The sequence below is a fragment of the Dipteris shenzhenensis genome, chromosome 16 (assembly GCF_047967505.1).
Source record: "Dipteris shenzhenensis isolate YYH24624 ecotype China chromosome 16, Dip_SZ_1.0, whole genome shotgun sequence".
NCBI classification, from domain to species: Eukaryota; Viridiplantae; Streptophyta; class Polypodiopsida; order Gleicheniales; family Dipteridaceae; genus Dipteris; species Dipteris shenzhenensis.
Genome location: NC_141611.1, coordinates 7,048,204 through 7,120,292, shown reverse-complemented (window position 1 = coordinate 7,120,292; position 72,089 = coordinate 7,048,204). Strand labels below are relative to the sequence as shown.

General features: G+C 40.4%; 2 protein-coding genes across 2 annotated transcripts; both read right to left on the bottom strand.

Annotated features, from left to right (window-relative positions):
- Nucleotides 1-30,112: 30,112 nt before the first annotated feature.
- ARF3 (ADP-ribosylation factor 3) lies at nt 30,113-53,135 on the bottom strand. The gene is made up of 9 exons (XM_087386888.1): nt 52,982-53,135; nt 52,731-52,870; nt 52,493-52,531; nt 45,568-45,630; nt 45,361-45,379; nt 39,450-39,561; nt 35,994-36,041; nt 30,657-30,787; nt 30,113-30,527 (listed from the first exon to the last, which is right to left on the bottom strand). The coding sequence occupies exons 1-9, from the start codon at nt 53,050-53,052 to the stop codon at nt 30,494-30,496; spliced, it is 657 nt and encodes a 218-aa protein (XP_087243014.1). The 5' UTR covers nt 53,053-53,135; the 3' UTR covers nt 30,113-30,493.
- A 4,627-nt stretch (nt 53,136-57,762) lies between these two features.
- Nucleotides 57,763-61,422, bottom strand: LOC147892479 (deSI-like protein At4g17486). The gene is made up of 3 exons (XM_087387354.1): nt 60,942-61,422; nt 59,246-59,533; nt 57,763-58,930 (listed from the first exon to the last, which is right to left on the bottom strand). Exons 1-3 carry the CDS (start codon nt 61,069-61,071, stop codon nt 58,599-58,601), a joined length of 750 nt encoding a protein of 249 aa, XP_087243480.1. The 5' UTR covers nt 61,072-61,422; the 3' UTR covers nt 57,763-58,598.
- Between the last annotated feature and the right edge of the window lie 10,667 nt (nt 61,423-72,089).

Sequence of the window (72,089 nt, the reverse complement as noted above, 5' to 3'; positions counted from 1 at the left end):
AAAATGATATTGGATCATGATAGAAAGCATACCTCCCACCATTGCTAATTTGGTGTATAGATGTCTTTATCTTTTGACAAGCATCCTCTAAAGTCCTCTCATGCTCCCCCCCTCTCCCTATACCAACCAAATATGTGCACATGGCACATCCCACATTCTTGAAAAATATGCATATGATCTAAACGTGATTGATTAGCTACTAAAGAAAATGAGGAAGCTCATGTAATACTAAAAGTCTCTCTAGTAGATGCTCTTCTTTTTCTCTCCATGTACCTCGACAATAACTCACCTTCAAGGAAGATGGTATGCGACTAATGATCCCATCACATGTAATGCAATCATGTAGGCAGCAAGTTGAGCATGAGCCTCAAACTCCATATTCCTTATAGTTTGAGATTATTATGCCTCCAATTGATTAATATGAACTTCTCTCAGTGAACTTTTTGAGGGTTACAATGTTATATAGACAACCCTAATCTCTAAGATCTCTTTATACACATGATGTTATGCCTTTAGAGACATTCCACTTTATACCACTCTTTTGTAAATTGTATAAAATTTACATCCTACTACCCAATATTTCCCCTTAAGTACCTTTCTTAGATCCACATCAAAATGTGAAGTACTTGCTTTAACTTTGTTGTTTGCATTAGGGAAATTTGGGGCTCATTTTGGGAACCTTTAAAAATCCACTTAAGAATATTCTCTCAAAAAAGGGGGGCATGGAAATTTTTTGGCAAATTAATTGAATACTTATCGAACCTGGCATATTTAGAATCTACTCTTTGAGAGGTTTCCAATTATATATGCCATGATGGGGTTTGGACATGGGAATGGAAAGATATAGGGAATATTCCTTCCTTGTAAGGAATATTCTCCTATAAGGAAGGAATATTCCCTATATCTTTCCATTCCCATGTCCAAACCCCATCATGGTATATACCTTTTCTTATTCTAGGTCACTTCTTGTAGATTCAACCCATTCCTTGAAGGTTTCCCACATTGTGGGGTAGTTTCTTCTTAGTAGAATTCTAATCAAGATTCTTGGGTGATTGTTGTTAGGTGATTGATCAAATCAACTAAAGCAAATACTTCCAAATGGTGATATAGCATATGGTGATCCATGAACCTTTGGTTGAATGGGGTTAAATTATTTTCTCTATGCTTGGAGGCATGGGTCACTGACATTTTCATTTGCCTTGAATTTTGCATATTCTCTTTCTACCCATTACCTCAATTTTGTCACATTGTGGCTTTCTTTGTTTCAGGATTGAGATAGGCATCGCATTTTTTTAATGTTCCATGCTAAGTGTAGATGTCCTAGAACCTTCTTCACTTTACTTTGTAATGGGTAAGTCTTGGTCTTTTATCGAGGCCTTTGAATTCCATGTTGGAATTGTCTTTTGCATAGCTATTTCCTTTTGCCTCTTGCCACTACGAATATAGGTAGTGACACCACATTTTGGTTTTCCATACCCTACTTTAAACACAAATTATCCCAAGAGGCACATCTTTATTTACTTATTAGGGGTGCTAAGGCCTAAAACCTAGTAGATAGCCCATGCAAGCATGCCAGGATCCACAAACCCTACACATAGGCTAGAATGTATTTGTTCTCTCCTTATGAGAGAATTTAGCTATTCAATTACTTCCCTCACATTTAAAACACTTAATGGTATTTTGTATGTAATTTTTCTACATCCTTGATTGGCATAAATATAATAGGCATTTCATCCCTTTGATGTAGTATGTTGAGTACTCTACATTGAATTCATATTATTGTTCCAACTATTTTGGCTAAATTTGTTGAGCTTGAACTACCCTTGGAGGAGAAATCTTTAGCGTGGGTATTGTTTCAAGGACTATGATTTCTTAGTAGTTGAGGAACTCGTATCTTAACATGGATAGAATACAAAATTTGGAACTTAGTGTGGAATGAAACATAGAGGGGCAAGGGGAAGGACTTAACTTAGAAAGAAAATGGAAGTAAAGAGAACAATATATAGAATGAATTGGAAACAAAGCTCTTGTATTACTTTGCCATTAACAATTAGGATACAATTAACTCTTTGTCCATACTCTACACATTTGAAGTTGTACTGGCAACAAGATGACCCTAACTCTATGGACTCTAGGATCCTTATATACAAGATGTCTCAAGGACTTCTTGCAATATGTGGTGAGTACTATCCACTTAAATTACAATCCTTTGCATCTACCTACTAGAAGAGTAGGAGCCATTACTCCGATGCCCAACTATCTCTAAAACTTTTGGCATGGCTATTGAATCACTTGATAGCTATGCCCCCCTGCCATCTTGCCCTTATTGTCTTTTAGTAGCAGTGGCTACCTTGGATTAATCTTAGTGAAGAGCATGTTAAATTGTAGGAAGGGATCGCCTCTTACTTGTCTTTCCATTTGCATGAGCTAGTCTATCAACTTAGATGTATTTGTGGGAGATTCTTTGGTGGATCTATATGGCAGCTTCAAAGATTCGTAGCAAGCCTTTAATGAACTTCCTCATTGCAACTTGTTTTCTTGGAATACAATGATCTTAGAGTATGTTATGCTAGGAAAGATTCATAGCATGTCTTTAATGCATTCTTCCATTGCAGTTTGGTTTCTTGGAATACAATGATATCAGGATATGCTACATTGTGCAACAATATATCAAGGAAAATCTTCATTTGCATGCACAAATTCAAATCAAGGTTTGTCAACAAATAGGGCCACTTTTTCCAACATCTTGAAAGGATGTAGCCTAGAGCAACCTTGGAAAATGGAAACGAAATGCATGCTAAAAAATTTTTGTTAGAATTGAACCTGATGCATGTATAAAAATAACTCTAATCGATATGTATCATAAACGTGGGAGCATGGTTGATGCCCCATAATGGTCTTAACAATTGTTTCAAGCCTTAACCATAAATGGTTTTATAACATGGAATGCATATTGATTGTAGGATATGATCACCAAAAATAGTCATCTCCCACATGAGCCTATAGATGAGGATGAAATTAGGGATGTGTTAACTGATTGGTTAACAATATGCCACCATTTGGTTAGTGATGTCATTTGCTGGATAGTGGCAAGTCCATAGAGCTAGTATGGTGCCTTGGATCCAAATAGGCCCAAGATGGTTGTAACACAATGAGGAAAAAGAGTTGTATAAAGGGAATAGTGATGGCCTTCCCTTCAAAAGGTGAGATGTATAAAATGCCAAGTGGTTGACTTTGGTTTTCATTGTTGGATGCACACTTGTTTGGAATACAAGCTCCCTCTTCTCTTCCAAGAGTGTTTTTGGGTGTTCTCTTGTTTCCTTTGTAGTGCCTTTATGTTTGCCTCTTCTCATCCCCATTCATTTTCCTCTTCTCCTCCCCTTCTCCATCTCTTCTCCCATCTCCCCTTTCCCTCTTTCTCTTGTGGAAACAAATTTACAATAATCCGGGATTCCGGGATTCGCTTGAGTGACACTTGTAGACGGCTCATGCTTTGCATTGCTCTCACGAGGAGTAGCTTGGAGTGGAGGCTCCATTAGAATTCCTTCAAGATCCCCACAACATGTGAGTCACCATTGAGAATACACATCTTTGGCGTTGCTATCGGGGAGTTCAAGGTATGATTTGGCATTGCAATTGCCTTCTCTCGTCATCTACCCATTTCTCATTGCTTTAAGCTTAAATTGGAGCTCTATTAGTGGAGTTGTAGGAGAGGAATGAGTAGGGAAGTGTGAATTTAGGAAGAGAAACAAGAAGCTATCATTTTCTTTTTTAAAAGCATTTTGGATCATTTGAAGCCTGCCTTTTCTTTTTTTTTAGTATTTTGAGTTTGGTAGGAAGATAGTTGGAAGATTGCTAAGGAGTGTATGGTGTCAAAACTCACAAAAAACAACCAAGAATGAGGAATCATGCTAAAAATAGGAGTGGTTTTGAGTGTTGACAACCGTTGACAATCACCTATTTAAGAAATCTCTCATTTTGCATTCAAATGTTGTTTTTCTTTCTTGTTTTTTGCATTGAATAGATAGACTAAATAGTTTAGCATCCCCCTATCATAAAAAAAACTTGAACAAAGACTTCAAAATCATCAAAAACCAGTCATCAAAACCATAAGTTCCTATCCCCATGACTCGTGGCCATAGCTCACTATCCCCATGACCAGTCACCTTAGGCCTCTATCCCATCAGTCAAACATGCATTGATCCAGTGCCATAATGTTGGGATAAGTATGGTTAAGGGCTTGCTCTATGGTGCATGTGTGCATCTAGGGGAGTCACATGTGTGTGTGTGTGTGTGTGTGTGTGTGTGTTGTAGAAGGACATCTAGTGCTATGATGTGTCTAGTGTGTGACCTAAGTGATGAGTGTATGCACAAAGGCCCCCACATGGGAGGTTCTTTTGATTTAGGCCAGTCGCACTAATGTAGGGGCTGATTGCCACTGATTCTTGGAAGGCCACCCTCTCCCCATTTCTATAAGAGGGAGTCACCTCTCTCACAATCTAAGAGAACAACACTTTTGGTTTGCATCTTGTGCTCTCACTCCTCTTCCAAGGTGCATCTATTCTATCCTACTCACTTAAACATTTGGTATTAGAGCCTTAGGTTCTAGATCTAGCTTAGCCTAGCATTAGATGCTCCCTAGTATGAATTCTTAGAATTTTTTCAAGTTTCTTCATCATCTCCATTTCTTCCCCTCTTCTTCCCCAAATTTGTGAGAGCTTGTTCTCTGAGTATAGTCTACCATTTGCAAAATCCTTTGAACTAAGGCTTCTACAACTTGAGGGGCACCTCTACCTCTTAGCATTCTTCAAGTTGTGATCCCTGTCACCCATGCTGACCCGAACTATGTGCGTCGACTGTTAAGCTAATTCTGCCCAATATCACAACTATTTGTTAATCCCTTCTAGCCATGGGTGGGCAACATTATGACAAATTTTTTGTTGAATTTTGATGACAAATGGTCCACAAAATCAGCCATTAAAAGGCTTCTCTATGACGACCTGGCGCAACATTGCACTCTTTCTTGGTTGAGGATATTCTCTGGTATATGGCCTTCATTTTTGCATAAAAATCCCCTTGGATAGAGCTACGAGCTATGCAAATTTATGTCTCCAACTTCCATGTTTGTTGTTTGAAGAATTTTGACAGTTTTTGTTGAAGAATCCATTGCATTGACTTTGAGCAAGTGTTGGAAGCTCAAGACTTTTATCTACAAGCACTTGACTAGTTTGAAATGATACTTGAAGGAAATATGCCCAATTCTTGTTGTTATTGAATGAAACTCTAACTACCTCAAGAAGAAGAAAATAGTTTTTGAGAGGCTTCATGCTTGAAAATAAGTACAAATGTGTGTAGAGGTTGATGCATTGATAGGAGACTTCAGTTCTAAAAGCATTGAAGCATAACATGGTGGAGACATGCCAACATATATGGAGACGAGCAAGTATGGTATGCATATGGTGATACAAACTTTATGGAATTCTCCTCTACAATCATGAAGTCTATGATCACTCATATAGGTGAACAAATGGATGCAAATATTGATGACTATGTTTCAAAGTATATTTCCTTTTGGAAATGTTTTGTACTTCTCAAGTACAACATTCTTGATGATGAGATATTCTTGGTGCTATCATTAAAAAAGGGAGATCTACTCTCTTCACATTTGAATTTCATGCCAACCCCTTTGGCAAATGACAAAATGTATATGGATGTCAAGATCAACATAAAAGGCTTCCTCAAAGTTTTCAAAATGAAGGATGATACTCATATTGCTTGTGGGTCTCTTCAACAAAAGACACCACTTTTGGACACTAGAAAGCTTGAAGATGATCAAGCATTTACAAAGAATACCAAGGGAAATCTGATTGAGGAAAGTACTTCAATAAATTCACAACTTTGTGGTATAAGACAAGGACTTTGCCTTTTGAGTAAAACTTGTCTTTGAATTTTTGTTTATCATCACTTGGTCATGTAGTCAAATTTTAAGGTTCTCTGCTTGGAGTAGTACTCCAAAAAGAATGTCACATGTTTTGTCTTTTGTAAATCACCTTTGGTCACCATATGATGCAGGCCATGTGATATGTGTTGGATCTATCCCATTTTTGTAAACCTTAACCCTTGGGCACCTTTGCTAGCATTAGATCCTAGCCATAGATTTATCCTTCACCACACCATGAGATGGCATGAGAAACTATGTGACTAGATGAATCGTTAATGACATTGCAAGAGCAAACACTTGAGGGGGGTATGTTGGGATAAGTATGGTCAAGGGCTTGCTCTATGGTGCATGTGTGCATCTAGGGGAGTCACATGTGTGTGTGTGTGTGTGTGTGTGTGTGTGTGTGTGTGTGTGTGTGTGTGTGTGTGTTGTAGAAGCACATCTAGTGCTATGATGTGTCTAGTGTGTGACCTAAGTGATGTTGTATGCACAAAGGCCCCCACATAGGAGGTTCCTTTGATTTAGTCCAGTCCCACTGATGTAGGGGCTGATTGTGCCACTGATGTAGGGAAGGTGCCTTTGATCTAGGCCACCCTCTCCCCATTTCTATAAGAGGGAGTCACCTCTCCCACAATCTAAGAGAACGACACTTTTGGTTTGCATCTTGTGCTCTCACTCCTCTTCCAAGATGCATCTATTCTATCCTTCTCACTTCTACACATAACGCTATCTTGTTGAACTGACACATGTTAATATCTAACCCCTGATTCATTACTATTAGCTAGCTATCCGACCCTGAATTAATTACAATCAGTCAGCTATCTGACCCCTTAACCCCGCTTCAGTCTCCTAAAATTGGGGCATCAATTGCACAGGCTAACACATGCACTTGAGATCAGGAAAAATCCTAGGAGCTGACCCACAACACAAAAATAGTGCCTCAAACAAGTTCTATCTATCTATGTGCCAAGTTTCACAACTATTCAGTCTCAAAATCCTCAATACTTAGTGCCCACTAAATGCATGGACCTGAGTTGTCCAGCTCTGAATATTCAATGAGCCTTGATGGAGAGATGGGTGAAAATCCCAACCTTAGAGCATCTTTAGCTCCAAAATCTAGTTTGCTATGCCCTCAACCACCTACTCCTTCCATAGCATCTCGAATATGGGACTCATTTGTAAACATGCTAGGAAGGTTTGGGCTCAATGATCCACCCATAGAAATGGTCAACCCATTTGTTGGGAAGACATCATGACACATCCCAATGTCATTATACTAGGGTGATTCCTCAATCCATGTACCAACAAAGGCCACAGCTTACTTTGATTGCACAACCCAATCCTTCCAATCAAGAGCAATTGACAATACCAAGAGCCACATCAGCCAATGAAGGGCAATTTAAGGCTCAAAATATTCCACTACCCTCACCAGTACTTGGACCTCAACCACCACCACCACGAATTACTCCCTTGAATCAACTATTGGTGAAAGAACTACCTAGTGATCGGGCCCCAATCCTACCTTTAGTGGAAACAACTATCCCCAATATGGTGACAATGCAAATCAGTCTAGCATTATAAGTCACTAAATTATACAAGATGTCCAATACACTCTAGTCTACCAAATGACTCTGATTTCTCAAACAATGGGAGATAGGAATAACTTGACCAAGACAAACCCATTCAATTCCATATGTGTCAAGGGCCACACCCAGCTAATGAGCATCCATATAAGGGGCAATCTAAGTAGCCAGTCACATGTGCAACAGCATCTAATACACCACCACCATTGTGCACTGGGTGTGGTGTGGTGCAGACCATCTTTTTAAGGATTTCTCAATGAGAGGGCCATCTAATACCACAAGCCTTAACTTGTTAAGCGTTGAAAGAGGCCAAGTGTTAGCAGTATCCTTCAATGTAATCATGAGGTTGCAAGCTAAATCCCTTAATAAAGAGCTTCGCAAACAAGCCAAAGGGGATAAAGCTAGCACATCACTACCTAGGGAGGCAACTAAATGAGCACAAGTAAGCCCCAAGGGTCTTGGGGGGTTTGCCTCCCAAAATTTTAGTGTACCATGTGCATTTGAAAGGAGGGGTATTTTAATTCCACTTTTGGAAAAATTTTAACAAGCTTATAATAACAAGAGGGGGTTTTTAATTCAACTTTAGAAAAAAATGCCTTAGTTCCTAAGAAAAGAAGAGTGGTTTATTGGAAGAAAATTTTGGTTGAGGGTTTTTTTAAATACCCCTTGAATGCATGTGATACCTAGAGTTTCTTAGTGGTGCACCCCCCAAGCCAAGGGTGCAATAAAGATTGGGAAGGGACACAATAAGGTCTAGATGGGTTGGATGAAGACACGGTCTCCCTAGAAACATCCTCTTCCTCTTGTGGTACTTTCTCAAATATTAGTAGCAACAAACATATGCATGAGACAAATGAGGGAACAATGAGGGCCTCATCCCATGGCCAAGCCACAACACCTAAGGGTCCCAGTGAATATCCCAACCCATGGGTGGGGAAAGAATGTCTGACAAAGGCACAAAAATTGGTATGCAAGTGCCAAGAGGAATGCATGCAGAGGCTCAAGGCAAGCAAGAGTAATACAATTCATCCAAGACATGAAATAAACACTCAAGCCTCAAAAGCCTTGCAAATAATTGAAAGGGTAGATGAAGAAGGTTTGTCATGCCCTTCAACAGAAAAAGCCACCCTAGTGCACTGGATGTTTGAAGAAGACCCCACCTTGCAACAACTAAAGGGGGATGACAACATGTCCTTATATGGCTTAGAAGAGTCAGAATCAACAGTCAGGTAACCTATCACTAGTCCTCGAGACATTGCAAGATTAGCCTCATACCTATCCATTGAGATTAAGATGGTCATCATGACACTATTACAAGGTAATCCTACTCTATGGAGAGACCTCTTGGATTGGATGAATGGGCAAATAGTGATGCCCCAATTTACTAATCTTGTGAGAATGTTGAATCTCCCAATCACGCTCAAGACCTTCCAAGGGTGCTAGTCAATAAACTAGGCCAATACTTTAAGAGTGATGACACAAATAAAGTGTTACCCATCTCCTTCCATTATCAAAAACCTACAATAATCTTAGACAGAGGAGCAGGTGTTAGCATCATCATGAAATAATGTTGGGAAAAGTGGGGAAGTCCTTACTAAGAGAGTACCTCCTTGGTAGTTAAAATAGCTGATTTAGGCATGGCTCATCCCATAGGAGTACTCAAGGACATTAAAATCAAAACCTTTGGTCTCACATATTGGGTGTGTTAGGTTGTACTGGATTTCCAAAACAACCCTGGGTATGAGGCTATACTAGGGAGACCTTTCTTGTGTATGGCAGGATTGATCCACGATTGGCACTCCAACAACATTTATTTAAGGAAAGATCAGCAAGTCATGAGGGTTGATCTCCAAACATGGAAGGCTCACCCTATGTCCAAAAATCTATTTGCATTTTGAATCGGATACCACCAATAGGTTGTGCCAGTAAAGATGGTTTAAAAATATGAGAAAGAGGACAATGAGAAGAGTCTTGATGAACCTTGGTGTGCTCCTTTACCAAAACTAGAGGACTCAATCGGATGCATACACTGGCAGCAATAGTCTACCAAAACTACTTAGGGCACTCAGATGATGTATCTTGATGATGAATAATTGAACTCCATTACACCTTTTTATACCATAAGAGCAGTATTACCTAATCAAATTGAACTAGGAATTGACAATTTTATTGATCCTAACGAGATAGATATGACTCCATCTCAACTTTGGGTAGAGCTAAGATTAGCAGGTGCAACATGCCGAATACAAGCCATGGCAGATTGGCGAGCAACAAGCCACAACCTCATCTCCTGAGAGACATTAAAGCATCTTGTCCAGAGACATTCAATCCAAAGAGGGTACCTATATTAAGGTTATTGGTCCTTTAATGTTGAATGTTTCCTTGGACAACTAAGTTGTTCCTTGCAAGTTTTTTGTAACTCTTGTACTAAACCTTGGCAAGCACCTCACCAACAAAGAAAATGAAGGAGAAGAGCAACCAAGCAAGTGTGGGTCCAAAATGATCTACTACAAGCAAGGTACTTTGAAGGTGAATCATATATTTGGGTTCCAGAAAAAACTTAACGTCAAAAGCCACCCCATTATGTAAACAACAAACCCCGACATCAAAGGATCAAACGACGCCATCCAAAAAGGAAGGTACAATACCGTCGGGCTCCCACAAGACTACTAGAGGCCTAGGGATATTACCTTGGAAAAACTTATATTTGGGTATCCAAGGTACTTAGTGCAACAAGAGTACCTCCATCATCTTCAAGTAGCAACGATAAGGTGCTAAATAAAGAGCAAAAGAAGGAATGGAGGCCCAAGTCTCTAAAATCTTCATCCTAAACAAATGAGAGGAAAACAACAATGTCAATTATGAAAAATCAAGGCAAAGATTGGAGAGCAGAACCACAAGAACTGGGAAATCTTTTTATGAATGGGTTGTAGATTTACCATCAAGCTAAAATTTTGATACTTTGTAATTTACACGATTCAATGATTTGGATGGTAGAAAGATGATTCGAAGATCATGAAAATGCACCTTGAACAAATTTGTTCTACTAATGAGCTATAGTGTTCTCTTGCCCTTGGATTTCATTAAAGCTTGCATGGACATATCATGAATTTTGAGTCTTAGGTGTTCTTCTAACCCAATTAAGTGGACTAATATTGGTGGTTTGTGATTCAAGCTGCACTAGAAATGGACATATATTTGAATATGTGGGAGTAGAGCATGAAATGGATCAAGAAATAAAATTATTGGATGCTAGCACTTCCAATCCCCAGTGTAGATAGTTTGAGTTCCTCAAAGGGTCTCTCAAAAAGTGATTTAGGAGACCTCGATTTACATGTTGAAGATGTGCAAGACTTGGGCACTAATGATCAAGAGGATGAGCATCAATCTCACGCGGAAGATCCTAGTGAGGCTTGGATTTTTACTGGACGAAGGAGAACATTGGAGAACATTGATACCAAATATTTTTTGTTGTGAAAACATTTATATTTGCTTTTCACTACTGCAAGGTGCATGGTAAACCCTACACTATCCAAAATTATTAATGGCTCAATTCTTTGCATATTATCGACTTTTTGTTGTGATGTGGTTTTTTTTCTAGAAGCTTTAGTGATGCAAACATTAGCGCTTCTAGAACATCATGTAGCAATTTTGACTTGATGGGGGTCGTGATCTATAAACCCTCTATATCACATGCATTGAAGGCATATTTGTAGTATCCCTTATCTAAAATTTGCATTAATATAGTATACCCTACAAAACTGTTTTAAAAATTTAGAATGATTTTAAATAATCTCTTACCTAAATTAATGTTTGTAAAAGTTTAAATTATTTTATTTTTTTGTTGAACTCACATGATAGGGTTATATATGATGAGTGTCCCCTCATAAGGTTGTCCCAAATTTTTGTTGAATCAATGGTAAAAAATCCACTTGGATCCTTCCATACTATAACTTGATCACTTCTATAGAGATGAGTGTGAACCATTTTACACCAAATCTTTATACTTTAAATTTTCTAAAATTAGCTTGCAAAATATCTAATATGGTTCCAACATAATCCATTTTTCTTGTAATGAGATTCTTATCTCTCAACTATCCCTATTGTCTTACCAAAAGTTTGTCATGACTCCTCGATCAAATGTGTTGCACTTTCTCTACTAGGTAGTGACTACCATACACCCACACTACACTAATACAAAGGTAATGGATTTTTGTTAGGATATATATAAAGGTTCTAAATGAGTATAAATAAGATAAATATGATTATATAACTTTAGATCACAACCCTATGTAGATTAATTCTCCCCATCTGTCATAATCTCCCCTTTTCAACTAACATATTTGAGAGCATTTTTTAGCCAATCAATGGTGCATTTAGTAGTCATTTTTATAACTCTAGAGAATAATTCCTGCCTCTATTGATTCTTTTGCATGCTTTTATATCCTCCCCTCTTTCAACTCTTTCTTATTCATATTTTTTGATCCATTTATCCATCTTTTTACAATTGTAAGGACAAAAGGTGTTCGCTTTGAGCTGCAAGGACACATTCATTTTCTTTTCCCTTGTCTTCCCTTTTTTAATCTCTCCTATATCATGTGGACCATCACTATCATCCCAAATTCAAGGCATATTTGTAATGAGTTCACTAAGAGTTGTCACTTTTCTTTCATCTCCAAGTCCAAGGGTATTGGTCACCTACAGTTATGTCATTGCTCATTATAGCATAGGTGTTCACAAATGTAGCATAGATCTTGCATAGATACTCCAGTTGTATTCTTGCTAGAGGTGTAGGCTAAAGCATAGAAAGAGTTTCTAGTGTGTGTGTAGGTAAAAAAGAAGCAACGACCAGAAGGATTTGCTTGAGAAAGCTAATTGGGGATCCCAGGATAGGGTTTCAGAAAGATTGTAGGGTCTAGAAGAAGGATAGGGTTGAGAAATCTAATTGGGGATGCCAAGATTTAGAAAGTTATTAGGTTTGAGAATGGGTTCAAGTTTGAGGAGTGGAGAGCTAGTCTCCTTCACGTTTTCACAGGGTAAAGGGTCAAGACAAAGGAACAAGGTTGAGGGAGGAGGAGAAGGGAGGAGACAAGAGGAGGGAGAAGTGCATAGAGAGGAGGAGGAGGAGGAGGAGGAGGAGGAGGATGATATGGGAGGATGGAGTGCAATGGTAATGATTGTAAGGGCCCAAGAGCATTCTAGAGCATAGATTTTGGGAGATCAAGTGCAAAGAACACAAATGTGAATTGAACACTGAATCCCAAATATTGGTATCTTGTTTGCATTGAGAGATATTTATACATTATGTTTCATAGTTTCCATCCTTATACGAAGTGTAAGTACTTTCTCTCTCTTTGTAACGACTTCTCTCTCTTGTAATGACTTTTTTGTCTTCTGAGGATTTCTCTCTTGTAATGACTCCTCCCTCTTGTAAGGGCTTCTCTGTTGTAGAAATTATCTCTCTTATAATGACTTATCTATCATGTTAATACTTATCTCTTTTGTAATGACTTATCTCTCTGGTAAGGGCTGAACTCTCTCTTGTCGGAACTTCTCTTTCTTTCACAAGATTGTAAATTTTAGTCTTTCTCTCTGTAGATTATGATTTTAGAAGTATGATTATATATTTTCTATAGAGAATTTGTCCTATCCTTTCCCCATGAGATCCATCAAATGTATCTTCAAGTTCAATATAGTACAAGTGAAATTTTGTTACCACTCCACACATAGAACGAGAGCATTTTGGTTGCTCTAGAATGTGCTTTTGACCGTTGTTGTCACATGATTAACAATAAGATACTCCATAATGTAAAGCAATCATGCTTGAACCATCCATCCTTCTACCATGGTTCCCTTTAGTCTAGATTTTTGTCTTATATACCCTTTCAAGTCCTTTATAAACCATTCCAAGCATTCCACTTGATATGCAAAAGTTCTTGCATATGCAACTTCATCTACTAAGTGCACCAGTAGATGCAATTCAATGTCCATCATTCTTATTGGAAATGATTTTTCAATCAAACATACAACTTTGATGCCTTTAATTCTCATTTCCACCCTTACACTAACTAGATTTTGTAACGTGAAGGAATTTTAGACATGCATAATAGACATATACCTTACAAACACATTGAGATACATTTGATACATTTTTTTAATCCTACATCTTCACAAAGCAAGTGGAAGTACATACTATAGTAATAACAATGTATCAGTAAATTGGACATTTCATCTAGTGGATGAGATGATTTTTAGAGGTGATTATATTCCATAAGAAGTCTTTGAAGAACACTGTAGGTTTTCCTATATTTGCACTTAAGACAGTATATAGATACCTTGGGCCCTATCCATGAGGGGGAATTCAAAGAAAGCTATTCGTTGAAGAAACAATAAGGACCTTCCATTTTTGTCCATGCCCCCCCAAAATGAACTCCTTAGGGAGCAAGTATTACTTAGCTACACAGCATATGCATTGTCATGTGGTATTAGAGATCTTGGGATGCTGGATGACTTTGGGAAATAAGAACTCATTAGATTCAAAAAATAGAGCTTACCAAGGGTCCCACAAATAGGAGAAGACAAAGATAAGTCTTCATTTAAAAATAGGAAAAGGCTTGATGTAGATGAGCAAGATCAAGAAGAGGAGAATTCTAGGGAAGAAAACTGTAATTTAAATCATATAGAACAATAATTTACATCATAGAGACTTGCATGTTATAAATATCTTGAATAAATTATGGATCATTACATATCCAAACGTGCAACCCCTTTGCTCCCATACCACATCTTTTGTTTTGGATCTTATTCTATTAAACCTTCCTCTTGATAAAAAATACATTCAAGATGGTAATCCTAATTTCCAAGACATCATGCATAGCGTCTCAAAACAATCTTTATGTCTAGTGATGGTTCTACCATGTTGCAATTGCCAACAACCACGAGATTTGCTATGTACTTCTACACTTTGCAATCTCTGGTGAAAAATAGGAGTTTTCTTATAGAGACATTTCATTGTGATGCATTTGAACGATGGATGTCAGAGTTGACCGATAGGGAAACAAAGGAGAAAATAATGACCTGAAAGAAAAATTGGGATCCCTTGCATTATGGAAATGGTTATAGGATGCCGCTAATGTTATGAAACCTCTTTTATATGCGCTTAGGGCTTTGGAATCAAAGTCTCCAACAATCGGAAAGGCATGGATGCACTTTTGGAGTGCTCTTATTGTGAGGAATCCCCCTACTTACCCGAGCCAAGAGAATGAGAGAAGACCATTTAATGCTACAAAATGCAAGGAATTGTGGCAATTGTTTAGGCCACAATGAGCTCATAATCCATTACATGATGTTGGGTACCTTTTAGACCCCGAGTGGTGGAATACGAAGCCCGAAGAGATCCCAATTGTTATGCATGACTTTCATAAGGTGGTGCGACAATATTATTCCCACAACCATGAGTTTGCAAAGTGTTGTAACGAGTTGGCCAAGTATTGCGATGCAAGAAGGGGTTGTTTACATCGAGTGATGTTCAAGCATTGGCAGAAACTACATGTGCTTAGAAATGGTGGATGATGAATGCTGGCACGTGTGAGCTTCTACGCCCGATTGCAATGAGGGTTCTTTCTCAGACATGCTCAAAAACTTGGGCTCAGAAAGAAACTGGAGTCATTACAAGCACATTCATAGTACTTTAGGAAATAGACTTCTAGAGGATCGGGTTGAGAAGTTAGTGTACATCTATGCCAATCATAAAATCCTAGAGACATTAGGAGATGTGGGATATGAAGAGAAAGTTCCAAAATGGACCTACAATATCCCTCCTGATGCTATACAACCTGAAGCAGTCCCATTGTTGTAGATTCTAGTGTGGGGGTTTAAGGTCACTGTGCCTTTAGCCCGGTTATGTACAATACTCAAACACATATATAAATGAATGAAAAAGAAGATTAGGGTGGTTCTGCACCCACCAAAACTTGTGTGGCTCTATGTTTCCCTCTCTCCCTCTTCCGTTCTTGCTTCCGTTGAGAGTACTCTCAACTGGTATCAGAGCCCGGGTGATCTAGCTGAGTGTGCGTGAATGCTTGAAGCTCAACAACTCTGTGGGAGGAAGGAGAAGCTCTGTGGGAAGCTTTGTGGGTGACTTTACTTGCATTCGAGTGTGCAGAGACATTGGAGGAACCTTTGGAAAAGTCACTTTGGCTTTGCGAAGTGGTTTTGAGAGCCTGTTAAGTGGTTTCAAAGAAAAAGTCGTTTTTTGAGCTTTTCCCTATTCCGTTTGATGTCAGAGACTCTGTATTGACTTGTAGAGGCAACTATTGCTTGCTTTTAGTGTCCACTTCACTTCAGGAGCTTGGAAACACCTTCATTCTTGAATCTGGGGTCATTTCATTGGATTTCTGATTTTTGGAGTTCCGGCAGAAGAGAGATATTTGCAGATTTTCTTGCTGAGTCCGATTATGCAATGGCGCCCATGTTTTTGAGGCATCTTAGGTTCTATTTTCAGTAACGGTCATTACTGTGGGACCATGATTTCTTGAGTATACCTTATGCAGATCACTTTGGTTGCAGTTTGAGCAGTGTATGCTCATTCGTGGTGTGCATTAGGTTGCAGTGGATGATTTATAGGCCATTTGGATGCATTGTGGTCCTTATTGGATGCACTAATAGGCCCAAATTGCCTTGTGGGATGCTATTTTTATGAACGCTTTGCACATGGATGCTATTTTATGCTGAGGGACAGCTTTGACACATTGCAGGTGATGCACTGATAGTGCTATGCTCTCTTGGATGAGATATTATTAATGCATATGCCAGTGGACGGTGTTTATGCTTGAGTCATTTGGCACTTATTGGCATTTTGGATTGCCATTGCAGTTGGCATTTTCTTTTGGGCCAGATTTGCTCATATGGATGCATAGTATATGCACATGAGTCAGATGCTTTGAGACATGAGTTTCGGTGATATTTCACTCTATTATGGCATATACATTTGGGTGCACCTGGTATTTGGTGTGATTCTCTCTTGTATGCACTAGCATTTGGGATTTTGTTTTATTTGCATTATGGCATCCTCTTCCATGTCTAAAAAGGAGTTTTTCAACATTAAAAAGTTTGATGGGACAAACTTTTCTTTGTGGAAAGAACAGATAAGGGACGTGCTTATTCAAAAGAAGCAGATTAAACCCTTGGCAGGGATTGAAGCTAAGCCTGCAAATATGTCTGAGGATGATTGGAATGAGTTGGATGCATTAGCAAAGTCTACTATTAGACTTCATCTTGCAGAGTTAGTTTATTTCACAGTAGTAAATGAGCAGACTATGGAAGATTTGTGGAAGAAACTATGTGCCACTTATGAAAAGGAAACTGCCTCTAATAAAGTTTACCTCACGAAGAGGTTGTTTGAGCTGCAGATGAAGGAAGGGGTCTCCATTGCTTCTCACTTGAATGAATTCAATATTATTTTCAGCCAACTTCAAGCTCAGAAGATGAATTTTGATGCGGAGACTAAGGCAATATTTCTCTTATGTTCATTGCCATCCTCATGGGATACCTTCCGTACAGCTGTCAGTAACTCTGCACCTGGTGGAGTACTAAAATTTGATGATGTTGTGGGTAGCTTGTTGGCCGAGGAGATTAGACGGAAGTCTATGGACGGCAACAAGCAGGATGCAGCCTTAAATGTGCAAAGGGGCAGATCACAGTTCAGGGGGAAGTCCCAAGAAAGAGGGAAGTCTCGTAGCAAATCTAGGGCACAGAACATTGAGTGTTACCACTGTGGTAAGAAGGGCCATATGAAAAAGGATTGCTACAAGCTGAAAAGCTGAAAAGAGAGCAAAAGGATAAGAAAAAGAATGCAAATTGGGGTGTAAATCAAAAGGAAGAGAGTCCAAGGGAGGAAAAAGGAAAAGTGAAGATCGAGGAGATCAATGCAGTCACACATGATAGTGAGAATGATGTTCTTTTCATGTCTAGTTTATCTGCAGAGTTGCTTACCACTTCAAATGATGCATATTCCCAGGATTGGATTTTGGATTCTGGTGCTTCATTCCATGTTACTCCCCATAGGGAATGGTTCTCCACTTATGATAGTGGAAAGACAGGTTGTGTGCATCTTGGAAATGACTATGCATGTGACATAGTGGGAGTAGGTGACATAAAGTTTTCTTTTGCAAATGGGTCTGCATTTATTTGGAAACATGTGAGACATGTGCCTAAGTTGACCAAGAGTATTATTTCAATGGGTTAGCTAGATGATGCTGGTTTTCACACCACTTTTGGCTTTCAGAGTTGGAAAATTCAAAAGGGCTCTATGCTTTTGGCCAGGGGTGCCAAGTGTGGGACTTTGTATCCCTTACATGTATCAGGGGTATTTGATGATGTTGTTGCAATAACCGAGCAACCAAGCACTTCTTTGTGGCATTGCAGGTTGGGGCACATGAGCCAGAATGGAATGAAACTCTGTGGTTTGCTTCTATTATTACTAGTATTAGTCTACTCGCACATTATTAGTTGAATGATGAGAGGTGGACATGTTAGGTTGTATGAAAGAAGAATGAGAAGTCCAGACTCAATGAACTCTCTCCCTATTTAAGTGTAGTGCAGACACAACTAAGAGCCCATTATGAAATCGAGCCCCAAAACTTTGTACACCAATCCACCTACTGCAAATCTATGGCATACCCAAAAGACTTTGGAATGCTCATGTTCTATCTAATAACAATGTTGGATGCCCTCGCAGAAATAGACTTGGAGATAAGGGAGGAAAATAGCTACAAGGAGGACATGCTTCGTAAAACTGGCTGTTTGATATGGAGGCAGTAGATACGGTGAATATTCATTTCCATGGCTATCGTTTTTCTTATTCCTTTAAGGTACTTGTCAAGCTCATGATGTATGTTTCTTTTGGTGGGACATGGTGGAGGCTCAACAATGTATAGAGCATCAAGAGCAGGATGAAGAGGACCCCCATTAAAAGGAGAAGTTACTATGGGCGTACAAACCGGTAGAGAGTAGCAAGCAATTGGTGAGAAGAGTGTGTGTTGAGGTCTGCGATAGTGCATCAGACTAGCCTAAAGAGCTAGGAGATGATTGCTATAGAGAGGTTGATAAGAAAGTTGGGAGTTTGGAATTTCCTTGAGCCACAGAATGTCGTCGTATTTTTTCAAAAGTAAAAATCTTACAAGCATTTCTTGGACTTATGGACTTTCTCGAACTGCCATCATCCATGATCTATGGTGCTCGTAATACCTAATTTTGTGGCGACCTGCCTCCATGTTAATGCTTAAATGTTTTAAGTAGCCCGGTGGTTGAAAACTGACAGTTAAAGATAGTTAGAGGATTGTTTTAGTATAGCACTGTGTAAAAAAATTTAGGATAGCATGGCGGTAGTGTAGGATAAGTGGTTGCCAGTGTGGTGGTTGGTTGCACACCAGGATATTAATAGCCACCAATATAGTGGTTTGCTTCTATTATTACAAGATTAATGGATTTGTGGATTTGTGGATTCATTATGGGATTTAATAAACCAGCGTGGTGGTTGTTTGGGATATACTAAAAACAAGCATGGAATTTATAGTTTGGGATTTACAAAAACAAGTGCAGTGGTTAGTTTTGGATTTACTAAAAGAAGCTTAGTCTCAAATACATTTTCCATTTTCCAAGATAAGTGGAATATTGTTTCCTTGCAATGAGACTATATTTTCTTAGTACTATCTTATTCGTCCTCATCCATCACTTCAAGACACGCCAAGATGTACTCATGCATGTCTAAATCCATTTTAAAGACACTCTTTCCCTTCTTTCGTTGTGGCACAGGTTGCACCTAGAACTTAATAGCTCTTATTAGATGAGAGTACACAAATGTTTGTGGACTCTTATGTAGCAGTTCATAATTGTGGCCTCTCTTGGATGTTTTTTTGTATCAAAAAGCTCTCACTACTACATCCCACTTCTCATAGGTTATTCCCCAATCATCCTTAAATGCTTCCTCAACCTTGTGCTTAGGTTTTGTGCACTGCAACAAAAAGTATGGGTCATCTTTCTCATTCTCCCTAGAGGCAATGACAACTGCAAAGTTATTCCCCTCTTCCAAATAGTCAATGAGGTTATCGAAAATCTCCTAAAACTGATGTGAGTCATTGTTTATCTCTCCATTGTTTGTCACTCCATCTAAACGTAGAGGGAAAACTTGAGGGTGCAAATTTCTTAGTACCATAGGATTTACTGGACGCTTGCATTGTTCATCCAATTTTAATTCTTTCTAGAGTAGTCAAGGCATCTGTTGTGAGCTCATGTTTTCACCTTAGTTTTTGGGTAGGTTTGCAGTTTTCAGAAGAACTGGTTGGATACTGGAAAAAGTTGTCCTTCAAGTATTGGCATACATAACGTACTTGCAGCACCACAATAATAGTTAGTTGAGAGGCCACCCGTCTTAATATTCATCACCTTCACACCCAATTAAACTTGTACGAACTATTCCTTGCTGTTAACTTCTTCCAACTTGCTTCTTCCTATCACCACGTATGTGGTTTACCTTTTCAAGATAAAGCTATGGATAAGGTAGCTTGTAGCAATTGACATATGGCCACTGTTTGCCATGTCAGCATTATCCTCCCAAAGTCACATCACCACCGTATTTACCACATGCGCCACCATGACCTCAGCAATCCTACCATGTCATCTTATCCATTGCGACATCACTAGTACCACCTCACCATTACCATATATGCTTTTAAGCACATAGTGCTTTCTAGTCACACTCTTCATAACTACATTGCTGCATCAATTATGCTTGCTAAGAACAAGGCACAAAGCCCCACTAGCACACATGGACGTACACAACATCCACATCATCTTTTCCATGGTTGCACATTAAGCTTTTAAAAATAATCTTTCATTTTTCCAATTTACATGGGAAGTCTACTAGTGGATTGGTAGGCTACTTATCCTCTAGGTGAATCCAAAGGTGAACTCCACAAGCTAATATTTGATATTAAGTGTGACATGTTGTGTTGCCTCTATAATTTCCATTTCAAGGATGGCTAGGTGCCCCAACCAAGTTAGTCTTTTAGAGCTTACAATTAAATGTTTTTAGATGCCCATGTCTTAGTTAATTTGCATTTAGGCATCATGATTTATAGCAACAAGTTTAGCATTGGAGAAGCTATTTTTAGTTGTTTTGGACATATCTCAATCAATTTTGGTCATGTTTTAGTGTTGTACTTATTCAACATGTTACATGTCATCATTGTAAGGCTAGTTTGGATGTTTCAGAACATTGATGAGATTATCTTTTGGATCAGAGTTGTAAGCCGAATGGTAGCAATTTTGAAAAGCAGAAGAACATATTCCAAATGAAAAGTGTTGGAATATCACAAAAATCAATAGAAGATATTGGAAGAATCAACTTCATCTTTAGCAACACTATCAACTCCAAATCGGCTCCAAGGACTTACTAAACAAAAATGAAGAGGATGAAAAAGCACAATTTGCATTCAACCTTATCAACTTCAATGTCAAAGATGTCACCATTCTAATCATTAGAGACAAGAAGTCCATCATAGATGCATGGAGAGCCTATTCAATGCAAAGAGCATCTCCAAAATCATCATGTTTGAGGATCAATGCAACAAAGTTGCAAATAAAGAAAGGTCTAAATTTGACCCAGGACATAGCAAATCAATTAATATCTATTGGTTAAGAGATAAAGCTAGAAAGGCTAGTTTAAACTGCACTCAATGTTCTAGTCATCAGAGAGACACCACCATCTTTTGAAATTATGTTAGACATACTTATGCAAGAACATATAAGACCTTTTTGGACCTAAATTTTTTAATGGTCCACCTCAAGAGTGACACCTCGACTCTAATGGTCCCCTTTGAGTAGAGCCAGGCTAGACTAGGCCTCCATCATGCATGCTTTGATCAGTCTCTATCTTGTACATGGTTTCTACGGCTCTAGCTCCATAACAATAATGCACTCTTCCTTCATATAAGCTAGCTCCTCCTCCTCTATTCCAATGTGTCCCGGTGACAACTCGAACGCGTAGAAGTCTATCACATGCTACTAAGTCTAATCTAGCTCTATCTTCAATGTCACTCTCACCTCCTATTGTCTAATTTGTCTCAGCACATAGTCTCTTTGTGCCACCACATCTCGATCAGGTAGAGACCAATGCAAACCTGACCATGAGAGTGGATTGATCGAGAGAGTGGACTAAATACTTGCCCTCTTGGAAAGCCATTCATATATTCAAGAATCTTATAGTAGACTGGGTATGTACATAGGAAATGCTCCTCTATCTCCACCTCTTAAACCAGAAGGTAATTATCTTCACACAAATTCACCACTTAATCAATTGGAGAAATAGAACACCATCACACCATGAAAACGACATCCGAATGGGTACAATCTCCCCCCCTAGATGAGTGGCTCACGCTTCCTCATCTAGAGTATTTATGATTTTTCATAAAAGCACCAAGGAGCCAAAATTATCCCTCTTATCCAAAAATGAGAGATTTGCTTTACATAGCCATCTTAGGGCCCAAAATGATTTATGTTCTCAACAAAATAAATTGCTCAAACTTGCAATAATGCTAAGGTTCTTTTCGAAATGAAATCATGTGTACTACCATCGTCATGCAAAATAACAACCTCTTTGCCATTAATGAAACATTTCATCGTTAGTAGAGCGTGATAATTATACTTACCTCCCTCTTGCTTGGCTGCTTCATCGTCAATCATGTGCACTTTCGCTGTCGGGGTCTTCTTTCTTTTAGGACACTCAGTGGCTATGTGTCCCAGCTTGTTGCACTTGAAACACCTTATTTCTTTCTTCGGAAAAGTCCCACCGTTTGGCTTCGAAGAAGAATCTGTCTTTTGTGGTACAAAACCATTTTTAGATTTAAAGAAGGGCTTTTTATCAAGTCTCTTTTTCTTATGGAAGGGTACATGCCATTCTTGATCTTTTCCTTCTTTTGGGATCCCATTCTTCCTTTCACAATTCATTGCAAGAGAAATTGCTGAGCTCAGTGAGCGAGGATGAAACATGTTAATCTCGGCTCTCAACTTAGACTTTAGACCTGCCACATACTTTCTGCATTGATCGTGCTCATTAATTTTCTCTAAAGACTGTAATTGGATCAATGTTTGCCAAAATCTATCAGTATATGTGGAAATCGTTTCCTTGTCGAACTGCTTGAAAGTGTCCCATTATTGTCTAGCTTTTGTTTTGAAATGTGAGGGAAGGAAATCTCGCTTGATGAGCTTTTGAAAAGACTTCCAAGATTTTGGTCGCCTTTTACTGTGCTTAGTGATGTTCCACCAAAGTGCAGCACTCTCTACCAAATGATTTGCAGCACATTTAATCTTCTCTCTTTCAAAGAATTTCTCCCCCGAAAAATAATCATCTAGCTGGCTGTGATCCAAGACAAGACAGTGCATGCTTCTTTCTTTCCATCAAAATTTTGAAATGTAGAAAGCTTTTCTACTTATCTTACTCTTCTTCCTCGAATTTTGTGCTCTCAGTGTGGCTTTGACTATCCTGATAATAGTATCATCGTCGTAATCATCGTCGGATGACTCATCATCAGATGAATGTCTTTTCCTTTTCTTACCATTGATTTTCTTTTCCAATCTCTCCTTATGCTCATGCTCATCCACTAACTGTGTCTGAAGTGCATCTAGCTGCTCTTGGAGCATGGGTGGTTGTGGTTGTTGTGCCATGATAATGCGATAAATACAAATAAAGTGGAGCAGAGGAAAATAAAGATACTAAGTGTATGAGAATTAAACGGATTAAAAAAAAGTGTGTTTCGAGTGTATGGTAAGAAATGGATGGCGGAAAATACTAAGTGTATGAAATATAAAGCAAAAGAAATCACTTATCTCGCTCTTTGATCGGAGGTAGAAAAGACTAGAGTGGGAAATATGTGACCAATGATGTTGCTCGTAGTCGCCTTGCGCTTGACTGATCTCCAATTAATTTCATGGTGATTTTGTGGTTCCCATTGCCTTCTTGATTCAAGCTTCTTCAGATCTTACTTTGCTGGTCAGTGGAGTGGCCTCGCACTTTGTGTTGCAGATCGCCTAAAAGAAGACTTCTTTTTTTTTGGGGGGGGGGGGAACTTTAGAGCTCTATTTTTTTTTTAAAGTAAAATATGAACCTTAGTATCTTTAGACCATGTGGATTCACAGAATCAACGGCTCCTTCGATGTGCTACTTGAATGCACAGTGGAACTGCACGCGGAATCAAAGGGCTAAGGGCTTCGAAATCCAAGATGATGCACTGATCGAGATACTGCATACAACTGTGAATTCGTAAACAGGGTCGCACAGCAGAAGAAAGACTATTAAGGTCTCTAAAATATTCTACGCTACACGGTTGGTTCTCCCAAGGGTGGCCGCGCTATTAAATACTGCAGGACTGTAGGTCACGGACTGTGGGATTGCACGCAGAAAAGAGAGAACCTTCCCCAAAGTCTTTTAGAGGCGGCTAGCCTTCGCAATTAATCAAGAGAAAGGCATAGTAGGGCTGCAATCATCATAAAAACTCCTGAAGAGCAGGGCAGCGCTATTCAATAGATGGGTAGCTGGGTCGTTGCAAAGGCTACGTTCCGAAAGGCGACGCTATTGATGACTAATATGCGTGGCTGCTTGCGATAACGGAGGGCTTCCTATAGAGTTGAGAATTTCACGAAAAACTCATGGGGCCGAAATCCTTTGAAGGGCGTCTGGATTTTATTTTTATTTTTTTTTGGAATCTACGCACCATGAGGTACGTGAGCAAGCTTGAATGGGGCTCCAAGGACACGCATGATATCGTGGGCACACTCTCTTCCCCACAAACTCTGTTTTGTTTTACATATGTGTCACGTGGTCCTTTTGAATTCATGAACCCTCCACACTCCACTAGACTTCTTTTACTCCTTTCCCATGAGCATGACCATGGCTTTGATACCACTGAAACAAGAAGGTAATTATCTTCACACAAATTCACCACTTAATCAATTGGAGAAATAGAACACCATCACACCATGAAAACGATAGCCGAATGGGTACAATCTCCCCCCCTAGATGAGTGGCTCACGCTTCCTCATCTAGAGTAATTATCATTTTTCATAAAAGCACCAAGGAGCCAAAATTATCCCTCTCATCCAAAAATTAGGGATTTGCTTTACATAGCCATCTTAGGGCCCAAAATGATTTATGTTCTCAACAAAATAAATTGCTCAAACTTGCAATAATTAAACAAATACAAAATTGGTCCATGGCCATATATAATGCACTGTGCGACACCTCGATCGGTACCCTCGCACTAACTCCAATCCTCGCTATGAGTTCCATCACCTGTACTTAAGCCGCCAATTACATTAATTATTAACAATCGATTGAACGAATCACCGAATCAACCGATCCCAACATAACCGTGCTCAAAGCACAATAATCAAGCACAATACCAATAACAGTAGCGACATCAGTATTAACATGGAATCACCCACAATACCGATCATCTAGTATGGCAAAACACAAGCTAGTCAGGCGTCCCAACTAACCACACAAAGTATCCACTAGGATCCCCGCCGCGTCCGGTGTGCTCCTATGGAGTACTTTGCCATAGTCACACTCGACTAAAAATAATAATGTCCAAAACAAGATATATCATAAATATAACAACCTCCTCCAATGTGCATAGCCTTTAAATCCAATGCGCTCGAGGTGTGCCTTTGGCTCTCTCTATCTCGGTCCTCATCCTCAAAACATTTGAGACTTGTCTATCCTCTAGGTATTGGGGTCTAATAATCACTCCATCCTTGGATACTCTCAGGAAATGATCATGATCGAATTGGATCTTGGTGGGGAAATCATAGGTCCCTCGCAACTCCGTGACATATAGAGCTATAATAGCTTCAAGTGTATGATACGGTTGATCTCAACTCGTGGGATCTAAGAGGATGGGGCATCGAAGCTATATTAAAAACATAGGAGTCAATAAGAGGGTGGGGCATCCGAACTATACTAAAAGGTGGGTATCAATCCATTTGAATACCCTAATTGGCAACCATCTAGACATATGTACATACCAAGCCATACCCCTCTATCCACTAATCTTTTGGATGACTCGAGTGCCAATCTTGGTGGTTGCCAACTAGGCAAGGCCCAAATCCTACAAAGGTATGCCACAGTCTAAAAAATGGCATTGACTTGGAGTGTTGTCATGGAAAACTCTACATGTACTATCTGATTTGGGATTGAAGGCTTACTTCGACTCATGCGAGATCCCATAATCACATGTAGCCTCTCAAATCTCCTCTACTCAATGCCAAGAGATCACTCCCTAAGAAGGGTGCTACATACATCATTGTTGGCCTCACCAGATCAAATAGTCATCCCTTCATCAAAGGTTCTTAGAAGTGTGCCTAAAAGCATTATTGCTCTAGTCAAGCCAAAGCTCCCTACTAGTAAGCTTGGCTATGTGAATCACCATGAAAACTAGTCCAGAGAAGACCACCCCTACGTAAGTGTAGGACTACACGAACTCCACCTACTCCCCCCCATAATTGAAAGTATATCAATGCAATACCATTTGTGAGGTGTTGAAAGATCAAGCCTCTCACCTCCAAGGCAATAAATGAAGGTCATAATCTTATCAAATATAAAGCCCAAAAAGTGTTGATGATAAGGGAGTCCTTGTTTCACTCTGATCGTGCTCTCAATACAATTTGATGGGTCCACTGGGACATGTACTCTCCCTTTGACTAAGTCCTCTTGGGACACGTAATGTCCCTTTAACTAGCTTAAATGCCCTCATCACTCCTTAGATCATGACACTTGGGATCTGCAACTTTTGAAATCTCCTAATCATATGGAATTGTGTCAAAAGCCTTCCAAAAGTCTACAAAGTAAGCAGACTTTTTTGAGATCTCGATCTGCCTCCGCGATGATGGCCCATAGAGTGAAGGTGTGGTTAGAGTAGAGTCTTGTCTTTGGAATCCAACCCGTTCCAAAGCATGCTACCCTTGTGCCTATATGAAGGTACCCATGTCTCTCTCTAGTACAGACCCATAAATCTTTGCCAGTGTGTGGCCAATCATGAGAGTGTAGTAGCTCTCAATATCCGTATCAATACTAGGGTGGTGCTACATGCAACATGGCTTGGCATATGTGGCCAAGACCTCCTTTCCACATGCAAAGTGCCCTATCCATACCCCTTCATGGTCCTAAGCTCTCCTATTATGGATGTGACGCATTGCAGCCTACACATTCCATGTGGTGAAGAAGGTGGATGTGGTGGGACATATCAAGTAAAGAAGCTGAATGTGGTAAAGAAGGTGGATGTGGTGGGCCTGGGTAGGATGACATATCAGGTGGTGCAAGAGTTGGTGCATCATAAAGCAATGTGGCATACATGTGCCGCCAAATAGCCAAGTCTGTAATGGGCTTTCCCTTTGATATAAGTAGCCATGCAATAGTGGATTCCCCTCTTGAAAAGGAGCGTGTATCGCCTCATCTAGCTAATGTGGGAGAAAAGCCCGCGTCTTACGATGTGTAAGTGGCGTGAGATTTGCTTGGCTTGGATGTAGTCAAATGCCCAAAGGTTGCTCTTGTATGAGGTGAAATCTCATCTCTCAGCACTTAGCATTGAACCATTAGTTCTGGGGCATCATCTCGACTGGGAGGCATGCGGTGGATCGAGTAGTGCATGGGAATGATCTTGTGCTAGCATCCTAAACCAGTATTACAAGAGTGTTTGAGGCATGGGCGGCATTTGCATTAGGAGGTCGATAGTTCACAAGGCAAGTGGATCACATAATCACATAGAGGCCATGGTCAAAATGTATTTGGAAATGGGTGGGGAGAGGAGGATCACGCCCTATGTTTAGTGTAGCAGTCGAGATGGTGAATATTAGTGCCAAGTGGTGCGAGAGGGATTGTAAAATCATGTACCCCTAACACAAATGCTGGACGTCCCATCAAGTAGTCCATTGTACTTATCCCCCCACCATGTTGGAAATAAGTGAGCCCTCTAGATAAGGCCGTCTCTAAAGTCTGGTATATATGATAAATCATGTATTGTGCACATCCCCAATAGATGTCGTCCATACTGTGCACCTGTGGTGCATCCTGTGAGTGCCTCACTATCCCAAGCTTTGTTGGGTCCATCTCTGGTACTCTGAGGACACTCAACGTTCCCCGTACGTGCATTGAAGTCACATATCCCCTTGTCTCGAGAACTCCATGATATCATTGTGTATCATCTCATATGGGATGTGGCCCTCTACGATGCCCTTTGGACGATGCACTCGAGAGAAAGTAGCATATTTTGATAAAAAAGGGATGTGCTCATATCGAGTGTCTAAACTTACATCCACGTGTCCGCTCCTCCTTTCGCATCATAGATATGGGTGGCCTAAGATGTGATCTAAAAAGAACTACTACACCCCCCAAGCCTCATGCCCCACTCTCTTGTCGTCTCGTTCTTGTGGATTGACTCCCTTGTATATCATGTCACTATGGATAGCCCTTTCTTAGGACTCTCGTGTACCTTAGTGTAGAAGAAGCCATCTCTATCAATGTTCATCTCTAAGACCCTCCTAGATTGGACTAAAGGGCACCATGTTCTCCTCTTTTTTTCTTTTTCTCAACTGGTCACCTTAATGTCTCTGTTTGAAGCCCATTTCCCTTCCTATCTTGCTACCATCACTCGAATCATCTCCTCCCTCTTATGCTCAAGAAAGAAGGGGTCGAAATGAGTGAATCACCCTAATAACAAAAGCCTCCCCACCTGATGTGTGATTGACAAGGGCTAGTCTAGGTCATCTTGGCCTTGTAAAACAATATGCATGATCCATGCAAATCTTGTTCTCTTTCTTGTTAATGGGTCTCAATATGCTATGTATCATTGTGATGTTCTCCATGTCTAGATTCAATGATGCCATAGTCCCTACATTTCTTTAATACCCCTTGTAAACATTATAGGTGGCTTTGCACTTTGCACATCGAAGGGTAGACACAAACCACTCAAGTCAATGGCTATCGATCAAAACTTTTAAGGTTTTTATTCGAGTTATCTAAGGCACAAAAAGTTCCTCTATGGTATGATGACAAAGCATTTCTGCATCCAATCAGCATCATCCTTTATCCATAGGTTTTCCCCATTTTGTAAAAACTGGGACAATTTACACCTAATTGTAGCCACTAAATCCAACAAGAAAGTTGATTAATCTACTTCTGCTACTATCTTAATCTTGGTCAAAGGTAATGCATAATGCAATTGCATACAATCTTACAAATTCACATAACAAGACTTCTTAAATTATTTGAGACAACAATGATAGGTGACACTCACTTGAGCTGTCATAATTCATAGATGAGCCATGCTTAAGCAACTTCCTCAACTCTTCAAGCACCAATCTCCATAATTTAAATCTATTCAACATGGTGCACATACATCATTCTTTGTATCATCTACCCTCATCCAACTTAAGAGATATGCATTCTCCAATGTAGAGATTCTTTTCTCTGTTCTTTTTTGGAAATTTGAGTGGAACCTTCATATGTGGGGCATTATAGAGAATCCATATGTGATTGCTTTGTGGGGATGCATGCATGGCAAATAACTACTATTATGTCATCCTTTTAGATAATATACCCTGATGCCCATCATTAATAGATTTCATATTCACATCACTTCAGTACTTTATTCCATTAGGGGGCCAGTCAACCCTTGAGTTCTAAGGTGCTAGGTTCTTCTCAATCTTGGACAATGTTCACTCTTGCTCTCTCAGACAAGTCCATGCGGACTTCTAGCATCCTTTCAAATTGTATCTGTCAGCACACTAGCATTATACATGAGGATTTCTGCTCAGTTTTGAACACCACCTAGGGTTCTTTAAATTCTTCACATCATTGCCTCATTGACATCACTCTAATTTTCTCTAGCATTCTCCGTGTCCTTATCCCATTTGGTTTAATCATGTGGCACCACCATTGCAGATTTATTATCCGTCTAGTATGCTCACTTCATCAATAGGAAAATAACATGAGAAATAGCTGATTGGTTGAACGCGTGCAAGATAAGAAAAAATAGCCTATGCAAGCTGGCACGAGGGAGTTTACACATTTCTTATAACATCATGCATAACAATTTGTATCCATAGTATGGATGTCTTTAATTTCACATGGCCACACAAGACTCGCTCCTCCTGATCAAATGAAATCATGCAACCCTAGAACACAAGTGGCCATATTTCAGTACTCTCTAAAAGACACCTTTGATCAACTAACGATCACTAACCTGTATAAACATCTGGAGTACAACGGCAACACCTGCTGAAGTTTCCAGACAAAAGATTTTGCTCTCCCTCAAACCAAAAAGGTGACAAGCTCCTCATTGTTACCAACCTTTCATTTTAGGAAAATATTTTCGACAACCTCTACTAAGGTGCCATGAAATCAGTCAAAAATCACAAAGAAAAGCAATCATGTCCAGAGATAATACAGGCACAATCTGAGGATGACCAAGACAAAAGCAGCCAGGTGGCTGCGCTCATGACATCCATTCTTCTCACTTCATATATCAGGTAGCTATGTTGAAATGAGCATATGAGCCCCCAACTTTGTTACGCCACAGAAACTGTGATATACTAGTAAATTTACAAACCATGAAGGTCAGGTGGCCAAATGCAACAATTCAATGACTTTGACCAAGGTCCCACATACAAGAAACATTGATCAGAAAACTAAATTGCACGCTGCAACAAAAATCTATCTGCTTGATTGTTTAAACTTCACAAATTGGGTAGCCTTGCAGAGTTCGTGAGATATTGGGGAGTCAATATAAGAAGACGCAACTTAAACCTTGATCAAGTAAAAACCACATGAGGTAAGATGAAGATCTGGGACCCAGAAATGCCGAAGGTGTTTAGCTCTAACATGAATCACCCGAATCATGGACTATTATTTACACCATTATCTTCCTTGACCTGTTAAAGTATTGCTCAGCCTGCAGCCCAATGAAATAGATAGTAAATGAGAATTAAAAACAATAAAAGTGAAACCTTTATCCTTCCAATCGCTTCAGAGACACAGAAACAAGACACCAGGGAATACATAAAAATATTAACAGTCTTACCAATCTAAGCCTTCATAAAGACCTTCTCCTTTGATGGCTGAGGTCTTGAAAATAGCCCATTGCCGATTTTTTAACTTGTGCAAGTTGAGACCTTCTGTAACAGCAGCATCATCTAAAGCTCCTGGAAGATCCTGAATACAAAAGAATGTACTATGAAACAAGAAGCTAGAGACCACATATTTTATGCTTTGGTCTTGCACGCATATAGCACTTTAAATCGTTTAAAGAATGGCAAGTGATCTTAGCATTGTCAAAAACCACAAGGTGTCTACCAGAACACATGCCCTGGGGACTTATAGGACCTAGATACAGCTACCATTTTCATCTCTGTTCGGTTGGAACAGAAAAAGGCATTAGTATTGACAACCAAGAGATGAGAACATTTGGTGGTGGTGGAATCTAGACAACTTGATTTACAGATTAGTTGCACGAGTGCTATTAATTTAACAAACATAGTGTCCATCTGCTCCACAAAAACATTCTCATGATTGGCAGGAATGTGTGCAGCTCTGGTCCAGGAATAACATAGAGCATAATTAGAAGTTCAGAGCAGGTCATACTCCAGCAGCCGCTAGCTGTAAGGCTCTACTTGTAGCATCAGCTTCCACTTGTTACCTAATGGCATAGTTGTGCATGCCAAATGAGTATATAGAAAGAAGTATCTGGGTCCAGCTAACAGCTATATTCTTTGTTTCTGTTTCCAAATACCTCTCTACTTAAAGCACTAATTCCTCCATTGCAGATGGCTCCTTTGGTTCACTATGATACACCAACCGTCCCCCTTGGATTTCTTCTCTTCATCTGCCACTGAAAGAGAGAGGCTCAAAGGGGGAGCAAGAGCTCAAAGTAAATTAAAGGGATACGGTGTCAAATCGATACATGAGTACAATTGACTGGGGGTGAGTTTTATAAGCCTCCCCCAAATCCTCCTCCTTTGTCTTGTCTAGCTAAATGTCCCCTACTGGTTACCCCAATAACTTAGCTTCTTCATCACAACCATCCCTTCCCAACGAATGTTGCCCTAAAATCACGAGTTCCATAAAGAGCTACTAAATATGCCAAGAAAGGGGAAAAAGGGGGGGGGGGCGGTTGCTCCTGCACAATTCTCTCATGCATCCATGAATTTCTCATCTTCAGAGAGATGCTCTATGTAACACAAGACTTTGTTACCAGACACCCAACCTCTGAAACCCATGATCTACGCTGAATTATAGAAAATGTCACATGTGGCCTTCTCATTCTTAGTGCAACATGCAGTTTCAATAGTGCGACATGAAGTATGTCATGGGGTGCTGGCTCTAGTAGATATGCTACATCCCCGACTCTCAAAATGCTCCTCCTATAGCAGCCATAATACCCATGGCCAGTTTGGTGTTGGTGTTACCCTATAGCAGCCATAATACCCATGGCCAGTTGGTGATGGTGTTACCCTTCAAGAAGGCACAGCTGTTCTTTGGAGTCGTAAGTGCACGTTATCCTTTCTTCAAAACTCCTATGCTCATTTGCGTACTTTTGCTTCACGTGAGCATCCTGCATGTTCTTTCCAGCTAACTGCAAAAGAGATCCATCCTTTCCAGATCATATCTTGTTTGCTGATTTTCACAGCATGTTTGAAAGGCATCCCAACATTGATCCAGAGATTGCCTCAAACAGGCTCTCCCAGATGCATGGTGCTAGTGTAACAAGATTCAGCAAGTTCAATTATTCCAAGACCCTTGAGTGTCATGCCAAAAGTTCCTCAAGAAAATACTCCACCCACTTTTTCACCCTCTCAAACTGACCATCAAACTGAGGATGGTATGTCGTACTAGGGCTGAGTACTGTGCACAATGCTGTAAATCATTCCTGCAAAAAATGAACCATAAGGTTTGCATTCTGGTCCCTAACAATTTCTTGAGGAAACCCATGGTGTGCTAACACATGATCAATGAACTGCCAGGCGACCTCTGACATGCTGAATATCATGTCTTCGTAAGGATGATGTGGGCTTTTTTGTCGACCACCACATACATGATGTCCCATCCCCATATGTAACAAGCAGCTTGATAATAAAAATCGTGGCAATATGTACACATAGACAAATCCAGGAACATGCCCAAACTCATCCTCTAAGAACATGCTGCAGTTCAATCTCATGACAGTCACTCATGAGGTTGAAAACTGTAAACTCCATCAAGCAGGGACTAGCTACTATGACATCCCACTGACATCATCAGCGCCACCGGTGGGTGTAGACCCTAGTATAAACATATGCTCTCACACATTCCTCCCTAGTGTTAAAATATCCTTCCATGAAGGCCATACATGCCTTCATTTTCAAGGTGGTACCATACGTTAAGTACTGTACATGGCATGAGTTCCGGTAAGGTACGTCAGCTTTGTAAATTATTATTTTTTCCCAAAAAAAGAGGGGGGGGGAGAAGAGAGAGAGAGAGAGAGAGAGTAAAGGAGGTGTTACAATTTCACACCTAGAGTATGCAATTTAAGACCACAAATCTATCATTGTAGTCCACACGACATAAACGCACAATGTAAACTTTAAAGTTTAAACCAACATGTTTCATGTATGATCTGACATCTCACATATCAATTGTATGAATGATCGTGTTAAAGGTCTAAAAACTCGAATAAGGATCTGGAGGCAAAATCTCCATCAGAGACGATATTACTATCACCGTCATACTCAAGCTTATGGTTCTCTACCTCCTTCCCAACCCGCTCATCCTCATCCTCTGAGATTGCATCCTCTTGGGGTAGAAGTGTCTCCTCAATTTCTACTGCAATCTCTATCAAGAAGCTGCCTTGATGTCTATATGTGCGCTGGATAGCCTGAACTGGAGCAGACCCCTTGCCACATCCCCTAGCCGGGCATCTACCTTTGGCTTATGTGATTGCAATAGACTCACTGCGTGAGGTCACATGAGCTAGACAATGCCTTGGGCATTTTCCTAGAGAACATCAAAATGTTATTAGCCTCTCTCATGGTCCCAACCAAGCTTGCCTTTGTCCTCATTGAATAGGTGTAGGCAACGTGAAGTTCAACGGGTTGACACTATGGAAGAAAACTCCTCTACCATCTCTCTCATCCTCTTGCAATTGAAAGCATTATCTAAAATGACATGCACCACATTCTCTGGACCCGCCTCTATGATGATTGCACGAATATGCATATAGATGAACTCCCATGTCATCTTGTTGCCTGCTCTCCAATCATAGCATCAACAGCCCACAAGAAGTGTGCACGTACGCCGTGGACGAGGAGACCAGAATAAGATGAAAATTGAGTCTTGATAGGCCGCAATATCTCCTGTTCGTAACACTCCATCCATCAGAAAGTATGCTGCATCCATACTTTCTCCATGCCTCCCTAATAGGCTGAAGTGAAAGATTAATTATTAGCATCTGTTCATCAAGCATGGTGTGCATCTTTCCAGTTCAATCCTGTGCTAATCCAGCCTTCACAACAGCCTTGATCATTTTTTCCCATAGTCATGTGCACAAGAGAGATCACAATTCACAATTGTTTTACCAATCTCAAACTCTGCTATGCACTGTCTTGGCCTCTTTTCCATATCAGTGGGTGGGAAGAAGCAACGGTACTACCCTCTAGAGTATCAGTGCCAATAGTCTCTATCTCCTTGACATTGTCATGATCATGAGCATGAAGAGTACCATTAAGCAAAGGAAAATCATAACCTACATACTCACGTAAGATCTCATTTGCATCCTCATATTGCAATCCCTTTCCATCTCGTTTAGACACATGGCACAAGACGTGTGTGATTGTACTTGTCTTCATAACACTCTTGTACTTCCATATTTTTGCACTGAAAGCTTAGTATTTGTTAGCAAAATAATGGTGTGCTTTACAAACACGGGATGAAGGAGCTTCAGCATCCTGTAAACTAGCATCCACATAAACAAAAGTACACGATAAAAAAAGGACACCATAAAAAACACATGATATGCCTATTATCATGTAGAATTAAACTATGTAAATAGTTGCCTCGTGAATCCCATGTCTTTACCTATTGTGAAGTTTGAACTTAGACTCGCGAGAGGCCATACGAGGACCGAAAGAGAGCAAGGCTGCAAGCGACACATGCAACAGGTTGAAGCTGGGTGTTGAGGGCTAAGTGGAGTCCAGTGCACTGTGGAAGAGGGGGGAAGAGGGGCCTGCGTGGTGGATTCCGAAATAGGAGGCAGCGGGCTGATTCCTGAAAAATAGGAATGCAAGGCTGAAGGAATAGGGGACTGAAGGAAGAGGTGAAGGAAGGGGGCTGAAGATGGAGAGTGAAGGATGGGGAGTGAGAGCGGAGAGCTGAAGCAAGGGAGTGGACTGTGGGAGTGGAGAGCCTTGGGAGAGGAGAGGAGAGGACAGGACAGGAGATTAGGGCCAAGGCAGAAAGGAGCCTGCAGTAGACGGGATGAGCAAGCAGGCACAGAGTTTGCTGTATGATGTGCAGTACAAGCACCGTACTATACCATATGGAAAATTCCATACAGTACGTTTACCAAAACTACCTGATTCATATTCACTGCACATTACAGTGGGTTTCCACTTGTCAAGGGTTTTCAATACCCTGTACAAGAACATGAGGCACATCGATAGCTTTCCTTTCTAGCGAGCTGGACATGCCTATTAGGGTGAATTCCCATTTGTCAAGGGTTTTCCATATCATGTGCATGAACCTAAGGCAACATCAGTAACTCCTCGCACATTCTTTCTTTCTAGAGAGTTTTCTCAGAGTCTTAATTTAACACTTCTACAGCCTACCTCTCGAAGCCTTGCAATGGCCTGGCTATTACATCAAGTATTAAAACAAGGTGGCACAACCACTGAGTCCCATATTTAAAAAATGTAAGGTGATTAAATAAGACAATAAAATAAAATCTTCCAATAACATGTAAAAGGGAAAGACCACATGAGTAAATTGGGAGACAAAAAAGCAAACGAAAGTAAAATAGATAGGGGAAGAGGAAGATGAATGAAAAGGGAGGAGGAGAGAGATGAAAGAGGGGGAAGGGCCAATAAATGTAGGAGGACCACCCACTATCATACATTTTAAAAACTTAACCTCTCATGCGCAACATGAAATACTAAATGAATCTTAAGTATAAATAAGGTACTCTAAACCACTTTCAACAGGGTCAGCTTGACCCAATACTCGTGAAAAACCGCTATCGGCCTTGATTAACAAAAAAGCTAGCATGATCCGTAGTCCCTTGCGGGGACAATAAATGTGGCAATGTCAACCTTCTCTATCAGAAGAAAATAGAAAATGTGCTATCATAAGAAGACTTCACATGATTTGATACTTAGCAAACCATATTTACCTGTTTATTGGCATATACAAGCACTACAGCACCCTTCAACTCCTCCTCCTACAACAACACAAATTCAAGTTCAAATTAAAATTCACTTCAGAGAAAATTATTACTCATCACTACACTTCACATTATACATCAATACTCAAACCCATCATTTTATTTGAAATGTTAGCAAAATAAATAATATATTAACAGTAGCAGCAGATAGGTAATAGTAGCTACAGATATACCCATGTGAGCTTCAAGACGACTGAAATCATCCAGTTTTGAGCTTTTTAGGAAAGCCTATACCACATTGCTTTTCTAACGTTGATCCTACATCAAAACCTGAAGCTATAAATCATCCACACATCTGATGTAACATAATTCCACATAAATCGTAAGCAGAGAAGGTTTGCAGTTGCAATGTCAATGTTCTTTTCAACCGACAACTTTGGCAGAAGAAAATACGGAAGGCAATCTTCAAATTAGTTGATTTGTCTACAGTTTATATTTGAGGTATGATGTGTTTACAATAAACATGAAACAAAACTACAACTTAGTAAGCAACCCTCAGGACCAGAATGACATATTTAGCATTGATGCCCAGGAGCACATGATCAGAAAAATGTGGCCTGGATGTCATGTTAGCACAGGTAGCCAAGGGATGTTCAATGGATTACACCATACCCTAGTTTGTATCCACGATCACCTTTTGTATGTATCATATGCTACAATGTTTCCTTCTCCTATAGCTAAATCCTCAAGTCTATCATGATATCATTTAGCCCAAGTTGTCTCCAGCGCCTCCTCTGTATATTCGCAAGCTCCTTTGATCTCCAAATCCCCTATACAACATCTCCTTGACAATTTTTGGTGTGGTTGCAAATGGCAATAAAGCATTTAATCCTTGTTGTAACAGTCTTGTTGATCTACCACTACATGTGGTTCCAAGAGATACTATTCTCAATTGAGCATTTTGTCTTTGAGGATTGCCGTTTCTGTTTCTTCCCATAATGACATCTTAAGTATGCTTGGTTAATTCTAATCTGTCCTAAAAGAAAGGATCAAATCATTCATCTTTCAAAATGGTAGGCTCTCTTCTCATCTATCTTGCATCAGTATATACACATCCTACCATCTTGTCTACGAAATGATGCTTTTATCCAATTGTGCAATTACATTTCACCTAGTAACCCAAAAGAATGTCAAAATTTCAAGTAAAGAGGGCAAATTTGCATACATCAGAAATGGCAGAGTTAAATTACAGAAAAGAGCAAAGGAGGTGGGGAAAAAGGGACTCAAGACCCTCAGGATCAAAATAGGGAATGGTCTCTAGACAAGACCCTCACATTGAATGAGATATCTGAAACTGACATACTCTTAATATTGGAAGCAAGGAGCTCAAAGGACATGAGATCCCAGAGGTACAAGGATTTTCAAGAAAATCAATATAGGACGGGGCTTCAGTGGGATAGCATGCTACATTAGCAAACCTGGGCGAACACAATAGGGTCATAAAAGAAGATCCACACAAACAATATATGTCGCTAGAGATAGCCAAAAATGAAAGAAATGTCCCCTTGGCAGCATGTTATTTTGCTCCTCCCAATCCTCCATCTGCAAGCACAATAGCAGCATACCACGAGGGGACCCTTCAAAATTCACACAATTTGCTATGTACTCTGAAGATCATGCAATCATACTGGCAGGGGATTTTATGCACGAACAAGGTCAAGGCATGCCATCATAACAGTAAAAGGAAAAGACCCACTGTGGATGGAGGAAATGGACAAGGATACTGAGGAAAGGAGGGGCTCTCAGATCGATAGAGACACTTCGGAATCTGACCACAAGGTCAACCTCCCACGGGATCGAAGGGGCAAGGTTTGCTACAGAAAAACAAAAGCACGCAGCACTCCCCCGTCTGAAAATAGATTATAAAAAGCACCTGATGCCTCAAACCTGCCTGGGAATGGACAAATTTATGACAGAAATGCTGCAGAAAACAGCCCATAAATGTTGCAAGGGGAGGACCATAGGCATGCCCTATAACAACTGGTACGACCAGGACTGTTAAACCGCAAATAAATCATGGAAAACACCAGACACACCAGGAAAAGTAACAAACGCAAGAGAGTACAGACATAGTAAGAAGAAACAGCGCCAGCGCTTTGAAGAGCTTAAGAAAAACCCCATGAAGTTTTTCCAGAAGCTACATGGAAACAAGTCTCAAGCAGGGAAAGGAAGACATGAGACAATTTGTTAAGGAATTCTCTCACAAAGACGGAGAAGGGAGGAGTACCTCCATGGAGAGAGGAGTGACAAAGTTAGCCAATGGGAAGGCTCTTTCTCAAGGCTTAATAGCAGCAATGCTAACATTGGAAAGGGGCGGGGAAGGAGGGGGGCAGGGGCGGGGAGGCGTGTGGGGGTGGAACAAAGCAAAAAAAATGCTGATCACGATAATAAATCAAGCTTTGGAAGAGGGATTTCCAACAAACTAGCCGACTCTAAGCCTGAAAAGGCTAAGCAAACATTGGGGCATCTTGCAAAGAAGCCTTATACCGACTCGCCAGTGCAGGCTGATGCTTAGGCTTAAGACCTATGCTTCAATTGCAGCATGCCTGTTCATTTGTCAAACACATATCCTTTTCCAAACGTTTACACAACTGGTGCCAAATTTTCACCTTAAATACATCAAAAGAAGTGAGGAGCGTGCACCAGAGTATATGCACTCCTAATTGAGTAAGTGGAAAGTACATTGTACCATCACTAACTATCCCAACCATATCTGTGCTACCCTTCCGGGGATGAATCTCCGAGAAAAGGCCTTTTCGTGGTTGCAGGATTTGAATAAAAGCCCTCTGCTCCTATGACCTAGAACGAGTTTCGTGAGGTTTGTCAAAAGAATTCCAACTTGAGCCAAACGAGTTTGACAAATTTTGGAAGCTTCAAACCCTAAAAGGGTGGGAAGCCCTTTATCCAAGAGTTCAACGAAATTACAGCTGAATTTCTAGAGTTTAGCTAGCAAGCTCTTCACCTTTTCTTCGTTTGAAGTCTATAAAAAGACTACCAAAACGAGATCAAACATAACAAAACTCGAGACACTCGATCAGAAGATTCACTTTGCGAAGGTCTATGATAGCACCTTGGCACACAAAGATGCAAGGTCTCTGAAAACCGGTCAAGGTGAAAAACCAATGAAAAGGAACAAACAGAAGAACCACCTAGCCAGCACTCCAATTCCAAGGTGGCAAAGGCTAAATAGACATTGAGATCTCTTGCAAAGAAGCCTCATACCGATTCACCAAAGTAGACTACTACGTTTCATGCAAGGCCATTTGCAAATGCAAAGCATATAGAGAGCCAGGGGGGCTATTTTTACTTCCAAGAATCTACAGCACATTCAAAATTCTGAAAGAATCCAGAAATTAAAGAATCCAGGGATCAAAGAACATGTGCATTCTCAAATCGAAGTCTCACCTCAAGAATTGCATGGAACTCCTCCTTTGCTGTGGACAACCTTTCAGTGTCACTAGAATCTACAACATAGATCACAGCTTGTGTGTTGGGAAAATAGCAGCGCCAGTATGGCCTGCAAAATATTGAACAATAAAGTTTCATCAAAATAAATAATCTCAATTTAGTCAATAATTAAGCGATGATCATCTCTGAATGCACCACCAAAAACAAAAAGAAGAGTACACAGACAAAGCCAAGAAACCTAACATATGAACATCAGAATCACTTTACAGACATTTGCATGAAGCTGAAGTCAATATTTGCTTACCACAACCATGTACCATATGCAATGAAAGTCTATGCGTTCAGAAACACACAGACTGATAAGAGATGTTTCTGTAGCCCTTCATGACAGGTAAACATGTAGCATCCCGGTTACCATAGACATACCACGATACAAATAACCGAGATATCCTCCACTCTTACACAACGCCCAACCAAAGGCGTCCATTCAACGCATCCAAATAGGGCAGCCAAAGCCCGTGACAAGTTGCCAAAAGCAAAAGATTACAAGGTCTATCGAGGCTGCCTCTTGTTATGAAAGCAGAGTTGGATTCAATCACAAAAACAACACATGGATTTAGTGGATCTGCCCTTTGACCAAAAGGCTATTGGGACTAAGTGGGTGTATAAACTCAAGAGGAAAATTAATGATACCATTGAAGACCACCATCAAGTGTGTTTCACCGGCTGCTCATCATCGCTCGAAAGTGTATCAGTTTTTATCATTGTAGGCAAATTCCAATAGTGGCAACCACTTGTCCCACATATGTTGCCTCAATGACACATATGCTCTAAGCATGTCCTTTAAAGTTTGGTTGACTACTTCTGTTCGACAATCCGTTTCACGATGATCCCCACAACTCATTTCCAACTCAATCCTTAGTGGCTCAAACACTGCAGTCCAAAAATCACTGGTATATTTAACTTCCATGTCTGACACTATGGACCTCGGTAGTCCATGCAGACGAAATGTATGGTTAATAAACAAATCCACCACTTGCACGGCACTGACAGACTCCTTAGTTGAATGACGTGAGCCATCTTGGTAAGACGATCAATCACCACAAGGATAGAATCATATCCACCTTGTGTCGTAGGCAGCAGACCAACTATAAAGTCCATTGAAATGCTCTCCCACCTACCTAGTGGTTTTTCCAAGCGTTGTAAAAGACTGAGTGCTCCACCTACTCTGCCATACTCACTTGACACGAAAAACAACGTCACATATTGATGAATATGTTTTTTCATTTTTTTTATATATACCTTTGTAAGACTAGAATAAGTCCAATCATACAAATTTAGAATAAATTTTCATTTTTGGCTAAAATAAAACTCGCTTCACGAGATCATGTCTTCTCGACACCTGGATGTCCTGCACACGGGCTATCATGGCACTGTTGAATGACCCTCTACCTGAACCTTTCCATTTCGTTTCAGCATACCATCCGCTATGGTATATCTTGCATAGGTTTGGACTTTTCTCGATGCAGGTCATCCTTTTCCCCCGGTTCAAGCACATAAGCCTTAGGCTAAAGGCTCTGTAACTCATCCACTTTCTGAGTTTCTCTAATCTTGTTCATTAGAGTACTCTCTACTCCGTGAAACTCATATCGTGCATAATGCGCAACAACGCATCAACAACTTTATCTTCGGTACCGAATCGTCATGTTAAACTCCTGCATGAGTTCTACCTACCTAGCTTGGCGACCTCAAAGCTGGAAAGTCTGAGGGATAGGCCAAGTCAATATTGTAGCCACTTTCTTTGGATCCATTCCACCCCATCAGGAGTAATAATGAACCCTAAATATTCAAGTCTTACCAAACACCACACAGTTTTCCTTTTACATACAGAGAGGCTTTCCTCAAATTACTAAACACTATTCTTAAGTGTTCACAATGCTTAGCAATACTATTGCTGAAAACAAGAACATTGTCAATAAAATATACTACAAACTTCCCTATATACGGACTTTGTAAATCACTCATAAGCATGACAAATGTAGTTGCAGCATTGATAAGTCCAAAGGGCATTACCAAAAACTCATAATGTCCAAACCTGCTTCTAAATGCGCTCTAATCCGGATTTGATGGTAGCCACACATAAGATCTATGTTGCTGAAAATTATGGCTCCATGTAATGCATCTGGCAAGTCGTCAATCTGAGCCATCTGATACATGTGCTTAACAGTGATACTGTTCAGTGCTCTGTAATCTAGACAGAGACAAAAAGTATCGTCTTTCTTTTTCTTCAAATCACTGGCGAAGCAAAAGGTGAGAAACTTGGTTGAATCTGCCCTAGCTTGAGGTATTCCTCTAGTTGCCATCGCACCTCAACTTCTTCAGTAAAACTTAATATATAGGGAGGCCTATTTATAGGTTCTGCCACCAGGATAAGTTCAATATTATGCTGAACATTTCGCTCTGGAGATAACCCATAAGGCAACTCATTCCTAAAACAGTTAGAGAACTTCTCTGCGATTTGATCAGCCAACTTGGCCATCTCCCCATCTTGGGTAACCTCAGTGCTAGTCGATGGACCATCAATCGACTCTACCGATGCTGTATAAAGAAACAAAGACTCTTTGTGAGTTTGTCAAACTTCCATTATGAAAACTAACGGTCCTTGTGACAAATCCTTTTCACCTCGCAAGACATTATAGCACATCATTCATCTTGAACTAATAAATGTGCTTTTTCTAATCAATGACTAGATTCTTCTTAGAATACCAAGCCTTACCTAGGGCTATATTTGTGTGAGCAAGCCTGGTTATTTCAAAGTCCAACTTCTCCGCATAGTCTTGAATCCAAAGTTCCACAACTGGGTAACCCTTTGGTCCCATACTTCAGTTGAACTTCCATCTGCCATCCTGACTGTATATGCATAGTCAGATGGGCTAGTCTTTAATTTTATCCTCTTTACGAGCTTGGAGTTAATTACATTGTGCGTTGACGTCGAGTCAAACAACACAATGATGTCGTGATTGGCCACTTGCACTTTCATCTTAATTAACTCCATATCGCAAAGGTTATATACCCCGTTGCTGCAAGCTTAGACAGGATAGTATCAAGTGCATTGTTTATTAACTTAGAAACAAATACACAATAGGATAAGTATTGACCTCTGAGAAGATCACGTTAGCTGAATCTGCATCTGTGCGGCTCTGGTACTTCCCTCCATCTCCACGTCGCACTCTGAGATCACCATCTCAACCATCTGACGATCCTTGTTTCGTGGACAATCTTTCCACTAATGAGGCTGAAGGCATCCAAAGCACCAGTCTTCTCTCCTCGCTTTCTCTTTTTGCTCTTGGGTCAAAGAAGATTTCGACCAAGCCCGGGCTGCCATTGGAGTTACTTTTCTTTTCACCCCAATGTTAGTGCTTCGTTTAGAAGGAGTCCCAGCTGGCTTTGCCTGCTAGGCTTGGCTACTAGGCCGTAAGACACTCCCTTTGCTAACCCACTTCTTATTAAACCCACTTTTCTTCGGGTACTCATACCGAGTCCCAGCCTGCACAAACCCACTTGGTCTGTTCCCTTTGGCATCCTCATAGTTCAAGGCTATGGCAATTGCTTCATCTAGAGTGTTCGCATGCTTAGCCCAAACTTCCATCTTGATTCTATCATTCAGTCAAAAAATAAAATCCTTTACTTGTATCCACTGAGGAAGAGGTTCATAAACCTTCATTACACATTCTCTAAATTTATCAGTGTAATCAGCTACTGACAAATTTCTCTGACAAGGTTTTTTCTAAGTTTGCTTGCAATTGCTGACCCAGAATTTGTTGTAAGGCATCCTCTAATAAAGCAATCCTTAGTGTGTGGGTCACTAAGCGCGACACCTACGGGGTCGGTCGGACTCCCAATTCTACCCCACCCAATTCTACCTCCATTGCTATTGTTTTACCTTTATCCATAAAGTGGGTTTTTTTTTTTTTACACCGCTTGAAACTGTATTTACAATTGGGCACCCCAACTTCCAACTATAAACTACAAACTCCAAATGCTCAAAACGACAGCTATACAAGCATAACCCAAAGGATTCACAACCAAAGCTAATACTCTTTTCCCTATACTAGGGAACTTCCTGCAATCTTAAGCAACAAGGAATAACCAAATCCACACTTCAAATGCACAATAAAATTCCGAAACTCAAATGCATAAAGACATAGAGACCTCCCCGGTCCAAACTTCTATGTACAGTTCCCCAATCGCCTTTATTCGACGTCAAGTCCTTTTCGTGACAGCAAGACCAACCTAAAAAGCTTCCAAACTGGTTTTCCATCAAGTTCTGTCAGTGTATGGACAAAAAAAACAGGATTCCGTCAATGATCGACAGGAATTCCCAAATCAAAACTTCTTGCTCTTGGGTAATCGCTTCTTTCCTGCTGATTTTTTTTTTTGGAACCAAGGATGTATTTATGAGCTCCACTTCCACAGGATTCTTCATACGTCCACTTACGCTACCAGTGTTTCAGCATTTGCCCCAATGCTTTCGCCTATCTGCTCAATGCATGCTCTATCAGACAGTGCAGGTTTGCTGATTGACACGGGTCCCAAAATATAACGATTATCCGTTCTACTCAAAAAAGCACCTGCATCACGGCCCCATGGTCACTGTCAACGCAACTGCTACACTCAGCCGATCCACAATTCGGCTCTTCACAACCTTGCTGAACTCAGCCGATCTACAATTAGACTTCCACACACCGAATGCCCTAGTGCGTCACAATATCGGCTCAGCGTGCTTGCTTGTCAACAGTCTAACTCCTTGTTGTCACGATGCTTTGTCAAGGCTCGGTAGCTCTATGAGTTATAAACAGGTCCAATTGCTGCTTTGTTTGACGAACTGCAAATCACGACTGCTCTACAAACTGTGAATGCCCAAACAGAAGAGCGATGAGACCTGAGCTTGAGCCGCTATGAACGATGAAGACGGTCGTACTTCTGTGCTTCTGGATCTGGTGCCTCTGTTAGTGTTCCAGCATCTCATCTCCAACTACACTCAAGCCTTTCGTTGGTCTGTAAGGCCTCTTGAACCACACAACGATCACCAATGCCCAGGCTCTGATACCAAATGAAACTTACAGAACACACACTCCTGACAATCACAGGCTTTGGCACGTTGTTGTTCCACCCAGCCAATCTTTGTGTTAGCAAGCTCGATTCCATATCTCACGTGTATCCTTCTAGCATGCTATACACAAAGCCCACAAATCCCTAGATGGTTCTACATGCCACCTATCACATTCCTAGGTCCATTCTTTGGTGCATCATTTACCCCTCTCTTGGAGTACCATTTAATTCCATTTGCCCCTTGGCAATTACACAACTTGGTGCACCTAGGCCCCTGACCTTTAGAACCATCTAGTCAGTGCCAATTCTCCCGCCCTCACCAAGGACCTTGACATTGAATCCTTTAACCATATACTTGAAGTACAATGAAATATAATACAAAAGTTGGTTCTTCAAAGGAAAATGTCCACCGACCCTTCCAAAGTCATGTTATCTCGGCATGTGCATAACACTCCAATCAACCTTTAAAAGGCAATCTCACACTAAACAAGGGAAAGGCCAAAAGCGTTCATGGAAAAACCACGCTACCCATTAGATACACGTTAACACTAACACCTAAAATTCAGCATTGGACCAAGGAATAGTGTTAATAACTTACCTCTAGGCTCTACATAATAAAAAGTAAACCAATTTTATATTATTCAAGATGTATCTGCAAAAACTCATGATAAGCTTGTATTGTTCCAAAAAATTCAGAACCAACTCAAAAAGAGAGCCAATTTTTTATTTGGAAAAGAGATATGGCTAGTGAAGCATAAGAGCATTCTTCTATAACATGAAAACTGGAAAAACTCACCTAATGCTTGTCTGGCCCCCTGTCAAGAGAGCAAAAGGAAAAATGTAGCATGTTAGAAGTCTATGTTTGAAAGCGAATGAGTCAACTAACAACTCCACCCCATAGCATAAACACATTTGTTTGTACAATAGCAGAGGAAAATAAATAAACAAACAAAATTACTAAAAGATTCAATATAGAGAGAGCATCATCTTTCTTATTGAATACCTAGATCCCACACTTGGAACTTTATGTTGTTGTACTGCACAGTCTCCACATTGAATCCAATGGCTGCAATGGACCAAGAACACCAAATATACATAGGTTTGAATTTAGTAACTATTGTTGCATATGCACCTAGCTGTCTAAATAGGAAAAGTGTGGCATACAAGAAGCTGACATGCAAACGGCAGCAAAAGACGAGAATTTTAGAATTGCTCCAATTTTTGTGCAACCTTTGAAAAATCCTTGATTTGTGATGAGATATGAAGTCAGTACTACAAATGTCAACCGTTCCTCAAAAAAGATATGGATTACCAAAAAAAGTGATAATTATATCATCAAAAAAGTATGCATTATGGTTCACATGTAGTGTATACAAAGAGCAAATTTAAAAAATCCCTCAGAATTCGATGGCACCATTTTGTCAACATCGTCTTATCCCTCGGCACTCGGGAGCACAACTTTGCCAACATCGTCCTTGTTGGAGAGCCTTATGAGTACAAGTTTATTGCTCTCATAAATGCAACATGATAGAAGCCAACAAATGCCTCTTAAAACTAAGTTTTTTATGGTAAGATGTGGAGGGAAACACGCTAGGATATCCGATAAACCTACCATAGATATGACAGTGTGGCATATCTGATATCAACACTAACGCCCATATCCTAGACTGACTAATAACTTTTGACTAGTACAAGTGTCATAACACGCTACTTACATATTTCCAGTGTAACAAATCCTACGATACCCATGTGAGATTACAAAGAAGAGATTTTCCCTCCTTGAAATTTTGTAATTCTCTCTCATGCCTAAGGCTGTCCTGAAGATATAAACTTGCCTTGCTGTGAAGATATCAGTTATTTGTGAGAGAAAATATGAGATCCGAGTTATCCACCTAAAGCTATGCCGATAATGAACATACGTGCATGATCACACAGAAGTAATGGTTGTACTCTGGCTACCGTAGCACCTGAAAGTAGGTGAGTGCTATTATAGCAAGCTGTACCATGTAATGAAGGGGAAAAAGAGGCCAAGTTAGAGGCCCTTTAGGTGGAAAATGTGGAGGGACTATATAAGTCTCCATCCACCCCCTACTATGTACCTTTTGACGTGACATCTAATCCTATCTACTCTCCCTTCTCCTTCCTGCTACCTGCTGCTTACACTCACACTCTCCTACCTCTCTCTATCTCTTTATCCCCTCATACTTCTCTCTCTTCCTCTCTCCTTCCCCTTCTCCTCTCTTCTCCTCCCTTCCTTCTGCTATTCTCTCCCCATCTCCAAATCTGCCCCTTCCCCCTTCTCTACATTGTTATCAAAGCCCTTTCCTTGGGCTTAATACCTTTCTCTTGTACCATTGTTGACGTTCACTAGTGACAGCACATCTCTAAACAAAAGAGTGCTCAGGAATAAGAATCAATCGGGCAGCTCCACAACGTCAACACGCAGTTTGGAGAGCTCCTCAGCTCGGGTTTCTTGCCCTTGCAAAAAACGCAAAGCACCACGCACATTCAACACCTGAGCCACTGTGAGCCGATCACTGTCTACCACTGAGAGCGAATCCTGGGCAGCCCATGAGCCACCATGAATTCAGCCCTGCACAGCACGTGCATTGAACGGAGCTTCTACGTGTCCGTGCGCCGCCTTACTCGACGCCTCATGCCCGTGTAGTTCACCGAGCTCGTGAGCCATCCCCGCCGTGACGCCTCATTCCGTGCAGTCCAGGTAGAAATCCCCCTTTGCTGCCCGTCTCCCATGCAGCCTTGCCATGACGCCGCTTCGTCAATCTCCGTCGCCCTAGTCACCACTGCCGAACGTCGCCCCGTCGCAAACCTTAGCCTACAAGTTCTACAAACTAGCAGACTTTTGTTAGGTGAGGGTTAGGCTAACCGTTTGGGTTGGGTTAGTTAGGTCAAGTTAGGTTGGTAGGTCTGGTTACTTAGGTGGGGTTTAGTCAATTAGGTTTAGTTAGTTTGGCTCTAGGTTAGGTTAGTACTAACTAAGGTTAAAGGCTGGGTTAGGTTGGTCTAAGACAATGCCCTAACATTCCTAAAGGTCTTAGGCTAGAATTGTACTAATTGTCCTAGGTGACTTAGGTTTCCCCCCTCCCCCAAAAAAAAAAAAAGAGAGGCAAAAACTCAAAAATTTTCTTTGTTAGGGGCTCTCCACAACCCTATTTTGGCTCATTCAAGCCCTATTTCAAAGCTTCTTCGACGACCTTTCTTGTGAGCCTCTTTATTGACATTTTCGTGTTTTTCACACACTATCTCAGGTGCTCATTACAGCAGGGTTTTGCCATCCATTTCTCCTTGCCTACATTCGAGCTCCTCTCTCCAAGGCCAGTCACATGGCACCGAAGCGTGCCCCTCGTGATATATTGCATGACACTAATGAGACTGCTCAATTTGAGCAAGTGCCTGCCACAGTGGTTGCATCCACTGGTGGTGCAGAGGTTCCTTCCACTCGGCCTCTCTCTCCTGCATCCCGGGACGTGCACGCAACACAGACACAATTTCTGAATGTCCTTTCCTCTATGCTCCAAGGTGCTTTTCGCCAGATAGGACAGGAGTTCAGCCAGTAGCTTACCACAGCCATGCTATACAGGAGTTCAGCCAGCAGCTTACCACAGCCATGGCTATGTAGGATATGGCTCTTGTCCAAATGGGACAATAGATTGGTCAGCAGATCACATCTGCCATTGCTATGCAAGATAAGGATAAGCATGCCGCACCCCAACATGGGGACCATTCACACAATCAGGATGTTTTATCTGCGCCACACAAGGGTTTTATGGCAGATGCCCGTCGTGCCTATGAGCATCAGTCTTCTGGACCATTGCATGTACCCTAGCATGGGGATTATCTAGACTTCGATGATGCATTTTCTGTGCCACAGAGCACTTTCTTGCAGGATATTGAGCCATCTTTTGGCTCACAGCTTTTCTGCATCTATACAAGCTGAGCCGTCTCTTTTGGGCCGACCCGTTGGTGTGCATCCGGCTAGTGCTCCTTTCACCGCACCAGCAAGTATGCTTGGAGTTGGCTTGGGTTTATATGGCAGCCCACACCCCTGGGAGAGAGGTCAGTCCTCTTCTTAGCCCTTTGGTATGCCATCATTTCGGAGAGATGCATTTGGTAGAGAGACCCAGTCCGGAGTACATGCACCTATCGCTCCGCCAATGAGCACATATAGCCAGATGCAGCCAGTGCATCAAATGGCAGCAGCTTCTACGCAGCAAGGGGCTGGTGGTGGGCAGCAAACCACTTTTGATGACATGTTGGCAGATTCTTTGCATTCATACAAGGCCCTACCTGAGGCCATCAAACTTAAGATGCCCTTCTCCAATTATGTAAACCTCAAGCGTGATGATGCCCGCACTTCTGGAGGTTACACACACAAGAAATATGCAGCCAAGGATATCAAAGACAAACTCACCGTGCATAAGTTTAAAGGGGACACTCGCACTCCCAATGAGTTGGAGAAGTGGCTCACGAAGCTAGAAGACTATTTCCGCTTCTACCCCAAGTCTGAGGAGGAGCACATCATTTTTGCAAGTATGCATATGCATGACTATGCCCACACATGGTGGCGACACATGAGGGATTCACCTCAGAGACCAACCACTTGGAGGGGTTTCAAAGGATTGATGGTCACTACATTTGTATCTCCACTTGTATTGGATCAATACTTGGCTGAATTTTATGCCTTGTCACAGATGGATATGGTCCAAGAGTACTTGCAGCGCTTTTGGAGGCTTTCCCTATTTGTGCAAGACGTATCTGAAAAGGGAAAGCTGCTGTGTTTCATCCATGGGTTAAGTTCTTCTCTCGCTGCAGACGTGAAGGCACATAACCCTCAAACAATTGAGGGGGCAGCTCATCTTGCAGAAGTATTCGAGCCTAAATATGCTGGAAAGCACAGAAATGCCATGGGCAGCTCGCATGCTACGAGGTATAACGCTGAGTCGAAGCCTAAGTTTGCTGAGTGGACTGACAAGAAATCTGCAGCAGCACCATTCCTCGCTTTCCTACTCTCTCGGGTAGTAAGATGCCATATGCCAGGCCTTACAGGTATCCCGATGCCACCACAACAAAACATTACAACCCCAAATCACAACAAAACTTTGAAAAAATCAATTAAACAAGCACATACCTCCACATTTGCAGACGAATCACCTTCCCAAACAACAACCTAAAGAGAACTACCATTAGAAGCATCGATTCCATCCACTTTCAAGGCATAGTCACGAGCAATGCCCTTCAATGCCTCACCGTAATCCCTCACATTACCATAAGCATTATACGGATTAGACAACACCTCGAAAGCTTCTTGGAGTTGCAAATCAGAAGTCCTATTATAACGCCGTAAAGCGTCCGCACTTTTATGCCCTATAATAAGCATTGCGGCCTCGATAGGAACCTTAGACATCATCATGCGACTCAATGAAGTACTATGAGAGCTCTTGTTTGTCGCTTTCGCACAATCCAAACCACAACTCTGCATCATACGTACTACTGGAAATGAGCAGGCTGAGATAAAACAGCGTACACGAGCAATAATGGACAGCAAAAAGAAGGCCAACTTATGTTTTAAATGTGGTGAGAAATGGACTCCTGAGCACATGAATGTGTGTCAGATGCGCAATAGTGGTATTGCCAAGCTCAGCATGATCATTGACCTCTTAGATGACAAGGAATTGTTTGATGCCCCAGGTTCTTTGGATACGTCTCAGGATGAGATGGCAAATACACATGATGCAGATGAGGCTCCTGACTTGGAGCCACGAAGGGCACCAACTTTCCCTTTGATCCTGGAGGTGCTATTGCGCATGACACTCATGCTTTGCATTCGTATGACCCACTAGTGGCATGAGAGGCCGTAGGCCCACTCTTTTCTGTGGAGCATCACGATGCAATGCCTTTTTATGCACGTGAAGATGCAGGTGGTAATGCTCCTGTGAACAAGGAAGAAATTTATTGGGATGCCCAGCCAACACTTTATACTATTTCCATGCATGCCCTGATGGGTGCCAAAAGTGCTGATACCATCAGATTACAGGAATGATTAATGGCAAGATTGTGCATGTGTTGGTGGACAGCGGTAGCACCCACAGTTTTGTTAACTGCAAGATCTTACAGAGGGTGGGACTGATTGCCACTTAGATAGACCATGGGCTGAGAGTAGAAGTACCCAATGGACAGCATATGATCAATAGATCTTGTTGCCACGATGCAAGGATTAAGTTCTCTGATGACTATACATTTGCAGGTGATCTCTTGGCACTTGACATGGGCCCAATAGATGTTGTCTTGGGCTGTGATTGGTTGCAATCACTGGGCAAAATCATGTGATTGGTTGCAATCACTGGGCAAAATCAGCATGGATTTCAATGCCTTAACACTCAGCTTTGTCCACAGGGATGGATCAGTTCCATTGCAGGGTATTGCAGCTCCTAAATTGCAGGTCATTTCAGCAAGGCAGTTGGCTAGAGAGCTCGAGGGGCAACGCCATATATGCATTAAATGTGTCAGTAACTAAGGAGGGTGGCACTCCCCGTGTTGATGATTGTGATATGTAGAGATTGCTTCCAGAATTTGCAGATGTGTTTGCTGATTTGCCATCACAGTTGCCTCTGAGAAGAGATGTAGATCATGCCATAGTCCTCGAACCTGGCAGTAAGCCAATCAATAAGGCCCCATACCGACTCTCTAAGGTAGAACGGGAGGAAGTGGCAACTCAAGTGAGGACTTAATGGCTGATCACAAGGCATGCTATCTTCAATATAGCTCACGTCACTTTCAGTGTGACTCTATCAGATATCAGAGCTCTTGAACGTGACTACCATCTTCAGTGTGATCTAACATCTTCAGTATGGTTTATTGTTGCCGTTTTCATGCACCAGCTTCAACATGGTGATGGATCTCCACTATCCATGATAGTCACATCCAATGATAGGATGTCAGAAGCTAGTACATAAGGTGGACTTCACCTACGTGAAGTTACGAGTCGAATGACTATCCTACTAGATCATCCTCCACCTAATATTAATTTATCAACATGCCGTATGAGACTAATGATGCTTCACACATCCACAAGGGTTTTCCACATGCGACACTTCTTTTCCTAACACCTTCATGGAGGAGGTAGGCCAGCCTCCTCCCTATATAAGGAGAGCACTCCTCCACTCCATCAATCCCAGTGATGCTATATGAGAGCACAGGAAGCAGGATCAGATCTGTCCCCTATTTTAGCAGAAGTTAGCCCAGCCTTGGCTAGAGACCTGACCATTGTTTTGACCATAGTTGTGCATGGATATATCTCAGTATACTTCCATATATTCTCTGCTATACTTCGCTGGGTGAGGATCAGTTTGTGTGCATCTATTTTGACTTTGATCAGAGAAAGTTTCCTAGATCCGGAAGTTTCATAGCCTCTGTTTCTGACATATCATCCATTGAGAACAGATGTGTATATACACCGGGGCTACCAATCAGGGCCCATTGTAGCGCCTAAGAGGCTTAGTACCAAAGCTGATGAAGCATTGAGTACATGCAACCAGGGCTGCCAAGCAGATCCTGTTGTAGCTCCTAAAGAATCCGTAAAAAGCATCAAAGTCTAACTTTCATCTAATTCTACTTTCAAACACAGTTCGTAAAGTACACATCTATAGTGTACCTCATTAAATTCGTGATCTATGACCACTGTTAATGAAAGAACTAGAATTTGCGAGCAGATGTACAGTTATAATTCTAGATCTGTATACTAAACGCTACTCCCCTTTCCCTCTTCTGTCGTAAAAATTTGTGAAATCTCGATTTATTTTTAGGCACCGTGTACGTTGAAAGTTGGGGACGTTCAGATCCACCCGGACAGCATGGATAGCATGCAAGACCAAGACGCTGGATATATCCTCTAGAAAAGCTAAACTTACTTGGTATAGTGGACACCACCTCTCCAACTTGCAGACGGTCTGCAGCAAATTAAGTATGTACAAAGATCAAAACACTCGAACAAGTTTTCTGAACAAAAAAAATGGCACTCGACCAACCGCTATAAGACTTCAGTTTCTTCACGACTTCGATTGAAACATACAATTTCCAACAAGATCTATCCTCTGCCAGTATACACCTGTCGAAAGACTGCTGGCAAAATAAAGAAAAAGAGGATACAAAGGATGGTCGTTTTCCCGGCGTTGTCGAGCCCGAGGACAAGAATGCGAGCCTCTTTTTCTCCAAAAAGGGCTGAGAAAAGCCGAGAAAGAAGCATCCCCATCGTCCGAACGCGGATCGAAGGTGTGGCGATGCTCGATCTTGGTAGAAGACAACCAAATTGCAGCTGGTATCAGAAGCGGGGAACATCACGCGAAGCGCATGATCCAGTACACGACTTCATCGCATTGAGCCAAAGTTCCACAACTTACCTGCACAAAGCTTTTAGATCATTTGTGGAATTTGTCAAGTGCCTACTCATGCCATTTGGCAAAAGACACATCCCATATAAGCACACATGCTATGGCCTCTAGCTCTAAGTAGAGGTAAGGGTTTGAGACACCACTTATTCTAAATTTGGCGAGGACAATTTTGGCATAGAAATGCTCAGGGGTGACAATTTCAGCTCGCACTCAAGGCCTCACAGTATTAAAATGTCTCCTCTTGGTTGAGTAGAAATTAGACAGTTAAAAAGAGGCACCAACTTTTAGAACTCATTTGCCGAGTAGTGTTATTATTTGTGAATAGATTTCATTTAATCAAATGGAATCAATATTAAAATGTTTGCTCTATGCTAGAATTAGATGAGTAGCCATTAGACAAGCACCAACTTTACAACTTATGAGCTGTCTAATGTAATTATTTGGTAATCAAATTCATTTAATCAAAAGGGTAGTTGTATTGTATTTTCTCTTTATCAGATGGAGAACCATCAAAGTTTTGAAGGTATGTCATGCTGACATATCACCATTACAAGTAGGCTACTCGAATCTAAAATCACTCTCTTTTTCTTCTCATAATACAGATATTTCCAATATTATCTTACAGATGGCCACATGGTTGCCATGTGATGTCCAAGCTTTCCCCCTCTAACTACTCCAAAGCACTATGGTAGCTCGTATAGTAGTGTTGTTCTCCACCAATGAGCAAACCATAAGGAAAAGACTTGCTACAAGAATAGCCCTTCGATACGACTTATGTGAGCTTTAATACCAAGTTTTGCATCAAATCTCTCTCTCTCTCTCTCTCTCTCTCTCTCTCTCTCTCTACTCCTCAAGGAAGGATCTTTATGGGATTTGCCTTTTCATGGAGACAATTTCATCCTACTTAGAGACTTCAATATAGTCAAGTCCAAAAAAGACGAGAGGCTCGAAAAAGGTTTAATGACCAGAGGAGCTAAACTTCAAAAATAGGAAGAAGCTAAGGAGAATATGTAGGTCAATAGACCTTGGTGTTTGATCTTTATTTTACTTGGTCCAATAGATTAATTAGAGAAGACAAGAGAGTGGGTAGATTAGATGAATTAAATGCCTCTAAATCTCTCTATGATTTCATTTTAAGGGTGAAGTTGAAGGTTCGTCCTTCACTGATGCTTTTGACCCTAAACTAGTGGCTTGTGTATGGACTTTAGAATGGGTCAAAGGTCTCAATTGAGATTCGATTTTTGGCAATCTGAGGGTAATTATGAATCAATTAGGAACATTTGGAACAAGGCTTTTCTGTCTAATAACACTAAAGCTAATTGTGCTAGGGGAAAGTAGCGAGTGCCACACAAAACTTCCTAGGTATGTGAGGAAAAAAACTATAGCAACTAGAGCTAAAAGAAGAGAAAGAAGAAAAGATGAATTGGAATTAAGGCCCATCTTGAACCAATCACACCTCCAATGTTGTGCTAAAGTGATGCACACCCATTTGAGGGCATGCTCTATAACTTTTTTTTATTTATTGAAAACCAAAATGGATTGAAAATTTGGAATCCAAACTAGTGGGACTACTGCATGGTGGTCTTAAAACATTGATAGTTGTTGATATTCGTATCTAGATTCACCCTAAAATAAAAGAAGTTAAAAATGTGAATTTGTGTTACAATTTTGAATTGTTTCTTTTTCCATGCACTTGCTTGCTATATGGCTCATAATGAGCATGCCAAACACCATTGCATTTCATAATACACAACATCTAACCTGATAGCGTACCTTTGGCCTATTTGTGTTTTGAAGCATTTGTGTTTGGGATATCTAATTCTATTGACGTGTATGGTTGGAGAGGGGAAAACCAATGATGGCGAAAAATTTGCTACTCCTGTAAATTTTAAATTTTCACACCTCCTGCCCATCAAATCTTGGAAGATTAAGTACGTGCAACTTGCCCCCGCCTTGCAACCTGCACGCACCCCGACATGACCTTGCGCAGACTTTGGTTTGGCATCGTCTTCTTTTGGGTAAGTTGTCTTCTATTCTTTGCTCGCCTCACAAGCTAGCTTCTCTAGGTCTATTCTAGACTAATCGTGGCCATGGCATCAATGGCAACATGCAGCTTGCCATGGATTGCAAGAGAAGCAGACAGAGGCTGCGAGATAGGAAAGCTGAAAAGCCTTGTCAAGGCACAAGGAACAGATTGTAGGTCGAGGAAAGCAATGGCACAATATCAAAACGGTAACGAAAGACACTTTTGCAACATTTACGAAGGGAGAACAGATTGTAGGTCGAGGAAAGCAATGGCACAATATCAAAACGGCAACGAAAGTCACTTTTGCAACATTTACGAAGGGAGAAACAACAAGAAGAAAGAAGACTCCTTGCAGAGCAAGAGTAGGAAGCGGTTGCAAATGCACGCATTCGATCATTGCCATCGAAGCAAAGAACATGAGCTATGGTGTAACGATTAGTGAGAGCATTCGAGACAACAACATCAGGCCCATTCAGATGAATACCAATCTTGAGTCTTCACAAGCTTTAGCCTGCACCCTAAAGTTAGTGGAGCAACAACCCTACCAACACCTCAAGAGATGCATGCCCAAGAGGTGATGCTCTCTAACCTAAGAAATAGCCTACAAAAAGTGGAAGGGGTGCAAAGCTTAGATCAACTAGCTGCAAAGAGGGCGACATTAGCTATGTTGGTGTCCCCTAAAACAAAGGAGAAATGGCTTGGACGCACAATGTCGAAGATGTTACAATCAAAAGGACAAATGTAGCTCCAATGGTTGAACATAGAGCAGAAGCAATGCACAATAATCCCGATCCGAGAAGTTTGTGTGCTTCAACAAAACACAAGAAAAGCACAGACAGCCTAAGTGCAGTAGTCATTGCTACATTGATGACATTTTGGCACGAAAATATGAGAGTTTCACCAAATACAAAGGACATATATAAAAATCAAACATGATGCAAGGTGTTTAAAGAGCATAGCATACACATACTTGATACAACGCAGGTTAGTGGTGCCTAAACTAGCCCAGTGGTTGTTTGTGATTGAGATTTGGGATAGTTTACTTGTTTCATTTCTAAAACTAGGCTTGGACTAAATGTGAGTGTCCTAAACCAACCCAATGGTTGGAACATCATTAAATTGTAGAAAGGTTTAGCTCAATCACTAGTTATGTGATTGTCTTGAACCAGCATGGTTGAATAGACATTAGTTGTTGTTAACCAGCCCAGTGGTGTGGCTGAGCAAAAAGGGAGGCTCACTGTACTGTTGTTTCATTTAAAAGAGAGCTCACTGTTTTGTTATTCCTGCATGTTGGGTCAGCAAACGGAGTTGTATCTCAACTTTATGAATCATAGTCGTCACATTTCAATTGGGAAGAGGAGCTTTGAGCATTGTGAGCCCTCGTATGTTAGGAAACTCAAAGATGGGAATATTTATTGTTTCAAAACATAGACTTTGACCTAGCCCGACAAGCTATGAATGACTTGAGATCTAGTTCTGTTGGAGCATTGCTCCATGGGGATTGATGCCCATGGCTCCTCAATGAATGCGCACTCTGTAGGCCACCTAGATCCTCATCATGTGTTGCAAGGGAGAGTAGGTTTTGTAGCCTAAGTTCTCTATGGGAGCCAGTGGCTTGTCCAAAGGGAGATCGTGAGTGACACCGCATTGAATGCATTCATGGCAAAGGCAAGCATTGCAGTCTGAAGCTGAAGAAGAAGACATTTCATATCTATCCAAATGAAATGAGGGAAGACAACAATGTTGATCTAAAATGAAGGAGATTTGAAAATATCAATGTTGAAAGATCCGATAAAAAGAGATGGCTACTATTGCATAAGAGCACTCAGCCGAGGGAGCTTATAGGTCACGTGGTTCAATCCATCCCAAAATATATGCTTCACAATTTCGTAGTCAGCTGGTAGGATAAGCAGTTTAGGACGTGCCTTGACAATTTTCCCCATGACACTATTGTCTCTGTCATAGATTTTATTGAAAATTATTCATTTCAAGATCAAGATGAGATACAAAGTGCTCACTGGTACAACAAGTAGATAACAATTCTTATGCATATCATGTACAATAATTTGCTTAATTCTTCTACGACTAATGCCAATCTGCTTGTTGACTCACAAGAGTCTAGGTCAGTTCAACACACATACCATTTCAACATTTCATATGATAGGGAACATGACACCTTATTTGTGCAACATGCTTTTCTACTACATTGGGAATGGCTTTAAAAAAAAATCCCCATGCAAAAAATATAAAACAATATTGGATGTGGTCAAATGGTGCTGCCTCTCAATTGAAATCAGCGCGTGGATTCTACTTTGTCTCAAGGTTCAAATCCCTTACCGGTCTAGACATGATGTGAAATTTCTTTGAGCTTACCCATGGCAAAGGTGTATATGATGGATGTGGTGCTATTATTAAGCAAGCTTTGTTTAAACACCAATTAACATGCCCTCAAGAAAAACTCAATGATGCCCATGATGCTGTAACATGGCTTACAGCCAACCTCTCCACAGACACCCATTCAACATACAGTAAACAAAGCCTTAAGAATAGTGTAGTACATAGAGTGTTCCATGAAGTGAAAGTAGATGAAGTGCAAAGGAGAAGCCATCACGATTAGGAGAAAATTAAAGGAGTTCATGGTTTGCACAACATGTGGGGCTTTTCAAACAACCACCTGATTAAAACAAGAAAACTTTATTGTTTCTGTAGTACGTGCATCATAAAGGATCATGATGTGAGAACATTGCAACTATGAAAGTGTTAAAAGAGTGCTCTCTGCTGGTACACATATGGGTCCAAGACAATCCTCTCTCCTGACCAAGGGTGGCCAGGACTTGTCAATTTGTCTTTATATGATTCAAATATCAAACAATTTCATGTCCTTTAAACCTGTTTTCATACTTACAGAGCCAGCTAATTGCAGGGCATCTAAAAGCAATCTAGCTGGCATTGAAGAAGCTGGAAATGTGAAAAGCCCAAAATGAATTCCACACAAAGAGAGAAAGCAAAGGAGCAAGGAGGTTTGCTGCCTGCCTTTCATGGGACTCGTTAGTCAGACCATAAGTGTCAACAGTACATGAATCCTTCCTAAAAGTGATATCACATCAGAGGGTTCAAGCTTGGGGCTCAACAAGTGTCCGAAAATCTCTCGCAGCTGCAACCGGAGGAACCAGCCAAGAAATCCTCACATAGGAGTACATGCACAAGTTTTCCCTTCAGAATGACTCTGCATATGCATGAGGACAAACTTTGACAAAGAGGCCACTGACAACGTCCCATCAAAAATTCCCCTGCCCCACACATGCCTCTCAGAGTACTGTCAACAAAACTCAAGGACAAACAATAACCTTTTAAGCAGCAACAGCTAAGCCCTGTCCCATAGATATTCACCATCAAAGCTGTGACACTCTGATTATTCTTAGAGGATTTCAACTGCCCACTAAAATACTGAGAAATTCCAGTGATTCAATGATGCAGAAATATAGTGTGTTCTTATGGGCATTGTTTTGTTAATTCACACTGTGCCAGTGCCAAATCAGTAGCAAGAACCACTTAAGAAGCAAGCAAGGACTGTTGTTCCTGATATGATCTTGAACTTGCTCATGTCTGATGGAATGCTCGCCATTTAATGGGTGCTCTACTTCTGATACAGCCCAAAAACACAACACATGTGTCATAACTGTCTGAATCTTTGTTCTCTACATTTGAACCTTTCCACTTGCAAGGCACAACTCCTTCCTTCAAGGATTGCACAAATGTAGAAGAAACTGACAGATGCCTTTTCCTTGTTGCCACGGTAGCAAAATGATCAGCTAATCCAACACATGTACCTCTGGGACCATTTCTCTGACCTTCTATGTTTTCATATTCTGGAGTATGCTGGACGCTGTTGAGATTGAGACTATCTGGTAGAAGGCAGTTACACAAAGCACCTGCAAAATGCTGGGCCACAATAAATCAGAAACCACTACACTCTCAAACAGCATTTGCCTTACGATATAACCAAGAAAGATATGCCAAAGTGTTCTCATTCATCAACTCCCAATTACAGCAAGCAGCAGCAACACACTTAGTCTGGAACTTACAATGAAGCCAACAATAATCTGCCAACTGGCCTAAAATACATCTTTTCATAACAACAACGAAACAGTACTACACCTAGCCTTCCACTTTACAACAAAACCAGCAATGATCAGTGCCTGATCACTCATACATCTACTCACTATAAGCAAAGAAAAGCACCACACCTAGCTTTGCGAGGCGGTTCACCCAGCCTGGGATCGATGAGCCTGTAAGTCGAGTAGACACATCATCACAAAAATGGTTGCAATTCTTTGCAATCAAATGATACGAATCTCCATTGTATTCACTGGCAATCTGCACCATAAACTGCCGGAGATCCTTTGGGCTAATCTGTATAGTTCCCAGAGGAATAGCCCTCCGAAATGTGTATCCAGGACAGCTACGAGGCTCAACCTCGAAAACGCCACTGGTAGGGTAGTCGTGAGCCCCAAATGCATATTCAACCCCGTATGCTACATAAGCACACACTTAAAGTCAAAATCTTAGTTTCAAAAATCTCATTACAAGTAGAAAACTTTTTTCCCGAAATCCAGCAAGCTCTCTTTACTGCACTAGGAATCACAAAAGCTAAAAACAAAGATGTACAAGATGAATTCAGATGCCCGTGTAAAAGGGAAACGAAAGTGCAGTTTTTTTACTTTTGACACTTCAATCACAAAGGCCAAACAGTCAAGTTTCAACTCCATCAAAAACAACTTCATAAGCCCCAACTCTAGGTATAGATCCTTGTAAAAGCACATGCCCACAATCCAAAGTTGAAGGGAGACAGAGAGACAATCATTAATATCACATGGATACAGGCTTACCAAAAATCTCTTCATCCAAACTGTATACAGGTCCTTATGAAAACAAGATGATTCCATTTTGGCATCCCCCAAATGAATTAGAAAAGGTACATAATCAAGAGAGAGAATGATAACAATAGAAGCAACAACTTCAGCTGGCCACCGGAAATCCGAAGCAGTCTGTAAGTAGCACAAAAGCATCTAGAATCCACAAACACGCCCTGGAAGCAACCATGATAATCTACTACCACTGTGCAAACAATCAACACGAGAGACGTGGCAGGGACTAGATTCCCGATTAACTTGATCAAGGCACGACACTAGGTGTAATTCTTTCATCTCACCCTACATCTAAAAGAACAACTCTATATTCAGTTTCTATCAAAGCTGTAGAAAAGAAGGGCAGACGAGATATGATAACGCTGGCGGTTGGCAGAAGGCTTAGATAGGCGTCATCCTCATCCCCGCTAATGCTCGTTAAGGCAATAATAGTCAATCTTTGAAAAAGCGTTGGCGTATAGTTCCAATTTACATATCTTTTCAGATGACTATGCACTGAAACACAAACTGGCCATCACAAGACAAATCAAAAAGTGAAACGGTCGTCCACCGGAGAGTTGAGCGCATAATCCCAAAAATTGACTCTTGCTAACACACACGTAGTCGGGAAGAATTTCAATGGCAACCAGCAGTTCCTACTGGCGAGAAGTGAGAGTGCACAGCATTTTACCAGAGGACGAATCGACGGATAATAAGTCGAGTTAGAACGGAAGGACGAAATAAAGAGATTATATGCAATGCGAAGCGATCTGCGGTACGGAACGCGTTCTGCGTGGGAAAATAACGGATCAACGTGAAGTCTTTAGAAAGTCTTGTCTTAATAACATGACTTGCCTCGATAAGAGCGCTCAATAAAAAAATTTCTTCAAGCTTCAAACAAACAGAACAGTTCGGATGAACGACATGTCTGTGTTACAATACCAAGTCTTCTTTCAGCGTGTTTGCTCGTTTTCTGGAAAGAGAACGATTTGCTTATCTGGCAAAGCAAAATGAGGATGTAGAGCTTCAGACTCACCTTCAACCGCAGAATGGTAGACACCAAAGCCGATCCAGTACATGTACCCGTTGAAGGGCGTTAGGTCATAGACATTGAGGTAAAGTGTCTCCCCGCTACTTTTTGATGGCAAAGTTCGCCGTCTGAACATGTTAGGGATGAGACCAGAGATCGGTTCAGGACTGCGTCATAGGCCAAGCTGCGTGCAAGCAGCTGCAAGAAAACCCTGCAAAGAAGCACGGCGAGATCAGATGTGAAAGCGCATGTTGAATGAAAGGCAGGCAGAAAATCGATAAGAGAGGAGCAAGAAGAGGCAGCGTACTGAGGAGGAGGAGGAGGGCGAGGGAAACGAGGAAGGAAGAAGCCGCCATAGCCACAGGTGGTCCTCCTCGTCGAGCTCCATGGAACATTTTACAACAGTGAAGTATACATACACCATCTGGTCATTGGTGATACTCACAAAGCTCTCCCTTTCTTTCTCTCTCCCTTGCGGCTTTCACCTTTATTAGTCTCGAATCCAAATGGGGGTTGAGTGGTTGGAAGTCACATGCTAAGGAGTGAAGGGCCCCCCCTCCTACCTCCTTTCACCCCAGTAGAGAGCAACCGTCAAGGGTACCTCTGTCCCCTATGGACAACACTCTTGGAAAATTTTCCCTATCTCCACATCAACAATGACCTCCCGAACTGAATGTCTTTGACCCAACACACAGCTTTGAGGTGCACAAGGAAGCCATGTCATCTCATTCAACCTGCAAATATTGACCTCAATCTCTTTGATCAACTTCTTGTTGTTGCCAGCTATGATAAGGTTATCCACATAGAGTGGAATGATAGAGCATCTACATTCCTCTTTCACATACTCCACATGATTATGTTCACGTCTTATGAACCCTTTGTTGCTTGAAATATGTGTCAATCTTAGCTTTTGAGACTTGCTCAAGACCATATAGGGCCTATCCTATGCATAAATATTGTGACCAATCTTGCCTTGGACTTGTCTAGACTTCCATCACCTTAATGCTTGATCTTGTAGACCCACTATGACATTCTTGTGCTTGGGTGGCACAACAAGCCTTATTCTTTAAAATGCCATGTATTCTCATCCATGGCATGTATCCATCCATCTATTTGTAGTACCTCTTAAAAGATAATGGGGCCTTTTGACTTGAGCCACAAACATCTATAGACTACTCGTCGCTATCTTTAATTCTTGGTGTTCTATGCTGCATGTCTTGGCAATGTCTTTTGCCTCATACACAAACCTTCTGGCCCACCTAAGCTACATCCATTACCATCATGGCATCTTACTTGCTTTACTTCTTATCAAACCCCATATCACAAGAAGCTACTAACATTTATGCGTTGCTGGACCTTACAGCTTGTATGCTTTGTGTTCTTTTGCATATCCAACCATGATGCACTTTTGCATATACATGAAGTTAGTTGATCTACAAATTCTTAGATACTCAACAATAGAGACTAGGCTTGTGTCTAGTCCATAAAGCATGTAAGGGGGTTCAATTTATCAAGTAAACTACTACGGATATCCCTTCTACACAAAATTTCTCAGTCTCGCACATTCTGCAATGCTGCAATTCTTTCTCTTTGCTACATCATTTTGTTGTTGTGTATTAGTAAATAAGAATTTTCTGTGTATTCCCCATTATTTGCAAAACTTAGTGAATTCTCTACGTATCCCCTATTGTTTGCAAATCTCAATAAATGCTATGGAGACATATTCTTACACATTGCTAGATCGAAGGCACCTAAATGAAGAACCAATTTGAGATTTTGCACGTGCCATGAGCTCTTGGAACCTTTCCTATAGTTCAGACCTTTTCTTCATAAAATAATGAACACTTTGCATGTATAGTCATCTATGAAGGCAACAAAATTAGAGCAAAATACCCTTTCCATGTATAGTGACAACTTTCGTTACATTCTTGGACCCTTAGTTATGATGTTTAACCATAGATTAAGTAGATTGGACCCAGGTTTATTATGTTTCAAGTGATAAAAGGCTTCTCTAACTATGAGTTGCAAGTGATAAAAGGCTTGACTAACTATGAGTCAAGCTAGGTGTGTGTACACACACACACACACACATTAATTTTGCTTAATAATTTATCTCTCTCACTCACACACACACACTCACACTTCCCATGTCTCACACATGCATGCACTCTTGATGGCTACACAAATTACCCTGGTATGTTTCCCCCCCAATCATTTAATTGATCTTTCTAAGTTAATGTTTTATTTTTTAAAAGAAATATATTTTTTGGTTTCTACCATGTTACTTTTGTAACCTCCCTGGACGGTGGTTGAGCTTTGTAACCTACCCATACTTAACAAACTTTCCCACTCACTTAGAGGCTACAAAAATCCTCCTTTTCACATTTTACGCAACCCACCCTACCCCCTTTAGTCTCTCTGTATTGTAGCAATTAATGTAACCTTCCCCCCCCCAATTTCGGTTTATTTAATCCTTGTACTTAGTGGTATGGCTGTAATTAGAAACCCTTCTACACATAAACTACCCCTCTTTATTCACACACACTTTCTTGTGCAAACCCTTACTTTGGGTCAATTCTAACTCCCTTTCTTAGACCGAAACCCAAACTTTCTATCAAAGTAAAGAAACACTAATCCATTAATTTTGGTATATACATATTGAAATGTTTATAAATATATATATTATCTATGTACTCATGTTTAAGAATATCCCAAAACCCGCCAAGGTCTATGTTTGGACTTAAATTTTAATTTTCCTACTACCGGTACACTTACATTAACTTAATTTCCCTTGTAAACCTAGGCCTAGACACCACCCTCACTGCCCTAGTCCTTGCATGGCATGAAATAATTATGCTAGGCTCTTGAAACGTGGTCTCTTGTAATGCTTTTTGTTGAGTTGTGTGCTACGTGCATTTCATCATGGCGTGTACTATTAATTGCATGATAACTCCCTTGTACACTACTGTGATTTCCCTTCTTCTTCATTTGATCAATTGTCTGTTGAGAGACCTTCTTCACTCTCCCTTCACATTCTTATGGACAATTCACAGGTGTTGCCTCTTTCTCGCTATCAATTTTATTTTTTGCTCCCACTATGTGTTCTCCCTACCTGTGAATTGGCATCATAAACTCCTTACCTTCATTGGAAACACCCCTCTCCTAGGGTGCTAACTCCATTTAGTAAGAAAACCTATCAAAATCTTGAGTATGAGATGATTTTAACAATATGCCATGAGTAGAAATTATTCAAATTAACATGGTTGTGTTCTCCACTAAAAGAGCTTCAAATATGTCTTTACACCTTGAAATTTGGGTAACACATGAAAAGTTACATTTATTTGAAAGGAGATGGGTTTTCATATTTTAGTGTGTTTTTTTTTAACCCACCCTCATCCAAAAAACCCCCCCCTTGGGCCTCACATATTATGAAAAATATGTACAAATCTTAAAATCTTGCATATTTTTCAAGGTATATACCCTATATTTGTGGGAGGAGGGACATGAATTTTTCATATTTTTCCCTTGCATATTTGAAAACTTTAAAGGAAATCCATGCATATTATATATGGACCTTGTCCCCCCATACCCTGGATTTTGGATGAGAGTAGCAACATATTACATATTGAGTTGGCGCCCCAAGACCCATCTATCTCCACTAGCAACCCACGTCTCCCTTTCAGCATTCCTCCTTGCTCGTAGCAGTGCCAATTTTACATGATTGTCACTTTCATGACCATAAGCCTCAGATCCTTCTCAGCTACCTTTATTATATACAAGCCCTCGGTTCACTCGATGGCATGAACTTCTGACTTTGTGAGCGTTTTATTACTCCTAACTACATGACCATTGATACAAGTGATTTTGATCATAGTGTTTTGCGTAACAGTTGCTATGGCACCTTCTCCTTCCTCCTTGTGCTTCTTTCTTTATTGATTGCGTGATACTTTTGCCAACCCGTATCTGGCTCCCGTCTTCTCTTAGTTGCATCCCTCTTTCACGTCTTGGCTTCCCTCCTCTACGAGTTCTCTTTCTCCTTCCTTCGTGGTAGTTTTTCTTTGTTGCAACCTGTCTTTGTGCCACTTGATCACCTCTCCTCGTGATTTGGTCTTTTCACGCCGACCAAGTTCCTTTTGGTTGGTGCTCCTTTTGCTTATTCCTTTGTGGACAGTTTGTTGCTTCAATGGCACCCTATGATGACCATGCAAGCAGGTAGTTCCTTTCACATTCAAGTTGCAAGGGAATATTTTCAGCAACTTTGACTTCGTGCCCTCAGTTTTTGCTTACGGGCATTTTTTTAGCGAGGGCTCATGTGTATGCTCCTCCTCGTTCCCTTATGACACCCTGGTTCTTCTCTCTTTGTACACCCTGGTCTTCTTCTTTTCAACACACCCTTTCTATGTTCATCTCTACAACTATAAGGTATGGAATGTCTAAGCTCATCTGTGAGCTTCGAAGTTTGCCACCTTAGCACATGGACCTAGATTCACCTCTGGTTACTTCATAGGTTTATGTCAATTTCTTCCTTCTTTTACGTGAGTTCCTCTGTTCTTGCAACACGAGCTCATCTGATCATTCTACTTCTAGGTTTGCATCCCTCGATGCAGTTCCAAATGTAGAACTTGTTGCATTGCAACTCCCACGTCACTTTTTATTTCTCTTGTGTCGCCTCTTGTTGCCATATATATATATGTGCTTGTATTTATTTTATTACTTCTTTTTAACTCTTTTTGCACTCATCTATTAATTTTTAGTCTTGTGCTTACATTTACATCCAGCTATAATTTATAATTATATGTTTAATTGGCTCTTTATGTTGATTTCTTTTATAAATTGCGTTTTGCTCCTTTGTAGCTTTATTACTCTTTTTGTCGCAAGTTTTTCCTTGGTTACTTCTTTTTATCTTCGTTTAGCTCTATACCTATATTAAGTGCTTATATATACATATATATATATATCTAGTTAAGTTTATATATTTTTTTAACACTCTTGTTTACTTTTTTTTAGTTGAGAAGTTTTCCATCTTTCTCTTTTCTAATTCCCTTTTCAATCATTATTGGCTTGAATGCATTTTTAAAAAAATTAGTCATTGGTATCTATTTATAGGTGTGGCTGACCCCCATCATGTCTCTAAACCATGCAATCAACTTGCCCATTCTTTATTGCCTGAATCTTTTATAAAATGTAATTTACCTGCTTTATCTCTTATATTAGTTTTTAAAAAAATTAGTACTAGCCTTAATTAATTAAACCCCCCTCCCTTTTTTTTTATTTTAGGGATACTCCTTCAAAATTTAATTGCAATCTTTAAAGTGTAGCTTTAATTCATGCTTGAACCCCCTTTTTTTCATTTTTTCATCACCACCCTTGGGAAGTGCTATAGTTATTAAAAGATTTGGTGATTTTCTATGCATTATATGTCTATTCTAATGTGCTCTAGGTGTCTCTAAAATTTACTTGTCTAAATCTTTTATGCTTTCCTCCCTTTTCTAAAAAAAACCTTAACCCCATCATATGTTTGTAATTCATTTGGTACCCTAGCCCCCAGCTTTAATCCATTTACTTTATTTGGCCCAAATTACCAGTCAAGGTCGAGGATGACCCCCTTAGATTTTTTTTTGCTCTCTCAAAATTCTTTAGAATGTAAACCCCTAGTATTTTTTTACATTCCTTTAATGCTCCTTTTTATCGTAGGATTCCGAAAGGTGTGTTTATGTTCTTTGCTAAAGCAATAACAAGCCAGGGGATATAGGCATTACCTATCTACCCAAATTCAACTTCATTGTTCTAACAACAACTGGTTGGTTTGGATGGTGGCAGGTAAGTAGACCCTGACCTTGGAGCCTGGACTACTTGATGGATTTGGCACTTGTGTACTAATTATTTGCTTGAAGTTTGCAAACTCAGTATAAAGAACAATTCTATTACCAATCGTCTTGCTTTCCTTACCAAATTTTTGGATTGCAATATAGTCAAAGGTTACTTCAATTTAGTTTTCTTAAAAAAGTTCAATCCATTGCTTTTTATAATCATCCAAATAAGTGAATTAATTGTATGGTTCATTTATTGATGGGATTATTAAATCTAAACACACACACACACACGTGTGCACACACACACATAGTGAGCCATCATAGGATAGAGCAAAAATTCTTGAGATTAGTACATCAGGTTGTCTAGAGGGTCTAAAATGCACCTTCACATGATTGGCGGAAGTGGATATTGGATAGGGATTGTATGTGGATGATGGAGACTTGGGTCTATTTAGTGTGTGGACATGCCCTTGTATTGTGTGGATCACCCTAGCCCTCCATGTTTTAAGGATGATAGTAAATACCAAAGCTTATGTGTTGACTCTACTTGTGTGGTCCTCTAGTATCTCTCTCTCCTCTCCCTCTCGTGAGCATCTTCTACTCTTAGTGCACTCAACTTTATAACATGATATCAGAGCCTCTATGCTCTTCTCCCTCTTCTCCTTCATCTTGTTTTTTGGTTCTCTCAAGCTTTACTTCAAGGTGGTTGGCTTGCTTGTAATAATCGACATTTGGAGGCAGCTAAAGGCTTGATTCCACACTGGAGGCTCTTTATTTCTCAACCCTTCATTTGGCTTTGTGGTATCTCATCGAGGTCTTCCTTGTGAAGGTTTGGATTACTCGAGATACTTATAGTCTATTGTTGAATCCATTATGCAGTTGCTACTTCTCTTATAGTAGTTAAGGAGCCCTTTTTCTCTAAGTTTATTGCGCTACTATGTCACTTGAGCTGTGAGCTTGCATAATCTTCAATGACGATGACAACAATTTCTATTTAGCATATATTGGAGGATGTTGTTTAGTCTCACAAGTTCTACAAGAGGAGTGCTCTAGAGAACTCATGCTATTTGTCTCTACTTTTTGAAATATATAGAGTTCTATTGACTTTGGTCTCTACTGACACTTTAGCAATGGATATCTATTGTCACAATCATGGTTTTTACTGCTACTATAGGTTTTGTTGGCTAAGGGACGTTTTTATCCTCTATCCTTAAACCATTGTAGAGCTATTACATGGTATTTACACATTGCTTGTTCGTTATCACTTGAAGCAATTGGCACCATAGCCACGATTTCTTCAACAGCTCTACTACCGGCTCAACAAAAGACTTCATACTCTAGTGCACTAGCATTCTTTTGATGTAGGATGCAAGAGTTATCTATAGTCGTCTATCACGAGTCCTTGGTTATCAATCTCTAGCAAGCAACAATACTTCTTTTCTGTTGGTGGCTTCCCAGGAGGAGTTTTTGCGACTATCTATAATGCATCTCATGATTTTCATTATCACTGGTTGTAGACTTATCTCTACATGTTGCTATGAAGACAAACAATGATTATTAAGGTTATTGGCGCTCTTGTAAAGTATTCGCTGGCATATGAGGCGAGTATCCTTTCTTTTTCAGCTTCGTTCTGCTAAGGGTATTGTGAATCTCAAAGATCTATCCTACTGCCTCATTACACTATAATTTTTGAGATCTGGTGAGGAGTATAAACAACTATAATGCCCGTGATAGGTCATAGAAACTCTCATGGTCAAGCTTTGTGTGAAAACCTTCTTCTTCGTTCGACAACATTGGTAGCTAAGGTGCTGAATTGACGTGGAAAATTAATGGGCAACACCTCAAAGTCTCTTTTCTAAGGTTTATTCTTAGTTTACCATTAAGTTGACTAGCCTGTCTAAGCCTATTTGTGCCTATTTTTCAGTATTCATTTTTACCTATTTTTAGCAACCTCTAAGAGACTCCTTATCCCTTGATTTTTTCCTATATATTGGGAGGTTATTTTTTCTTCGGTTGCCGTGTTGTGGCAAGTGCTTTTATATATGGCAAATTTGTATAATGAAACTCTTGTTTATCAAGAGATTATTGTCATATTTGTTCGAGAGAAGCAACAATCCTATGCATTCAATTCATTTGGAGGAAGATGAGCGTGCTTACACGCATATTTTGGTACATGTTGATAATAGGCTTTTTTGCCATTTTGGTAAAGCCACAACATCAAAATCTTCATGGGAATCTATGGAGAAGCCACTTTTATAGTGGTGTTTATTTTTTGACTCTTATTATGTTTGTATCCTCATTTAAATGCTCTCTCTCTCTTGTACTGGAATAGACACTACCATGCCATATGACATCGGTAAGACCTTCCTATAGAATCATGTACCAATTTATGTATGTGATTATTAGAGACATTGATGCTACAAGATGCATTACATCTATAGAGTCATTCTCCATAATCAACACACTGCCTCATTATGTAGTGAGTTGCATGAGTTAACACCATGTCATTCTTAAATTCCAAAACCTTGTAAAAGCCTGTTATTACTAATAAAGGCTATCCTCCATTCAATCACATGATGTTATTGCAATACTCTACCTAGCTCGTATTGAGGGGGAGTCTTGAGATTAGTACATTTGGTTGTCTAGAGGGTCTAAAATCCTCCTTCACATGATTGGTGGAAGTGGATATTGGATAGGGATTGGTTGTAGATGATGGAGACTTGGGTCTATTTAGTGGGTGGGCATGCTCTTGTATTGTGTGGATCACCCTAGCCCTCCATGTTTTGAGGGTAATAGTCAATACCAAGCTTATACATTGAATCTACTTGTGTGGTTCTTTATTGGCTCTCTCCTCTCCCTCTCGTGATCATCTTATTCTCTTAGAGCACTCAACTTTGTAACATACATGATTGTACATCCATAGCTATGTTGTTGATTTTGTTTCACAATCAATGCAAACAATATATCTTTTTGTCAACATTTGGTCCAACGCTACCAACTTGCAACCAATAGATGTGTGCAATGCATACCCTTTTGTACATTATATAGGGTCACAAGCGAATCTTCATTACCCATTCATAGCATTTCCAATGTGCAAAATTCAAAAGATCTTTTAATAAATTTCTAATGGTTAGACATCAACTTGACTATTAACATGATTGCTTATTATGCTAACCTTCAAATTGGTGGGGATGCAATAACTAATTCAATGGCACATTACACTAATACACTCATGGTTCATGAAAGTGTTTGCATGAATGAAATAGCATATACTCATGTAAAGTGGCTAATTGTGTGGACAAACTAGCATGCATAATTAAGTGGCAAGCCCTAGTATATCTAAATCCAATGTTACAAGAATAGACATAGTGAGATGGCAAAGGGTTTGTGTATCTAAAAAGTAAAGCTTGAAAAATTTTCACTAAAACTCGTGAGAATGCACAAAATTTTAATAGAAAAGGACAAATAGCATGTAGGCAAGAGGCTCTATTCTATATGCAGTGATGTTTTTTTCTCAATTTTAAGACATAAGCTATAGAACTTGTTGGATTTCTTATTGCTTAATACTAAAGAATGTCGACAGAGGAGACAATGACATGGTAGAGGCATACTAGAATTTTGAGAATAGTGTTCAACCAAGTTTACTACATTTCTAGGATGGTGTTTACACGATAGATCCTAATAGTAAACTCATATAAACCATTGAGTTAATTTTTTAATCATCATTAACATCTCAAATATAGGTTTAAGATCCTTAGGAAGAAGGTGGAACCTAGTTAACCCATAAAATGTTTAATAAGAGTATGAAAAGAAGTTTTAATCATGTATCAGGAAACTCCCATTGAGTTTATAAAACTACAAATCATTGACATTTTGAGCTAAGCCATAAAATTTTCAAGAAAAAGGGAGTAAAAGACTTGAAATATCAAGAAGTGTCATGATCCCTTGGTAAATGCATACAAGCAACAATGTCTGTTTCTACATATTTTGCATGAAAAGTGATGGGATGTGAGGCAATCATTTATTCATAAGAGATCAAAGACTTAGATGTAAACATTTGGTGGTTTTACAAACCTAGATTGAGTGATTTGAAAATATAGGCACTTTAAAAATACAACAGCATAGCTTCTTGAAAGATAACAAGGAATGTCTAAAAAGACGATAATATGGAGGTTATGCTCAATAGCAAGGGAAGAGTAGTCAAATTGAAATCATCCATATTATGGTTGAAACTAAGGGGTTCCACTGCAAATACCTGATTGGAACTCCCCCATAGAGCCAGAGCCTCCAAGACCCGGTGGAGAGTAGCCACACATTTTTGAAGATCTTGCAATACAAACAAACATAATTGTATAAGATGTAACCAACAACATATTTTAGGTGATATAACAATATAATAAGATGGTGGGAAGAATGAGATAGCTCCTTTTTGAAGTTAACAATCTCAATCATCTTCATTGAGCTAGAGAATAGGTATTGAACTATCTGAATCAATTTGAAAGTCACCACCCTACCATATAACTCTTCTACCCCAGACACATATTGGTCATAGGGAAGGTCTATGGTGTTACCCTAGCATAGTAGATATCACTTCCCATACCACAAACATCCCCAAGCATTAGACTAGTAGATTGCCAGCCTACCATGCCTATGGCAAGATCCACAATCTATATACTTTGATCAATGAACGACCAAGGCCCGAGCCCTCATGCCAATATATAGCCTACGCCATGGCTAATGATATTTTGAATGCTCTTTATCCTTTATACTTCTAATTTAGATGGTATTTCTTAACCTTATCCCTAGGGCAGGCCTTCCACCATAGGCAAATAGAGCCTCTAAAGTCTCCCCTAATCCTTGGGCTAGCTACTAATAGAAACTTTTGGGTAGCCAAGGATGTCACACACTTCCGTCGTCAAGGTATCCTCATAAATTGAGTTTGGAAAACCTTTCTCTTTAAACTGGTAGTCTCTCTTCAATTGGATCCACCAAACATGTAGTCCACAAATGCAATGAATTTTGACTTCATTCCAAGCTCTCAAACTTCTAGAACTTAAATTGGCACTTCATAAATAACTCCTAATTAATCCTTATGGTATCCTATATCATTCTTAGTCATCACTAAGAGGATGCTTAGGTTTGATCATTAACAGGATATAATTCTACTTAGGAATCTAGTTGACTAAAACGCTCTCTATCATGCCAATTTATTCCTCCATTTGCATGTGAAATAAATTCTAGGTCTTCTAGTTAGACTTTCAGCTCTTCTAAAACATATTTCTTTCTTATTGTACATAGAAAAGAAGTATATGATTTCTAGAATTAGAGAGAGTTATATGTC

Excerpts from the sequence above, each read along its gene's own strand:
- ARF3 (XM_087386888.1), bottom strand. The coding sequence starts at position 53,052 with ATGTGTCTTTTGCCAAATGGCATGAGTAGGCACTTGACAAATTCCACA. Across the intron at positions 52,871-52,981 it reads GATCTAAAAGCTTTGTGCAG|ATCGAGCATCGCCACACCTT; the intron begins GTAAGTTGTGGA and ends TCTTCTACCAAG. Across the intron at positions 30,528-30,656 it reads CTTTATGAAGGCTTAGATTG|GCTGAGCAATACTTTAACAG; the intron begins GTAAGACTGTTA and ends ATTGGGCTGCAG.
- LOC147892479 (XM_087387354.1), bottom strand. The coding sequence starts at position 61,071 with ATGTTCAGACGGCGAACTTTGCCATCAAAAAGTAGCGGGGAGACACTT. Across the intron at positions 59,534-60,941 it reads CTACCATTCTGCGGTTGAAG|CATACGGGGTTGAATATGCA; the intron begins GTGAGTCTGAAG and ends GTGCTTATGTAG. Across the intron at positions 58,931-59,245 it reads GAACCGCCTCGCAAAGCTAG|GTGCTTTGTGTAACTGCCTT; the intron begins GTGTGGTGCTTT and ends AGCATTTTGCAG.